The sequence below is a fragment of the Vicia villosa genome, unplaced genomic scaffold (assembly GCF_029867415.1).
Source record: "Vicia villosa cultivar HV-30 ecotype Madison, WI unplaced genomic scaffold, Vvil1.0 ctg.004743F_1_1, whole genome shotgun sequence".
NCBI lineage: Eukaryota > Viridiplantae > Streptophyta > Magnoliopsida > Fabales > Fabaceae > Vicia > Vicia villosa.
Window position 1 is genome coordinate 52,574 of NW_026706503.1, and position 72,089 is coordinate 124,662.

The window sequence follows — 72,089 nt, forward strand, 5'->3', positions numbered from 1 at the left end:
TCTTAGGAAAAAGTGAGCAAACTGTCTTCTAATGGAGGAGACTGCCATTTGCTGACTTTAAAATAAGAATTCTTAAACGAACTGTCTTCATGAAGAAGACTGCCATCCGTTATCTCAAAGGGAACAAACTGTCTTCTGCTGAAAGAGACTACCATTTGCCGACCCTGTCGAGAAATCCTTAAGCGGAACAAACTGTCTTCTGCTGAAAGAGACTGCCATTCGTTGAGCTTCTTCCATTTGGGAATCAAGAAGTTCATAAAGTATGAGAGATTATCACTTGATTTGAAGATAAGATTGATATGTGGAGACGCACAAACTTGCTCAAATAAAGAGGCTTCAATTTGTTGTCAACCAAAACATGATGGGGATAACACAAGTTGCTCAAAGTCAAAACCTTTCGCTGGAGGTGAGAAAAGGGGAACATCCTCTTTCACTGGGGATGAGAAAGTATGCATCCTGAATCAGAACTCCAATCTTCCGTCAACAGAAAACACACCATCGTACCACTGATGATATGAAGAGATGTACCGCCGTACCAATGACGATAAGATTTTGATTCGTGGACCATCCTCTTACTCAATAGTTGAAGGTAGAAGAAAATCGAATCACCGTCTCAATAGTTGACGATAAGCTACCAACTCAATGGTTGAAGGTAGAAGAAGATCGAATTACCGCCTCAATGGTTGACGATAAGCTACCAACTCAATAGTTGAAGGTAGAAGAAAATCGAATCACCGTCTCAATAGTTGACGATAAGCTACCAACTCAATAGTTGAAGGTAGAAGAAAATTGAATTATCGCCTCAATGGTTGACGATAAGCTGCTGAGAACAATAAGTTGCCGCTAAGAATAGGGATCAACTTCTTCAAGGACATGGCTTGAGAAAAGGAACTGGATGCAAGCTGTCACTTCTGATGAAGGGACTTACCATTTGCTGACTTTGCTGAGGAATCTTTAAGCAAAACGAGCTGTCTTCGTGAAGAAGGCTGCCATTCGCTATCTCAAAGGGAACAAACTGTCTTCTGCTGAAAGAGACTGCCATTTGCCGACCCTGTCGAGAAATCCTTAAGCAGAACGAACTGTCTTCTGCTGAAAGAGACTGTCATTCGTTGACCCATCTTAGGAAAAAGTGAGCAAACTGTCTTCAAACAGAGGAGACTGCCATTTGCTGACTTTAAAATAAGAATTCTTAAACGAACTGTCTTCATGAAGAAGACTGCCATCCGTTATCTCAAAGGGAACAAACTGTCTTCTGCTGAAAGAGACTGCCATTTGCCGACCCTGTCGAGAAATCCTTAAGCGGAACGAACTGTCTTCTGCAGAAAGAGACTGCCATTCGTTGAGCTTCTTCCATTTGGGAATCAAGAAGTTCATAAAGTATGAGAGATTATCACTTGATTTGAAGATAAGATTGATATGTGGAGACGCACAAACTTGCTCAAATAAAGAGGCTTCAATTTGTTGTCAACCAAAACATGATGGGGATAACACAAGTTGCTCAAAGTCAAAACCTGCCCCTTGCTTTCAAGCACAAATTCCAAGGGAGTGCAATAACATCACTGCTGGAAAATAAATCTTTCAATATCTGATAGGAACATCAATCACAAACAAGTTCTCCATTATAGAGGAAAGCATAATCCTCAAGAGGTGCAAAATAAATGCCTTCTCAATCTAGGTTTCCCAGCCTAGAGAGGTTCAAAATAGTATTGTAAGAGACCAAAGTTCAACTCCAAGAACAAGCTGGATAGAAAAGGTCAAACAAAGCTTTGCCCCTTGAGGAATAAACTCAACTGGGGATTAATTCCATCATGATAAATGAGCTGAGAAGGAACACTGAAGAAAAATTCTTCCACGAAGAACAAACTCAGTGGGGATTATCAATTTCTGCGAGGAATTTACAGATAATCTTCTTCTTATCAAAAAGGTTGGACAACACATCAAGCTCTATTAGGGGGAATCAGAGAAAATTTCTTTGGAGAAAATCTCCATTCTGAACTTGCAGAGGAAATAAGAAGTTAACATCAAAGCAAACAAGTTAACATGCGGGGGATTTTAGTTCAAAACTCAACACAAGGTGAGAAAGAAAACCCAACAGTCAACCGTTGTCTCAAAACTTCTTGGTAGAGAGTGACATACTCTGGATTGATCATGGCAACAACCTTTGTTCTTCAGGCTAATGAGGTGATCAAGGTAACTTCTGATTCAAAACTTGCCCCAGATTACATGGTCTATGAAAGGAAACTACCTCAAAAAGGTTCATAGAGATCCTTGGCGTCATGCAGACTTGGAATAATCTGCCCCAGATCAACAGATTTTTGGAGAGATTTGTCAAATCTCGACGTAGCTGCCCCAGATTGACTAAACTTGGCGCATTGTTTTACTTGACAGAGTCTTCGAGATTTGCCCCATGATGGTAATCAAACTTGCAAAAGCATTATACTGGGAAAACAACATGCCCCTGGCAATGTTTTAGTTTTCTACTGATGATCAGATGTAAACTTCCTGGATGTCAAACAAATGTTTACAAGCAGAAAAATGTTTATTCTGAGAATGATAATGAAAATGCAACAATTATGTAAGTCTTGAAGAAGTTTTTTTTTTAAAACGATGTCGCAAAACCTTGTGAATGAATCACTAGTTAAGAGATGACATTGATTTTTGTATGCATATGATACCAACACAAGTTTTCAGCATAACCGATAGGAGTCAGGAACGCTTTCTTGTTTAAGTATGCTTTCGAAATAAACCCTACTTCAATTAGGACTTTTGAGGATTGTAACGTGGCCTGGTTCACGGTTTTCAGAAAAAAAGATTTTTAGGCTCAAAGTTTATTTAGCCCACCCCAACTTCGTGATGTTCTCCAGTCCTATGTTCAGTTAACTTAACACAAGTATTCATCTCTCAAAAGGATTTTGTGCCATTAAGGACCTGATGAGGCTTTTTTGGAGTAGCAGTCACCCTTTTGTCTTCATTTTTGTATTCACACAGATTTGTTCATTTTTGAGGACTTTTGCTTTGTAGTGCTTTCTTTTCACTTTTCACTCTTTCTCTTCTTTTTTTTTTATTTCCCTAACTTTTGCCTGGACTGATTCTTTTGAATTGGTCGTCCAGCGGGATGCTCTAACTTTTGCCTAAGTCACTTATTTTCAAGTTTTTGACTTAGCGAGCTTTCTTCTTTCTTCTTCTTTTTTTTCACTTTTTCTTTCATTCTTTTGATTTGAACAAATCGTATGATATTGACTTTGTCTTGACTTGCTGAGAGGGTTGTGACTGCCTCATTTCTTGGCGGATGAAGGATAACCATTGTGGTTTCACATTTTCAGCCTTTTGATGCGCGGGGAATAACCATTGTGGTTTCCCATGATCCATCCTTTGATGTGGATATGACGTGCTTGACCTTTGGATGCATAATCCTTTTTGAAATATGAACACTTGGTCAAATCAACTGAACACTACCCCGCCCCAGGTTAAAAATTAGGGTTTTTTCGTTTAGAAAAGAAACTCCTACTTCAAGGCTCAAAGGGGTTAACAAGGGATTATCTTCCTTATATCTCCGGTGTTTGGGAATTTGAAACAATGCCTGTACATCATCAGCAGGGTCTTATTCAAAAGCATACAACCAGAAATTTTGCGTTTTCAGATCATCATCCTCCTTCCAATCTTTGCATAAGCAAGAGTTTGGCGAAAGTAATTGGTATCATAATGCATAAAAACAAATAAACATGAGTGAAACGAATGGATTACTTCAAGACAAACATTATCATTGTGTTAGCATTAACATTCAAAAATAAACAAGTTTCTACATGCAAGCAATGCATTGAAAAACAAGAAATATTACAAATGGAAATCAATAAGAATACTAAAAACTGAGAAAAACTCTCTCCATATGGGCATATGCTGAACGACACATCTTTTGAACTTCAGGCTTCCATCAATAGTGATTCAATCATGCTTTGGCAAAGAATTGGCTTGAACATCATAACCAACATCTTGGAAAGTCAAAATACCAGCATGGATTAATCTTTGAACTTCATTTTTTAGAGGCCAACAATTCTCTAAGTCATGTCCAGGAGCATTCTGATGAAAAGCACAAGTGACATTAGCATTGTACCACCAAGGAATCTTCTCTGGAATTGGAGGTGGTGACCTTGTCTGAACCAAATTCTTACAAATCAAAGCAGAGTATAATTCTGTGTAAGTCATGGGGAAGGGATCAAAATTCCCCTTTGAGATTGATTTTGCTCGTTCAGTGGAGGAGCTCGTTGACGAGTACTCTGCTGATAATCTGGAATTGCATAAACTGAATTGGATATAGGAATGACATAGGAAACATGCTGATGTTGATGATGATTGTTTCCTCCCCTGATTCTCTTCTTTGAAAAGTCATTACCAAACTTCTTCACACTACCAGCTGAGTTACCTTCTTCAAACAAACATTCCTTTCGGACATCCTTTTCTAGAAGCGCTTTCATATCCACCTCTCTGTGGAAGTCAGCAGGTGTACTGACTACTGTCCCCTTGGGAAAGAACAAGTTCAGAGTTTCAAGAAAGACCTTTGCCATCCTTTCTTCCATCATAGGAGGATTGACTTGGGCAGCAACTAGAGCCTCAACCAGAGTAGTTAGATGCTTCATACCAGCCTTCAGAGTAACCACCTCTTCACGGAGCTCGAGAATCTCTTGTTTGATACTTTCCATTTCTTCTTAGCAAGAGTGTTGTACTGATGATACCAGGAGAAAGGAAATAAGGCTCTGGAGAATTTCTTTAGAAAGCAAGACCAAATGCAGAATGATGCATGCAATGCAAATAATTTGTTTTTTTTGTTTTTTATTTTTGAGTTTCAAGGAACTTGAGATATTAACTTGAAAACACTCAACATTGGACTAAAGCTTCGATTAAGTTATCATCAAAATCAATCATCCATTTTGGTGGATTAGAGTTTTCACCCCATCAACACCCAAGATCCATTGAGTTTGATGAAACTTATGATGTTTACAAGGAAAGACCTCTAAGTTCCTTGAAAATCAAAAGAAAAAGAGTTTTCATGAATGCATGAATGCATGGTTTATGCATCAACCACAATCAAGAGCACGCAAGGTCACATAAGATCATAGTTCACAGGTTCAAAGGTTCGACGTCACGAGCATGGAGTCATGGGTCTAACCATCCCAAAAGGTATGATCTAGGGAATTTTGTACCTGCCAATCGGGTTCTACAAAGGTTCCCAGAGTTTTCAATCTTCTATCGGATATTACCGGCACGCACAATTGCTCATGGGCGCCAATAATACGCCTAAAAAGACCTCGTCTGAGCGTAGTATCGCATGACAACAAGCTCAAATTGGTACTTGATCTTGTTTCTGCACTACATCCTAAAAAGGCTTAGATGTGTTAAAAAGGTTCTAGGCCATTCAGCTTCTACGGACACTCACTAGTGAAAGTAATAGCGTTATCACGATGGTTCGTAACAACCTCTACTACCTTCCATGAGGCCTCCACTGATTGGGGTTCCACCATATGACGCTCATGGTAAGGATTGCTCCTGACATGCGACTATTGGTCTTACCACCTCCTATCTCAAGTTACTCACCAAAGTCCGGGTTAGAACTTTATCTCATCACAGAGGAACCATCGAGCACCAAAAAGAAAAAAGAAAATAAACATACAAAGCACACAACAATATATACAGATAAAAACACACAGATAAACAAAAATAGGCTTAACACACTTAAAACTGGATCCCCAGTGAAGTCGCCATTTTTCTGTAGCGGGGAAAATCTGATGTCGAAGCCATGAAATTGACTCGAATCAATATTCCGTTTGAAATCGCCACCGCGCTTTATTTTTTCAAAGGAAAAGGGAAAAGAACGTAAAACCCAAAGTTTTGTTTTTAAAACAAGAAAGAGATCTCAGGTACGGGTGTTGATTATATGAGGGGAAGGTTTTAAGCACCCCTCATATCTGTGGTATTCCACAGGAACCTTTTTGAAAATCTGTGTGTGTGTGTGTGCTAAAAAAGGGTTTGTTTTATTTTTAAAATAAGCTCGGCAAAGCGTTTAGCTTTGGGCCTACATACCTCCTCGGTGCAATGGAGAAGTCAGAGCTAATGTAGTTCCGCTTAAAAGGGAAAACATTTTTAAAAACGAATAAACACTTTATCATCGTCGGAGAGAAATACTCAGCCATTGATCTTGAGCATGAGAACAAACGAGTTCTTTGCATCGCTAATGAAAGAAGGGCTCCAACTCGGATAAAAACGACGAGTATGCCACTAGCTCTCTCACGCGGAAAAGATCTCATTATATCAATCAATTTCAAAATCGTGGGGTATAACCACTCGTTTCGACAATTACGGTGTCTAAACTTTTGAAGAAAAGCCACTAAGGGCAAAAGATATTTTTAAGAAAGAGGTTTTGAAAAGGTTGCAAACATAAGAAGGTTTTTGAAAAAGGGAGAAGATTTTGAAAATTTAAGAAAGGGAGGAGATGAAGAGGCTATCCTATTGCGTAAAATAAAAGCTAAGGAAAAGAACGGTCTAACCGAAATAAGAAGCCAACACTTGACATTGTGAGTCAAGGTAGATTTCCCTTCCTTTGGACTTATCAATACCAAACCAACACATTATCACTTGGGGATCCAGATGAACTTATTATCTTAGCACCACTTTGCATTAAGCACATTAAGATTCTGACGAAAATCGGGCAGAGTAACGGCTGTTTTCGGGTAAAATCCTTATCTCAATGCCTTGGAATTAACCATCAAGGACTTTCAAGGAAATACCTGCACATACAAACAGACAACAATCCAATGCCAGACAGACAGAATAACAGCAGAGTAACAATATCATAAGGGTCCAGAGGCACTAGGTCCATATGTCCGAATCTCCAAAATGTTAGGGATAGTAACCAATAGTCCAAAGAGAGCCTTAGGTGTTTTTTAGATTTTTGTTATTTATTAGTGTTTTAGCATAAAAGTAAAGTATGGTCCAAGTGGACAAAAGGAAAATAGCGGAAGCATAAACATATGTCCAAGTGGACAAAGAGAAAATAGCGGAATTGTAAACGTCCAAATGGACAAAGAGAAAATGGCGGAATGTAAATATGATGAAATGATAAAATAAAACGATAAAGCGAGAAATATAAAGAGCGGTATAATAAATGGCGGAAATTAAAGTTAGTGGTTAGATGTTAAAGATAACCATCTTGAAACTTGTCAAGTATGTTATCAAAGTTAGTAATGAAGATCGATGGTGAGTGAATGATGTACTCGGATTTAAATTCAATGGAGGTTTATCAGAAGCTTGATAAAAATCATAGCGACTACACGATAAATACCTCCACAAGTCTTAAATCACCGCATACAATTCTCTTCCATATTTGATCTTTTATCGAGTCGGGACAAATGTAGGAGAACTCTCCATGTATCAAGATCATCAATCAAAAGAAATAAGAAGGAGAAGAAGAAATGATCTAGCCTTTATCAAGAATCCATAGAATTCTCAAGATATCAAGACTTTCATCGATCAAGAGAAAATAAGATGAAAAAAGATAAGAATGAAAACAAATTGATCTAGTCTTTATCAAGAATCCATTGAATTCTCAAGATATTAAGACTTTCATCGATCAAAAGGAAATAAGATGAAAAGATAAGAATGAAAACAAATTGATCTAGTCTTCATCAAGAATCCATAGAATTCTCAAGATGTTAAGACTTTCATCGATCAAAAGAAAAATAAGATGAAAAGATAAGAATGAAAACAAATTGATCTAGTCTTTATCAAGAATCCATAGAATTCTCAAGATATTAAGACTTTCATCGATCAAAAGAAAAATAAGATGAAAATAAGAATGAAAACACAAAAGATAATCAACTCACACTATCATTAATATCATTCATCCATTTTGGTGGATTAGGCCATTTCAAACCTATCAACACCCTAGATCCAATGATATTAATGAAGTGTAGGAAGAAGGAAGCCAAAACAAGCACAAAAAAGGCAAAAAACCACATTCTGCCTGCTGGAAATCGATTTCATGCAAGGGGAAATCGATTTCCATAGTGCAGTTTTCAAAAAAAACAAGTTACGTTCAGCAGGAAATCAATTTCAGCCTTAAGGAAATCGATTTCCTCAGTGTAAATTTCAGCAAAAACATCATTTAAAGGCATGAAACTTGACTTGAACAAATATACAAACACCTTATGATCACACATCAATTAGAGCACGAATTTTCCATCAAATCACCAACAAATAGCACCAATATAGCATCAAAGATGCATTGAACACAAACAACAAAGAATCACATTGTGATATACAAAAAGGGTGAAGAAAATTACCAAATCTTGAACAAAACTTAGATCTACTTCAAGAATCACCAACACAAATCTTGATCTCTCAACAATTGAAGAAAAAAGAGTGAAATAGATGGTGGTTTAGCTCAAAGTTTGTGAGGTTTAAGGTGTGACTCACAAACTTTATGAAAGAACAAAGAGCTTTGGTGAATTTGATAGGGATGAGGAGAGAAATTGCAAGGGGTTTTTTGGCTCTCAAAGCTTGAGAAATGAGAGAGTAGTGGGCTCTATTTATAGGATGAGATCAAGAGTAATGGTAGTTTGGTCTTTTTGCATTTGATAATTAGCTTGTGTTTAATTGGTGATTAAAGTGGCAATTAAATGGTAAGAAATGGAAAAATGAGGTTTAAGTGGGTTTAATGAAGGGGTTAATTTTGATGAGGTGGAAAATTGGTACAATGATCAAATAAAAAGGTGCCAAAATGATGTCAAGCTTCCTTCCTTATATTTTTTTGAATTTCGCCTTAAGGAAATCGATTTCCCCATGAGTGAAATCGATTTCACTCTGTTCCAGAAGAGAATTTGGCGCAAAATACACTAGGGAAATCGATTTACCCAGGAGGGAAATCGATTTCATGCTGTCCAGAATGTGATTTTGTTGAAGATTGCTGCAGGGAAATCGATTTACCCAGTAGGGAAATCGATTTCATCAGTCAAAAATGTGAAAAATGCCTTGTTTATTGCATGTCTTGGCTTGATACCTACAAAACAAAAGCCTACAAAGAAACAAAGCAATGTTTTTGGTATTTGGGTTAGTATAATATGCATACAAGGTAAACAATCATTGGTGCTTGATGGTCCCTCTTATTGATGAGGTGAGTGCAACACCACAAACAAAACTTCCAAGTGAAGCTCTTGATTAATGATTGGGATATGAATGATACAGGATCTTAGGGTCAAAAATTGGGGTATGACAGATGCCCCTATTTAAGTTTCTTCGATTTTGGAGATACGATGATTGGAAATCTTCGTTTTGACAAGATCGAAGAGACTTAAATATATAAAACACAATTTTTGATCCTAAGATGCAATGCAATGTTAATGAATGCCTATGATGATGATGAAACATGACAACATTGGGGAGTAAAAGGAACTCCACTGGGGAAAACAAATGTCTTGCTATAACTCCGCTGGGGAAAACAAATGTCTTGCTGGCATAAATCCACTGGGGAAGGCAAGACTTTGTTGGAGAGATGAAACTTTGGTGGGAAAAGAAACTTTTCTGGGGAAAACATTTCGCACCAGAGAGGTTAAAGCATCACCTTTCGCTGGAGGTGAGAAAAGGGGAACATCCTCTTTCACTGGGGATGAGAAAGTATGCATCCTGAATCAGAACTCCAATCTTCCGTCAACAGAAAACACACCATCGTACCACTGATGATATGAAGAGATGTACCGCCGTACCACTGACGATAAGATTTTGATTCGTGGACCATCCTCTTACTCAATAGTTGAAGGTAGAAGAAAATCGAATCACCGTCTCAATAGTTGACGATAAGCTACCAACTCAATGGTTGAAGGTAGAAGAAGATCGAATTACCGCCTCAATGGTTGACGATAAGCTACCAACTCAATAGTTGAAGGTAGAAGAAAATCGAATCACCGTCTCAATAGTTGACGATAAGCTACCAACTCAATAGTTGAAGGTAGAAGAAAATTGAATTATCGCCTCAATGGTTGACGATAAGCTGCTGAGAACAATAAGTTGCCGCTAAGAATAGGGATCAACTTCTTCAAGGACATGGCTTGAGAAAAGGAACTGGATGCAAGCTGTCACTTCTGATGAAGGGACTTACCATTTGCTGACTTTGCTGAGGAATCTTTAAGCAAAACGAACTGTCTTCGTGAAGAAGGCTGCCATTCGCTATCTCAAAGGGAACAAACTGTCTTCTGCTGAAAGAGACTGCCATTTGCCGACCCTGTCGAGAAATCCTTAAGCGGAACGAACTGTCTTCTGCTGAAAGAGACTGCCATTCGTTGACCCATCTTAGGAAAAAGTGAGCAAACTGTCTTCTAATGGAGGAGACTGCCATTTGCTGACTTTAAAACAAGAATTCTTAAACGAACTGTCTTCATGAAGAAGACTGCCATCCGTTATCTCAAAGGGAACAAATTGTCTTCTGCTGAAAGAGACTGCCATTTGCCGACCCTGTCGAGAAATCCTTAAGCGGAACGAACTGTCTTCTGCTGAAAGAGACTGCCATTCGTTGACCCATCTTAGGAAAAAGTGAGCAAACTGTCTTCAAACAGAGGAGACTGCCATTTGCTGACTTTAAAATAAGAATTCTTAAACGAACTGTCTTCATGAAGAAGACTGCCATCCGTTATCTCAAAGGGAACAAACTGTCTTCTGCTGAAAGAGACTGCCATTTGCCGACCCTGTCGAGAAATCCTTAAGCGGAACGAACTGTCTTCTGCTGAAAGAGACTGCCATTCGTTGACCCATCTTAGGAAAAAGTGAGCAAACTGTCTTCAAACAGAGGAGACTGCCATTTGCTGACTTTAAAATAAGAATTCTTAAACGAACTGTCTTCATGAAGAAGACTGCCATCCGTTATCTCAAAGGGAACAAACTGTCTTCTGCTGAAAGAGACTGCCATTTGCCGACCCTGTCGAGAAATCCTTAAGCGGAACGAACTGTCTTCTGCTGAAAGAGACTGCCATTCGTTGACCCATCTTAGGAAAAAGTGAGCAAACTGTCTTCTAATGGAGGAGACTGCCATTTGCTGACTTTAAAACAAGAATTCTTAAACGAACTGTCTTCATGAAGAAGACTGCCGTCCGTTATCTCAAAGGGAACAAACTGTCTTCTGCTGAAAGAGACTGCCATTTGCCGACCCTGTCGAGAAATCCTTAAGCGGAACGGACTGTCTTCTGCTGAAAGAGACTGCCATTCGTTGACCCATCTTAGGAAAAAGTGAGCAAACTGTCTTCAAACAGAGGAGACTGCCATTTGCTGACTTTAAAATAAGAATTCTTAAACGAACTGTCTTCATGAAGAAGACTGCCATCCGTTATCTCAAAGGGAACAGACTGTCTTCTGCTGAAAGAGACTGCCATTTGCCGACCCTGTCGAGAAATCCTTAAGCGGAACGAACTGTCTTCTGCTGAAAGAGACTGCCATTCGTTGACCCATCTTAGGAAAAAGTGAGCAAACTGTCTTCTAATGGAGGAGACCGCCATTTGCTGACTTTAAAATAAGAATTCTTAAACGAACTGTCTTCGTGAAGAAGACTGCCATCCGTTATCTCAAAGGGAACAAACTGTCTTCTGCTGAAAGAGACTGCCATTTGCCGACCCTGTCGAGAAATCCTTAAGCGGAACGAACTGTCTTCTGCTGAAAGAGACTGCCATTCGTTGACCCATCTTAGGAAAAAGTGAGCAAACTGTCTTCAAACAGAGGAGACTGCCATTTGCTGACTTTAAAATAAGAATTCTTAAACGAACTGTCTTCATGAAGAAGACTGCCATCCGTTATCTCAAAGGGAACAAACTGTCTTCTGCTGAAAGAGACTGCCATTTGCCGACCCTGTCGAGAAATCCTTAAGCGGAACGAACTGTCTTCTGCTGAAAGAGACTGCCATTCGTTGAGCTTCTTCCATTTGGGAATCAAGAAGTTCATAAAGTATGAGAGATTATCACTTGATTTGAAGATAAGATTGATATGTGGAGACGCACAAACTTGCTCAAATAAAGAGGCTTCAATTTGTTGTCAACCAAAACATGATGGGGATAACACAAGTTGCTCAAAGTCAAAACCTGCCCCTTGCTTTCAAGCACAAATTCCAAGGGAGTGCAATAACATCACTGCTGGAAAATAAATCTTTCAATATCTGATAGGAACATCAATCACAAACAAGTTCTCCATTATAGAGGAAAGCATAATCCTCAAGAGGTGCAAAATAAATGCCTTCTCAATCTAGGTTTCCCAGCCTAGAGAGGTTCAAAATAGTATTGTAAGAGACCAAAGTTCAACTCCAAGAACAAGCTGGATAGAAAAGGTCAAACAAAGCTTTGCCCCTTGAGGAATAAACTCAACTGGGGATTAATTCCATCATGATAAATGAGCTGAGAAGGAACACTGAAGAAAAATTCTTCCACGAAGAACAAACTCAGTGGGGATTATCAATTTCTGCGAGGAATTTACAGATAATCTTCTTCTTATCAAAAAGGTTGGACAACACATCAAGCTCTATTAGGGGGAATCAGAGAAAATTTCTTTGGAGAAAATCTCCATTCTGAACTTGCAGAGGAAATAAGAAGTTAACATCAAAGCAAACAAGTTAACATGCGGGGGATTTTAGTTCAAAACTCAACACAAGGTGAGAAAGAAAACCCAACAGTCAACCGTTGTCTCAAAACTTCTTGGTAGAGAGTGACATACTCTGGATTGATCATGGCAACAACCTTTGTTCTTCAGGCTAATGAGGTGATCAAGGTAACTTCTGATTCAAAACTTGCCCCAGATTACATGGTCTATGAAAGGAAACTACCTCAAAAAGGTTCATAGAGATCCTTGGCGTCATGCAGACTTGGAATAATCTGCCCCAGATCAACAGATTTTTGGAGAGATTTGTCAAATCTCGACGTAGCTGCCCCAGATTGACTAAACTTGGCGCATTGTTTTACTTGACAGAGTCTTCGAGATTTGCCCCATGATGGTAATCAAACTTGCAAAAGCATTATACTGGGAAAACAACATGCCCCTGGCAATGTTTTAGTTTTCTACTGATGATCAGATGTAAACTTCCTGGATGTCAAACAAATGTTTACAAGCAGAAAAATGTTTATTCTGAGAATGATAATGAAAATGCAACAATTATGTAAGTCTTGAAGAAGTTTTTTTTTTTAAAACGATGTCGCAAAACCTTGTGAATGAATCACTAGTTAAGAGATGACATTGATTTTTGTATGCATATGATACCAACACAAGTTTTCAGCATAACCGATAGGAGTCAGGAACGCTTTCTTGTTTAAGTATGCTTTTGAAATAAACCCTACTTGAATTAGGACTTTTGAGGGTTGTAACGTGGCCTGGTTCACGGTTTTCAGAAAAAAAGATTTTTAGGCTCAAAGTTTATTTAGCCCACCCCAACTTCGTGATGTTCTCCAGTCCTATGTTCAGTTAACTTAACACAAGTATTCATCTCTCAAAAGGATTTTGTGCCATTAAGGACCTGATGAGGCTTTCTTGGAGTAGCAGTCACCCTTTTGTCTTCATTTTTGTATTCACACAGATTTGTTCATTTTTGAGGACTTTTGCTTTGTAGTGCTTTCTTTTCACTTTTCACTCTTTCTCTTTTTTTTTTTATTTCCCTAACTTTTGCCTGGACTGATTCTTTTGAATTGGTCGTCCAGCGGGATGCTCTAACTTTTGCCTAAGTCACTTGTTTTCAAGTTTTTGACTTAGCGAGCTTTCTTCTTTCTTCTTCTTTTTTTTCACTTTTTCTTTCATTCTTTTGATTTGAACAAATCGTATGATATTGACTTTGTCTTGACTTGCTGAGAGGGTTGTGACTGCCTCATTTCTTGGCGGATGAAGGATAACCATTGTGGTTTCACATTTTCAGCCTTTTGATGCGCGGGGAATAACCATTGTGGTTTCCCATGATCCATCCTTTGATGTGGATATGACGTGCTTGACCTTTGGATGCATAATCCTTTTTGAAATATGAACACTTGGTCAAATCAACTGAACACTACCCCGCCCTAGGTTAAAAATTAGGGTTTTTTCGTTTAGAAAAGAAACTCCTACTTCAAGGCTCAAAGGGGTTAACAAGGGATTATCTTCCTTATATCTCCGGTGTTTGGGAATTTGAAACAATGCCTGTACATCATCAGCAGGGTCTTATTCAAAAGCATACAACCAGAAATTTTGCGTTTTCAGATCATCATCCTCCTTCCAATCTTTGCATAAGCAAGAGTTTGGCGAAAGTAATTGGTATCATAATGCATAAAAACAAATAAACATGAGTGAAACGAATGGATTACTTCAAGACAAACATTATCATTGTGTTAGCATTAACATTCAAAAATAAACAAGTTTCTACATGCAAGCAATGCATTGAAAAACAAGAAATATTACAAATGGAAATCAATAAGAATACTAAAAACTGAGAAAAACTCTCTCCATATGGGCATATGCTGAACGACACATCTTTTGAACTTCAGGCTTCCATCAATAGTGATTCAATCATGCTTTGGCAAAGAATTGGCTTGAACATCATAACCAACATCTTGGAAAGTCAAAATACCAGCATGGATTAATCTTTGAACTTCATTTTTTAGAGGCCAACAATTCTCTAAGTCATGTCCAGGAGCATTCTGATGAAAAGCACAAGTGACATTAGCATTGTACCACCAAGGAATCTTCTCTGGAATTGGAGGTGGTGACCTTGTCTGAACCAAATTCTTACAAATCAAAGCAGAGTATAATTCTGTGTAAGTCATGGGGAAGGGATCAAAATTCCCCTTTGAGATTGATTTTGCTCGTTCAGTGGAGGAGCTCGTTGACGAGTACTCTGTTGATAATCTGGAATTGCATAAACTGAATTGGATATAAGAATGACATAGGAAACATGCTGATGTTGATGATGATTGTTTCCTCCCCTGATTCTCTTCTTTGAAAAGTCATTACCAAACTTCTTCACACTACCAGCTGAGTTACCTTCTTCAAACAAACATTCCTTTCGGACATCCTTTTCTAGAAGCGCTTTCATATCCACCTCTCTGTGGAAGTCAGCAGGTGTACTGACTACTGTCCCCTTGGGAAAGAACAAGTTCAGAGTTTCAAGAAAGACCTTTGCCATCCTTTCTTCCATCATAGGAGGATTGACTTGGGCAGCAACTAGAGCCTCAACCAGAGTAGTTAGATGCTTCATACCAGCCTTCAGAGTAACCACCTCTTCACGGAGCTCGAGAATCTCTTGTTTGATACTTTCCATTTCTTCTTAGCAAGAGTGTTGTACTGATGATACCAGGAGAAAGGAAATAAGGCTCTGGAGAATTTCTTTAGAAAGCAGGACCAAATGCAGAATGATGCATGCAATGCAAATAATTTGTTTTTTTTGTTTTTTATTTTTGAGTTTCAAGGAACTTGAGATATTAACTTGAAAACACTCAACATTGGACTAAAGCTTCGATTAAGTTATCATCAAAATCAATCATCCATTTTGGTGGATTAGAGTTTTCACCCCATCAACACCCAAGATCCATTGAGTTTGATGAAACTTATGATGTTTACAAGGAAAGACCTCTAAGTTCCTTGAAAATCAAAAGAAAAAGAGTTTTCATGAATGCATGAATGCATGGTTTATGCATCAACCACAATCAAGAGCACGCAAGGTCACATAAGATCATAGTTCACAGGTTCAAAGGTTCGACGTCACGAGCATGGAGTCATGGGTCTAACCATCCCAAAAGGTATGATCTAGGGAATTTTGTACCTGCCAATCGGGTTCTACAAAGGTTCCCAGAGTTTTCAATCTTCTATCGGATATTACCGGCACGCACAATTGCTCATGGGCGCCAATAATACGCCTAAAAAGACCTCGTCTGAGCGTAGTATCGCATGACAACAAGCTCAAATTGGTACTTGATCTTGTTTCTGCACTACATCCTAAAAAGGCTTAGATGTGTTAAAAAGGTTCTAGGCCATTCAGCTTCTACGGACACTCACTAGTGAAAGTAATAGCGTTATCACGATGGTTCGTAACAACCTCTACTACCTTCCATGAGGCCTCCACTGATTGGGGTTCCACCATATGACGCTCATGGTAAGGATTGCTCCTGACATGCGACTATTGGTCTTACCACCTCCTATCTCAAGTTACTCACCAAAGTCCGGGTTAGAACTTTATCTCATCACAGAGGAACCATCGAGCACCAAAAAGAAAAAAGAAAATAAACATACAAAGCACACAACAATATATACAGATAAAAACACACAGATAAACAAAAATAGGCTTAACACACTTAAAACTGGATCCCCAGTGAAGTCGCCATTTTTCTGTAGCGGGGAAAATCTGATGTCGAAGCCATGAAATTGACTCGAATCAATATTCTGTTTGAAATCGCCACCGCGCTTTATTTTTTCAAAGGAAAAGGGAAAAGAACGTAAAACCCAAAGTTTTGTTTTTAAAACAAGAAAGAGATCTCAGGTACGGGTGTTGATTATATGAGGGGAAGGTTTTAAGCACCCCTCATATCTGTGGTATTCCACAGGAACCTTTTTGAAAATCTGTGTGTGTGTGTGTGCTAAAAAAGGGTTTGTTTTATTTTTAAAATAAGCTCGGCAAAGCGTTTAGCTTTGGGCCTACATACCTCCTCGGTGCAATGGAGAAGTCAGAGCTAATGTAGTTCCGCTTAAAAGGGAAAACATTTTTAAAAACGAATAAACACTTTATCGTCGTCGGAGAGAAATACTCAGCCATTGATCTTGAGCATGAGAACAAACGAGTTCTTTGCATCGCTAATGAAAGAAGGGCTCCAACTCGGATAAAAACGACGAGTATGCCACTAGCTCTCTCACGCGGAAAAGATCTCATTATATCAATCAATTTCAAAATCGTGGGGTATAACCACTCGTTTCGACAATTACGGTGTCTAAACTTTTGAAGAAAAGCCACTAAGGGCAAAAGATATTTTTAAGAAAGAGGTTTTGAAAAGGTTGCAAACATAAGAAGGTTTTGGAAAAATGGAGAAGATTTTGAAAATTTAAGAAAGGGAGGAGATGAAGAGGCTATCCTATTGCGTAAAATAAAAGCTAAGGAAAAGAACGGTCTAACCGAAATAAGAAGCCAACACTTGACATTGTGAGTCAAGGTAGATTTCCCTTCCTTTGGACTTATCAATACCAAACCAACACATTATCACTTGGGGATCCAGATGAACTTATTATCTTAGCACCACTTTGCATTAAGCACATTAAGATTCTGACGAAAATCGGGCAGAGTAACGGCTGTTTTCGGGTAAAATCCTTATCTCAATGCCTTGGAATTAACCATCAAGGACTTTCAAGGAAATACCTGCACATACAAACAGACAACAATCCAATGCCAAACAGACAGAATAACAGCAGAGTAACAATATCATAAGGGTCCAGAGGCACTAGGTCCATATGTCCGAATCTCCAAAATGTTAGGGATAGTAACCAATAGTCCAAAGAGAGCCTTAGGTGTTTTTTAGATTTTTGTTATTTATTAGTGTTTTAGCATAAAAGTAAAGTATGGTCCAAGTGGACAAAAGGAAAATAGCGGAAGCATAAACATATGTCCAAGTGGACAAAGAGAAAATAGCGGAATTGTAAACGTCCAAATGGACAAAGAGAAAATGGCGGAATGTAAATATGATGAAATGATAAAATAAAACGATAAAGCGAGAAATATAAAGAGCGGTATAATAAATGGCGGAAATTAAAGTTAGTGGTTAGATGTTAAAGATAACCATCTTGAAACTTGTCAAGTATGTTATCAAAGTTAGTAATGAAGATCGATGGTGAGTGAATGATGTACTCGGATTTAAATTCAATGGAGGTTTATCAGAAGCTTGATAAAAATCATAGCGACTACACGATAAATACCTCCACAAGTCTTAAATCACCGCATACAATTCTCTTCCATATTTGATCTTTTATCGAGTCGGGACAAATGTAGGAGAACTCTCCATGTATCAAGATCATCAATCAAAAGAAATAAGAAGGAGAAGAAGAAATGATCTAGCCTTTATCAAGAATCCATAGAATTCTCAAGATATCAAGACTTTCATCGATCAAGAGAAAATAAGATGAAAAAAGATAAGAATGAAAACAAATTGATCTAGTCTTTATCAAGAATCCATTGAATTCTCAAGATATTAAGACTTTCATCGATCAAAAGGAAATAAGATGAAAAGATAAGAATGAAAACAAATTGATCTAGTCTTCATCAAGAATCCATAGAATTCTCAAGATGTTAAGACTTTCATCGATCAAAAGAAAAATAAGATGAAAAGATAAGAATGAAAACAAATTGATCTAGTCTTTATCAAGAATCCATAGAATTCTCAAGATATTAAGACTTTCATCGATCAAAAGAAAAATAAGATGAAAATAAGAATGAAAACACAAAAGATAATCAACTCACACTATCATTAATATCATTCATCCATTTTGGTGGATTAGGCCATTTCAAACCTATCAACACCCTAGATCCAATGATATTAATGAAGTGTAGGAAGAAGGAAGCCAAAACAAGCACAAAAAAGGCAAAAAACCACATTCTGCCTGCTGGAAATCGATTTCATGCAAGGGGAAATCGATTTCCATAGTGCAGTTTTCAAAAAAAACAAGTTACGTTCAGCAGGAAATCGGTGTAAATTTCATCAAAAACATCATTTAAAGGCATGAAACTTGACTTGAACAAATATACAAACACCTTATGATCACACATCAATTAGAGCACGAATTTTCCATCAAATCACCAACAAATAGCACCAATATAGCATCAAAGATGCATTGAACACAAACAACAAAGAATCACATTGTGATATACAAAAAGGGTGAAGAAAATTACCAAATCTTGAACAAAACTTAGATCTACTTCAAGAATCACCAACACAAATCTTGATCTCTCAACAATTGAAGAAAAAAGAGTGAAATAGATGGTGGTTTAGCTCAAAGTTTGTGAGGTTTAAGGTGTGACTCACAAACTTTATGAAAGAACAAAGAGCTTTGGTGAATTTGATAGGGATGAGGAGAGAAATTGCAAGGGGTTTTTTGGCTCTCAAAGCTTGAGAAATGAGAGAGTAGTGGGCTCTATTTATAGGATGAGATCAAGAGTAATGGTAGTTTGGTCTTTTTGCATTTGGTAATTAGCTTGTGTTTAATTGGTGATTAAAGTGGCAATTAAATGGTAAGAAATGGAAAAATGAGGTTTAAGTGGGTTTAATGAAGGGGTTAATTTTGATGAGGTGGAAAATTGGTACAATGATCAAATAAAAAGGTGCCAAAATGATGTCAAGCTTCCTTCCTTATATTTTTTTGAATTTCGCCTTAAGGAAATCGATTTCCCCATGAGTGAAATCGATTTCACTCTGTTCCAGAAGAGAATTTGGCGCAAAATACACTAGGGAAATCGATTTACCCAGGAGGGAAATCGATTTCATGCTGTCCAGAATGTGATTTTGTTGAAGATTGCTGCAGGGAAATCGATTTACCCAGTAGGGAAATCGATTTCATCAGTCAAAAATGTGAAAAATGCCTTGTTTATTGCATGTCTTGGCTTGATACCTACAAAACAAAAGCCTACAAAGAAACAAAGCGATGTTTTTGGTATTTGGGTTAGTATAATATGCATACAAGGTAAACAATCATTGGTGCTTGATGGTCCCTCTTATTGATGAGGTGAGTGCAACACCACAAACAAAACTTCCAAGTGAAGCTCTTGATTAATGATTGGGATATGAATGATACAGGATCTTAGGGTCAAAAATTGGGGTATGACAGATGCCCCTATTTAAGTTTCTTCGATTTTGGAGATACGATGATTGGAAATCTTCGTTTTGACAAGATCGAAGAGACTTAAATATATAAAACACAATTTTTGATCCTAAGATGCAATGCAATGTTAATGAATGCCTATGATGATGATGAAACATGACAACATTGGGGAGTAAAAGGAACTCCACTGGGGAAAACAAATGTCTTGCTATAACTCCGCTGGGGAAAACAAATGTCTTGCTGGCATAAATCCACTGGGGAAGGCAAGACTTTGTTGGAGAGATGAAACTTTGGTGGGAAAAGAAACTTTTCTGGGGAAAACATTTCGCACCAGAGAGGTTAAAGCATCACCTTTCGCTGGAGGTGAGAAAAGGGGAACATCCTCTTTCACTGGGGATGAGAAAGTATGCATCCTGAATCAGAACTCCAATCTTGCGTCAACAGAAAACACACCATCGTACCACTGATGATATGAAGAGATGTACCGCCGTACCACTGACGATAAGATTTTGATTCGTGGACCATCCTCTTACTCAATAGTTGAAGGTAGAAGAAAATCGAATCACCGTCTCAATAGTTGACGATAAGCTACCAACTCAATGGTTGAAGGTAGAAGAAGATCGAATTACCGCCTCAATGGTTGACGATAAGCTACCAACTCAATAGTTGAAGGTAGAAGAAAATCGAATCACCGTCTCAATAGTTGACGATAAGCTACCAACTCAATAGTTGAAGGTAGAAGAAAATTGAATTATCGCCTCAATGGTTGACGATAAGCTGCTGAGAACAATAAGTTGCCGCTAAGAATAGAGATCAACTTCTTCAAGGACATGGCTTGAGAAAAGGAACTGGATGCAAGCTGTCACTTCTGATGAAGGGACTTACCATTTGCTGACTTTGCTGAGGAATCTTTAAGCAAAACGAACTGTCTTCGTGAAGAAGGCTGCCATTCGCTATCTCAAAGGGAACAAACTGTCTTCTGCTGAAAGAGACTGCCATTTGCCGACCCTGTCGAGAAATCCTTAAGCGGAACGAACTGTCTTCTGCTGAAAGAGACTGCCATTCGTTGACCCATCTTAGGAAAAAGTGAGCAAACTGTCTTCTAATGGAGGAGACTGCCATTTGCTGACTTTAAAACAAGAATTCTTAAACGAACTGTCTTCATGAAGAAGACTGCCATCCGTTATCTCAAAGGGAACAAACTGTCTTCTGCTGAAAGAGACTGCCATTTGCCGACCCTGTCGAGAAATCCTTAAGCGGAACGAACTGTCTTCTGCTGAAAGAGACTGCCATTCGTTGACCCATCTTAGGAAAAAGTGAGCAAACTGTCTTCAAACAGAGGAGACTGCCATTTGCTGACTTTAAAATAAGAATTCTTAAACGATTTGCTGACTGTAAACGAACTGTCTTCATGAAGAAGACTGCCATCCGTTATCTCAAAGGGAACAAACTGTCTTCTGCTGAAAGAGACTGCCATTTGCCGACCCTGTCGAGAAATCCTTAAGCGGAACGAACTGTCTTCTGCTGAAAGAGACTGCCATTTGTTGAGCTTCTTCCATTTGGGAATCAAGAAGTTCATAAAGTATGAGAGATTATCACTTGATTTGAAGATAAGATTGATATGTGGAGACGCACAAACTTGCTCAAATAAAGAGGCTTCAATTTGTTGTCAACCAAAACATGATGGGGATAACACAAGTTGCTCAAAGTCAAAACCTGCCCCTTGCTTTCAAGCACAAATTCCAAGGGAGTGCAATAACATCACTGCTGGAAAATAAATCTTTCAATATCTGATAGGAACATCAATCACAAACAAGTTCTCCATTATAGAGGAAAGCATAATCCTCAAGAGGTGCAAAATAAATGCCTTCTCAATCTAGGTTTCCCAGCCTAGAGAGGTTCAAAATAGTATTGTAAGAGACCAAAGTTCAACTCCAAGAACAAGCTGGATAGAAAAGGTCAAACAAAGCTTTGCCCCTTGAGGAATAAACTCAACTGGGGATTAATTCCATCATGATAAATGAGCTGAGAAGGAACACTGAAGAAAAATTCTTCCACGAAGAACAAACTCAGTGGGGATTATCAATTTCTGCGAGGAATTTACAGATAATCTTCTTCTTATCAAAAAGGTTGGACAACACATCAAGCTCTATTAGGGGGAATCAGAGAAAATTTCTTTGGAGAAAATCTCCATTCTGAACTTGCAGAGGAAATAAGAAGTTAACATCAAAGCAAACAAATTAACATGCGGGGGATTTTAGTTCAAAACTCAGCACAAGGTGAGAAAGAAAACCCAACAGTCAACCGTTGTCTCAAAACTTCTTGGTAGAGAGTGACATACTCTGGATTGATCATGGCAACAACCTTTGTTCTTCAGGCTAATGAGGTGATCAAGGTAACTTCTGATTCAAAACTTGCCCCAGATTACATGGTCTATGAAAGGAAACTACCTCAAAAAGGTTCATAGAGATCCTTGGCGTCATGCAGACTTGGAATAATCTGCCCCAGATCAACAGATTTTTGGAGAGATTTGTCAAATCTCGACGTAGCTGCCCCAGATTGACTAAACTTGGCGCATTGTTTTACTTGACAGAGTCTTCGAGATTTGCCCCATGATGGTAATCAAACTTGCAAAAGCATTATACTGGGAAAACAACATGCCCCTGGCAATGTTTTAGTTTTCTACTGATGATCAGATGTAAACTTCCTGGATGTCAAACAAATGTTTACAAGCAGAAAAATGTTTATTCTGAGAATGATAATGAAAATGCAACAATTATGTAAGTCTTGAAGAAGTTTTTTTTTTTTTTAAAACGATGTCGCAAAACCTTGTGAATGAATCACTAGTTAAGAGATGACATTGATTTTTGTATGCATATGATACCAACACAAGTTTTCAGCATAACCGATAGGAGTCAGGAACGCTTTCTTGTTTAAGTATGCTTTCGAAATAAACCCTACTTCAATTAGGACTTTTGAGGGTTGTAACGTGGCCTGGTTCACGGTTTTCAGAAAAAAAGATTTTTAGGCTCAAAGTTTATTTAGCCCACCCCAACTTCGTGATGTTCTCCAGTCCTATGTTCAGTTAACTTAACACAAGTATTCATCTCTCAAAAGGATTTTGTGCCATTAAGGACCTGATGAGGCTTTCTTGGAGTAGCAGTCACCCTTTTGTCTTCATTTTTGTATTCACACAGATTTGTTCATTTTTGAGGACTTTTGCTTTGTAGTGCTTTCTTTTCACTTTTCACTCTTTCTCTTTTTTTTTTTTTATTTCCCTAACTTTTGCCTGGACTGATTCTTTTGAATTGGTCGTCCAGCGGGATGCTCTAACTTTTGCCTAAGTCACTTGTTTTCAAGTTTTTGACTTAGCGAGCTTTCTTCTTTCTTCTTCTTTTTTTTCACTTTTTCTTTCATTCTTTTGATTTGAACAAATCGTATGATATTGACTTTGTCTTGACTTGCTGAGAGGGTTGTGACTGCCTCATTTCTTGGCGGATGAAGGATAACCATTGTGGTTTCACATTTTCAGCCTTTTGATGCGCGGGGAATAACCATTGTGGTTTCCCATGATCCATCCTTTGATGTGGATATGACGTGCTTGACCTTTGGATGCATAATCCTTTTTGAAATATGAACACTTGGTCAAATCAACTGAACACTACCCCGCCCCAGGTTAAAAATTAGGGTTTTTTCGTTTAGAAAAGAAACTCCTACTTCAAGGCTCAAAGGGGTTAACAAGGGATTATCTTCCTTATATCTCCGGTGTTTGGGAATTTGAAACAATGCCTGTACATCATCAGCAGGGTCTTATTCAAAAGCATACAACCAGAAATTTTGCGTTTTCAGATCATCATCCTCCTTCCAATCTTTGCATAAGCAAGAGTTTGGCGAAAGTAATTGGTATCATAATGCATAAAAACAAATAAACATGAGTGAAACGAATGGATTACTTCAAGACAAACATTATCATTGTGTTAGCATTAACATTCAAAAATAAACAAGTTTCTACATGCAAGCAATGCATTGAAAAACAAGAAATATTACAAATGGAAATCAATAAGAATACTAAAAACTGAGAAAAACTCTCTCCATATGGGCATATGCTGAACGACACATCTTTTGAACTTCAGGCTTCCATCAATAGTGATTCAATCATGCTTTGGCAAAGAATTGGCTTGAACATCATAACCAACATCTTGGAAAGTCAAAATACCAGCATGGATTAATCTTTGAACTTCATTTTTTAGAGGCCAACAATTCTCTAAGTCATGTCCAGGAGCATTCTGATGAAAAGCACAAGTGACATTAGCATTGTACCACCAAGGAATCTTCTCTGGAATTGGAGGTGGTGACCTTGTCTGAACCAAATTCTTACAAATCAAAGCAGAGTATAATTCTGTGTAAGTCATGGGGAAGGGATCAAAATTCCCCTTTGAGATTGATTTTGCTCGTTCAGTGGAGGAGCTCGTTGACGAGTACTCTGCTGATAATCTGGAAATGCATAAACTGAATTGGATATAGGAATGACATAGGAAACATGCTGATGTTGATGATGATTGTTTCCTCCCCTGATTCTCTTCTTTGAAAAGTCATTACCAAACTTCTTCACACTACCAGCTGAGTTACCTTCTTCAAACAAACATTCCTTTCGGACATCCTTTTCTAGAAGCGCTTTCATATCCACCTCTCTGTGGAAGTCAGCAGGTGTACTGACTACTGTCCCCTTGGGAAAGAACAAGTTCAGAGTTTCAAGAAAGACCTTTGCCATCCTTTCTTCCATCATAGGAGGATTGACTTGGGCAGCAACTAGAGCCTCAACCAGAGTAGTTAGATGCTTCATACCAGCCTTCAGAGTAACCACCTCTTCACGGAGCTCGAGAATCTCTTGTTTGATACTTTCCATTTCTTCTTAGCAAGAGTGTTGTACTGATGATACCAGGAGAAAGGAAATAAGGCTCTGGAGAATTTCTTTAGAAAGCAGGACCAAATGCAGAATGATGCATGCAATGCAAATAATTTGTTTTTTTTTGTTTTTTATTTTTGAGTTTCAAGGAACTTGAGATATTAACTTGAAAACACTCAACATTGGACTAAAGCTTCGATTAAGTTATCATCAAAATCAATCATCCATTTTGGTGGATTAGAGTTTTCACCCCATCAACACCCAAGATCCATTGAGTTTGATGAAACTTATGATGTTTACAAGGAAAGACCTCTAAGTTCCTTGAAAATCAAAAGAAAAAGAGTTTTCATGAATGCATGAATGCATGGTTTATGCATCAACCACAATCAAGAGCACGCAAGGTCACATAAGATCAAAGTTCACAGGTTCAAAGGTTCGACGTCACGAGCATGGAGTCATGGGTCTAACCATCCCAAAAGGTATGATCTAGGGAATTTTGTACCTGCCAATCGGGTTCTACAAAGGTTCCCAGAGTTTTCAATCTTCTATCGGATATTACCGGCACGCACAATTGCTCATGGGCGTCAATAATACGCCTAAAAAGACCTCGTCTGAGCGTAGTATCGCATGACAACAAGCTCAAATTGGTACTTGATCTTGTTTCTGCACTACATCCTAAAAAGGCTTAGATGTGTTAAAAAGGTTCTAGGCCATTCAGCTTCTACGGACACTCACTATTGAAAGTAATAGCGTTATCACGATGGTTCGTAACAACCTCTACTACCTTCCATGAGGCCTCCACTGATTGGGGTTCCACCATATGACGCTCATGGTAAGGATTGCTCCTGACATGCGACTATTGGTCTTACCACCTCCTATCTCAAGTTACTCACCAAAGTCCGGGTTAGAACTTTATCTCATCACAGAGGAACCATCGAGCACCAAAAAGAAAAAAGAAAATAAACATACAAAGCACACAACAATATATACAGATAAAAACACACAGATAAACAAAAATAGGCTTAACACACTTAAAACTGGATCCCCAGTGAAGTCGCCATTTTTCTGTAGCGGGGAAAATCTGATGTCGAAGCCATGAAATTGACTCGAATCAATATTCCGTTTGAAATCGCCACCGCGCTTTATTTTTTCAAAGGAAAAGGGAAAAGAACGTAAAACCCAAAGTTTTGTTTTTAAAACAAGAAAGAGATCTCAGGTACGGGTGTTGATTATATGAGGGGGAAGGTTTTAAGCACCCCTCATATCTGTGGTATTCCACAGGAACCTTTTTGAAAATCTGTGTGTGTGTGTGTGCTAAAAAAGGGTTTGTTTTATTTTTAAAATAAGCTCGGCAAAGCGTTTAGCTTTGGGCCTACATACCTCCTCGGTGCAATGGAGAAGTCAGAGCTAATGTAGTTCCGCTTAAAAGGGAAAACATTTTAAAAACGAATAAACACTTTATCGTCGTCGGAGAGAAATACTCAGCCATTGATCTTGAGCATGAGAACAAACGAGTTCTTTGCATCGCTAATGAAAGAAGGGCTCCAACTCGGATAAAATCGACAAGTATGACACTAGCTCTCTCACGCGGAAAAGATCTCATTATATCAATCAATTTCAAAATCGTGGGGTATAACCACTCGTTTCGACAATTATGGTGTCTAAACTTTTGAAGAAAAGCCACTAAGGGCAAAAGATATTTTTAAGAAAGAGGTTTTGAAAAGGTTGCAAACATAAGAAGGTTTTTGAAAAAGGGAGAAGATTTTGAAAATTTAAGAAGGGGAGGAGATGAAGAGGCTATCCTATTGCGTAAAATAAAAGCTAAGGAAAAGAACGGTCTAACCGAAATAAGAAGCCAACACTTGACATTGTGAGTCAAGGTAGATTTCCCTTCCTTTGGACTTATCAATACCAAACCAACACATTATCACTTGGGGATCCAGATGAACTTATTATCTTAGCACCACTTTGCATTAAGCACATTAAGATTCTGACGAAAATCGGGCAGAGTAACGGCTGTTTTCGGGTAAAATCCTTATCTCAATGCCTTGGAATTAACCATCAAGGACTTTCAAGGAAATACCTGCACATACAAACAGACAACAATCCAATGCCAGACAGACAGAATAACAGCAGAGTAACAATATCATAAGGGTCCAGAGGCACTAGGTCCATAAGTCTGAATCTCCAAAATGCTAGGGATAGTAACCAATAGTCCAAAGAGAGCCTTAGGTGTTTTTTAGATTTTTGTTATTTATTAGTGTTTTAGCATAAAAGTAAAGTATGGTCCAAGTGGACAAAAGGAAAATAGCGGAAGCATAAACATATGTCCAAGTGGACAAAGAGAAAATAGCGGAATTGTAAACGTCCAAATGGACAAAGAGAAAATGGCGGAATGTAAATATGATGAAATGATAAAATAAAGCGATAAAGCGAGAAATATAAAGAGCGGTATAATAAATGGCGGAAATTAAAGTTAGTGGTTAGATGTTAAAGATAACCATCTTGAAACTTGTCAAGTATGTTATCAAAGTTAGTAATGAAGATCGATGGTGAGTGAATGATGTACTCGGATTTAAATTCAATGGAGGTTTATCAGAAGCTTGATAAAAATCATAGCGACTACACGATAAATACCTCCACAAGTCTTAAATCACCGCATACAATTCTCTTCCATATTTGATCTTTTATCGAGTCGGGACAAATGTAGGAGAACTCTCCATGTATCAAGATCATCAATCAAAAGAAATAAGAAGGAGAAGAAGAAATGATCTAGCCTTTATCAAGAATCCATAGAATTCTCAAGATATCAAGACTTTCATCGATCAAGAGAAAATAAGATGAAAAAAGATAAGAATGAAAACAAATTGATCTAGTCTTTATCAAGAATCCATTGAATTCTCAAGATATTAAGACTTTCATCGATCAAAAGGAAATAAGATGAAAAGATAAGAATGAAAACAAATTGATCTAGTCTTCATCAAGAATCCATAGAATTCTCAAGATGTTAAGACTTTCATCGATCAAAAGAAAAATAAGATGAAAAGATAAGAATGAAAACAAATTGATCTAGTCTTTATCAAGAATCCATAGAATTCTCAAGATATTAAGACTTTCATCGATCAAAAGAAAAATAAGATGAAAATAAGAATGAAAACACAAAAGATAATCAACTCACACTATCATTAATATCATTCATCCATTTTGGTGGATTAGGCCATTTCAAACCTATCAACACCCTAGATCCAATGATATTAATGAAGTGTAGGAAGAAGGAAGCCAAAACAAGCACAAAAAAGGCAAAAAACCACATTCTGCCTGCTGGAAATCGATTTCATGCAAGGGGAAATCGATTTCCATAGTGCAGTTTTCAAAAAAAACAAGTTACGTTCAGCAGGAAATCGATTTCAGCCTTAAGGAAATCGATTTCCTCAGTGTAAATTTCAGCAAAAACATCATTTAAAGGCATGAAACTTGACTTGAACAAATATACAAACACCTTATGATCACACATCAATTAGAGCACGAATTTTCCATCAAATCACCAACAAATAGCACCAATATAGCATCAAAGATGCATTGAACACAAACAACAAAGAATCACATTGTGATATACAAAAAGGATGAAGAAAATTACCAAATCTTGAACAAAACTTAGATCTACTTCAAGAATCACCAACACAAATCTTGATCTCTCAACAATTGAAGAAAAAAGAGTGAAATAGATGGTGGTTTAGCTCAAAGTTTGTGAGGTTCAAGGTGTGACTCACAAACTTTATAAAAGAACAAAGAGCTTTGGTGAATTTGGTAGGGATGAGGAGAGAAATTGCAAGGGGTTTTTTGGCTCTCAAAGCTTGAGAAATGAGAGAGTAGTGGGCTCTATTTATAGGATGAGATCAAGAGTAATGGTAGTTTAGTCTTTTTGCATTTGGTAATTAGCTTGTGTTTAATTGGTGATTAAAGTGGCAATTAAATGGTAAGAAATGGAAAAATGAGGTTTAAGTGGGTTTAATGAAGGGGTTAATTTTGATGAGGTGGAAAATTGGTACAATGATCAAATAAAAAGGTGCCAAAATGATGTCAAGCTTCCTTCCTTATATTTTTTTGAATTTCGCCTTAAGGAAATCGATTTCCCCATGAGTGAAATCGATTTCACTCTGTTCCAGAAGAGAATTTGGCGCAAAATACACTAGGGAAATCGATTTACCCAGGAGGGAAATCGATTTCATGCTGTCCAGAATGTGATTTTGTTGAAGATTGCTGCAGGGAAATCGATTTACCCAGTAGGGAAATCGATTTCATCAGTCAAAAATGTGAAAAATGCCTTGTTTATTGCATGTCTTGGCTTGATACCTACAAAACAAAAGCCTACAAAGAAACAAAGCAATGTTTTTGGTATTTGGGTTAGTATAATATGCATACAAGGTAAACAATCATTGGTGCTTGATGGTCCCTCTTATTGATGAGGTGAGTGCAACACCACAAACAAAACTTCCAAGTGAAGCTCTTGATTAATGATTGGGATATGAATGATACAGGATCTTAGGGTCAAAAATTGGGGTATGACACATGGGCACACTTAGAAAGGCTTTTCCATGAACAATTCTATATAGGCCAAACTAAGATAAGTCTGAAAGAATTGGCCAGTATTAAAAGAAAGTTCACAGAACCAATTGATGATTACTTGAATAGGTTCCGTCTGTTGAAATCAAGGTGTTTTACAACAATCCCAGAGCATGAACTAGTCGAAATGGCTGCGGGTGGTCTAGATTATTCAATTAGAAAGAAACTAGATACCCAATACCTTAGGGATATGGCCCTGTTGGCAGATAGGGTTCGACAGGTCGAACGCTTGAAGGCAGAAAAGGTTAGAGCAAATAAAAGTTATAAAAAGGAATGGGTAGCGTACGTCGAAGCCGAAGACGCTGATGATGAGTCTTTCAATGACTCGTATAACCCTGAAGAAGTCGAAATAGACTTAGCTGAGTTGAAAGAAGCGCCACCTTATGCCTGCAAATTGTTAAACCCTGCAAATGGAAAAAATCCAGTAGAAAACGATAAGAATGTTAGGTTCCCTAAGAAAACCTATACATTCGACGTTACCAAGTGTGATGAAATATTTGATTTACTGGTAAAAGATGGCCAAATGATACTGCCTCCAAATTCCAAAATTCCTCCGTTGGAACAACGGAAGAAAAGAGGTTTTTGTAAATATCATGGTTTTTTAGGCCATAAAACTTCACAATGTTTTCTTTTCAGGGATCTAATTCAAAATGCTATCAAAGATGGAAGGTTGAAGTTTGCTGACAAGACCAAGAGTCACATGAAGGTCGATACCAATCCTCTGAACATTGCTGACGCTAGCCTCTGTGAGCTAGAAGATATCAACATGGTGGAGGCATCTGAAGTCGAAGTTGCGGAAACCAAAACAATGTTCAATGGAAAGCAGGCTACTGAGAGCCTAAATAATGATATACTCTTCAATACTGATGTTGAAGAATCTTCCAAGACAGAGATACCTGAAGGGTCGAAGGAAGACAACAGTGAGGCCACTGAAGACCTCAGAATGAAACTCCAGAAAATCCAAATCTCTGAAGTTCCTCCAGCAGTTGTTAACATGGTCAGCGCCAGACGTCCAGTGTCTGAATTTGGCGAATTAGAGACATGGCTGATGAGGCAAAATGGGGGCATCGAAGCTCCTCCAAAAGGTGAAAGTCTCAAAGACTACCTTTGGAATTGCCATGAGAGGAATGGTGGAAAACAATGGATGTGTCCAAAGTGTTCGATCATGCTGAATCGAAGGGTCGAAGCTAACTTCGAAAGGGCTCGACGCGAAAGATGGGAACACCCAGGGAGAGAACCAAATCCCCTACTACAAGTGTACCCAAGGATGGAGGAAAGCTTAGTAGGATTTTTGGTCAGATGCCACAAAGGGAACACTAAAGTTGCACTATGCCCCCGATGTGGGGCAGTCTATGATGAAATGCTGGCAAGATCTTTCGAACGTGTGTGCTGCTACATGGGTCAAGAAACTCAGGGGTTGCGTCCTAACCTATACGGTTTCGACATATGGACTCCAACGAAGAGGCCTGATAGCCCACACCCCAGAGCTCGAAGGGTAACATTCAAAGTCCCTGCAGATGCACCCAGGGATAGATGGGTGCAAGCTAATGCAAGAAACAATAAATGGCGAAGTTGGGACCAAGGAGGAAGAACTGCAATGGCATACAGGAAGCAATTTCAAAAACCAAATCGAGAGGCGTATCGATTGGAGAATTACAAAGGAAAAAATCCTATGTCCCGTTCCCAGTGGAGAAGGCATCAGAGAATAAAAAAGGCTCAAAAGGAATACAGACCAAGAGAAGTTGGAGATTCTAGTAGCAACCAAGTCCCACACCAGGGGGCAAACTCAAACAAACCTCCGGTGGAACGTAGGCTCTTTGAAGCTGAAAACATTTTAGAAGAGGAAGAAAAGATGCACTCCAATTCCTGGAAAGAAGAGGATAGAATGACAAATGATTTCGATTCTGATGGAGTGTCGTCTATAAACCTCAATTGCAACGTTGTATTCGTACTCCCTCATGAGTTTAATCAGGAGACTGAAGTTGAAGACTGCGAAGAGGCTGATATCGAGGAAATGGCGAAGCACAAGCCTGTGTGTTATTATGTGCTGAATAATGGTGCAGTTGAAGAACAGAACGCTTTCTTCGAAAGGCCTGGTGAGGGTATGCGAAATCATTTGAAGCCACTCTATATCAGGGCTAAAATTGAGAATGTTGGCATTAATAAAGTCCTAGTCGATGGGGGAGCAGCGGTGAACCTAATGCCTCAATACATGCTAAAGAGAATTGGTATGTTCGATACTGATATAAGGCCACATAACATGGTCTTATCTAACTACGAAGGCAAGATAGGACAAACATTGGGAGTCGTTCAGGTCAATTTGACAGTGGGCTCAGTCACAAGGCCAACTATGTTCATGGTTATACCAGCAAAAGCAAATTACAACCTTTTGCTTGGTAGGGAATGGATTCATGGGGTGGCAGCTGTGCCCTCCACAATGCATCAAAGGGTGACAATTTGGAGGGAAGATGGTATAGTGGAGAATATCGAAGGAGATCAGAGTTACTATATGGCTGAAGTTAACCAGGTGAATAAAACCAACTTCGATAGGAACCTGGCAAACATAAGTCCTTGTCATGCTGCAGAAGAGATGTATGCCCCAAATAAGAATGCATGGTACTATTTAACTTTACACCCAAATGGATTCCAGTGGGATAGAGAGATCATGGATGGTCCAGCAGATACAGCATAATTGGAGAATTATCCAGCAGTACGGCAACCAGGCTGGGACGATGACATTAATAATGTCTGAGTCTTCCTTCTTCGAAAAGATTTCGGCTTACGTGGCCGAGAACAAAAGGAAGGCGGCTCTCGAAGCCGAACTATCAAATGCAAAGATGGACGCAGTTCTAACCAAAAAAGGAGTAACAGAGTTAGAGATAAATACGAGTTTCGAATCCTCTGGAGACCCGGTTCAAGTCGAAAAGATCATGAGAGAAGAATCGAGTCAAAGGTTAGATGCAATTTACGACGAAGAACCTTTGGGATTTGAAAAAGACCCAATGGCGTTGAACATAAAGATGTTGGCTCAAGATCCACTTGAAGAAGTAAATCTTGGAGACATGGATCAAAAAAGAATAACATACATCAGCGCGAAACTAGAACCAGAACTAAAAGCAACGGTCATCAAAATGTTGAAAGAAAACAGAGATTGTTTTGCTTGGGATTATGATGAGATGCCTGGTCTAGGAAGAGACTTGGTTGAATTGAAACAACCAATAAAAGAAGGGAAGAAGCCTGTAAAGCAAACTCCTAGGAGATTCGCGCCAGAGATTCATTCGAAGATTAAAGCAGAGGTCGAAAGGCTTCTACGTTGCAAGTTTATCCGAACTACAAGGTATGTTGAATGGATTGCTAATATAGTACCTGTAATTAAAAAGAATGGTTCATTAAGAGTATGCATAGACTTTCGTGATCTTAATGCAGCCACTCCTAAAGACGAATATCCCATGCCTGTAGCAGAAATGCTAGTAGACTCAGCCGCAGGCTTCGAGTATTTGAGCATGTTGGATGGATATTATGGATACAATCAGATCTTTATTGCAGAGGATGATGTATCCAAAACAGCATTTCGTTGCCCAGGGGCAATAGGCACTTACGAATGGGTTGTAATGCCTTTTGGTTTAAAAAATGCTGGGGCAACTTATCAAAGAGCAATGAATTCTATATTCCATGACTTTATAGAAACATTCATGCAAGTATATATAGATGACATTGTGGTAAAATCTACCTCGGGTATGAGTCATCTCGACCATTTGAGCCAATCATTCGAAAGAATGAGGAAACATGGCTTGAAGATGAACCCCCTCAAATGTGCTTTCTTTGTGCAGGCAGGTGATTTCTTGGGTTTCGTAGTCCACAAAAAAGGAATAGAAATTAACCAGAACAAGACGAAAGCCATAATGGAAACCAAGTCTCCATCCACAAAGAAAGAACTACAATCATTATTGGGAAAGACAAATTTCTTAAGGAGATTTATCTCTAATTTGAGTGGACGCACGCAAGCTTTCTCACCTCTACTACGGCTTAAGCAAGGAGAATTTGAATGGCGTGCTGAACATCAAGAATCTTTCGATCAGATCAAGCAATACTTGACTTGTCCACCAATCTTATCTCCCCCAAATGGGAAGAAGCACATGCGCCTATACATTTCAGCGTCGGATAAAACAATAGGCAGCATGCTGGCGCAAGAAGATGAGAATGGCATCGAAAGAGCCATTTACTACTTAAGTAGAGTACTCAATGATGCAGAGACTAGATATACTGCTATAGAAAAGCTCTGCCTTTGCTTGTATTTCTCTTGTATCAAACTTAAGTATTATATAAAGCCAGTTGATGTTTATGTTTCATCTCATTGTGATGTTATTAAACATATGTTATCCAAGCCAATACTACATAGTCGAATTGGTAAGTGGGCTTTAGCCCTTACTGAATATTCATTAATATTTCAGCCTCTCAAGGCAATGAAAGGTCAAATTGTGTCAGACTTCATTGTCGACCATGCAGTAGTTGAGAGTCATCAACAGTATGTGGGTTTAAAACCCTGGAAGTTATACTTCGATGGTTCAACGCATAGAGAAGGAACTGGAGTTGGAATGTTGATAATTTCTCCTGATGGAATTCCAACAAAGCTCAAGTATAAAATCGAAGGTCCATTATGCTCCAACAACGAAGCTGAATACGAAGCATTAATTGCTGGACTTGAAGCTTTGTTAGAATTGGGGGCAACCAGAGTCGAAATTAAAGGAGACTCCGAATTGGTCATTAAACAATTGACAAAGGAATACAAGTGCATCAAAGAAAATTTGATCATGTATTTTGTCATAGCAAATAGGCTACTCAAGAAATTCGAATATGTGGAATTAAAACACATATCAAGGATAAATAACCAAGAAGCAAATGACTTGGCACAATTAGCTTCAGGATACAAAGTATCAAAAGAGAAGTTAGAGGAATTGATTGAAGTAAGAGGGAGAGCAATGTCTACTAAACTTTCCCCAAGTGACCTAGAGAATTCACAATTGGGTTATGCCAACAAAGAAGAATTCGAAGTATTAAACATAGACTCATTGGCAGATACAAATTGGAGGAGTCCAATAATAAACTATCTAAAAAATCCTTCGACGGATACAGACAGGAAAATCAAGTATAAAGCCCTGTCATATTTCCTGATGGGAAATGAATTGTTCAAGAAAACTCCTGAAGGGGTATTATTGAAATGCTTGGGTGAAGCAGAAGCATATCTGGCCCTGTCGAACGTACACAGTGGAGCATGTGGTGCACATCAAGCAGGGCACAAAATGAAATGGATTTTGTTTCGTTATGGGATGTACTGGCCTTCGATGTTAAAAGATTGCATAGAGTTTGCGAAAGGGTGTCAAGAGTGCCAAGAACATGCAGGTATCCAACACGCTCCAGCAAACGAATTAAGTACAATAGTGAAACCTTGGCCTTTTAGGGGATGGGCATTAGATTTGATTGGAGAAATTCACCCTAAGTCGTCTAAAGGTCAAAGGTACATATTAGTAGGAATAGACTATTTCACGAAATGGGTCGAAGCAATACCACTGGCGAATGTGGATCAAGAAGCTGTGATTGAGTTTATTCAGAAACATATTATATATAGGTTTGGAATCCTAGAAAGTATAACAACTGATCAAGGATCAGTCTTTACTGGACGAAAAATGCAAGACTTTGCCAAAGAAATAGGTTTCAAGTTATTTACTTCTACACCTTACTATGCTCAAGCAAATGGACAAGTTGAAGCAGCAAACAAAATAATAATTGGCCTTGTTAAAAAACATGTGGGAAAGAAACCCAAGAATTGGCATAAGACTTTGGACCAAGCACTTTGGGCTTGTCGAACATCTCCAAAAGAAGCTACAAACACAACTCCTTTCCAGTTGACGTTTGGACATGATGCAGTACTGCCAATCGAAATATATTTGCAATCAGTAAGAATACAAAGACAAGCAGATATTCCTCCCAACGTATACTGGGAGTTAATGATGAATGAGTTGGTAGATTTGGACGAAGACAGACTTCGAGCGCTGGAAATGATAAAAAGACAAAAGGAAAGAGTGTCTAGAGCATACATCAAAAAGGTGAAAGGTAAAACATTTATTAATAATGACCTAGTTTGGAAAGTTATTTTACCTATAGATCGAAAGAATCAGACACTTGGTAAATGGTCCCCACACTGGGAAGGACCCTTTCGAATCTTAAAGGTATTTTCGAATAATGCTTACGAAATTGAAGAATTGGCAGAAGATCGTAGGATCTTGAGAGTAAACGGGAAATATTTGAAGAGATATAAACCAAGCATGTACGAAGTAAAGATTGCAAAAACGTAGACATTCAGGGTACTACGAAAGCCAAAATGGTCAGGCATATATCAAAACATATACGTTGCATTGATCAAAATGGCTTTATAATAAGAATGGGTTGATAAGGTAAAAGAAAAGAGTCAAAGAAAACACCAAAATATTTTTCATTCAAAACACAGAAATACATGCATTACAAAAAGGATCCAAAGAACATGATCTAGAAACTTCAGAGATTACAAAAAGAAAGCATAAAAGCCTAGGGCAAACACTTGCTAATTAATCCTTTGGTCTAAACCCTCCAAGGACAGCACAGGCAAGCTTTCGGCTTCGAACATGTCCATGGATCCAGAATTGCGCATCCTCCTCACTACACCTTTCTTAAGGAAAATGTAAGAGAGGAGTATCCCATAGGGAAGACAGGTTACAACCCCTTGACGTGTGACACCTATGGAAACAGCCTTAACAAGTCCTTTGAAAATCATCAAAGGAAAGTTAATCTTCTTCCCTCGAAGACCACAGAGAATAAACTCCAAATCTTCAACCATGATGCTGTTTTCATCAAGCCTCCGAGGATGGAAGTTACCCACAAGCAGTTGATGCCAGATCCTCATAACCTTGGCACTGAAGGGGTCGTTGTCCATGAGAGTCCTCAACATGAGATGAGTAGTCATGTTGAAGCTATTATCATCAAAAGTTTCCCCAGAATTGTTGCATCTCATTAGGTTGGCAATGGTGGTGGGAGTAATGCTGATATGAGCATGTCGAACCTCAGAGACAATGGTGGTCCTACCTTCAGGATCTATGCATAGAGACGCAAACATCCAGAAATCTGCCAACATGTTGGGGTAGACAGGACCCTCCAGGATGTCTCCAAAGTAGAAGTCCAGTTCTTGGTTGACAAAGAGGTGTTCAAGGCTGATGAAGTTGTTATCAAGTTCATCTTTAGAAAGCTTGAATTCTTTCTTGATAAGAGCTTTTATGTTGTTGAAAGAAAGAGGTGCAGCCATTTCAGAAAAAGGGTTAGAGAAAGAAGTTGGTTTTTCTTTTCTGTTGTTAGTATGTGAGAAAGCACAGGAATGGAGAAATGAAAGTAATATTAGACCCTTTATATAGGCCTGGGATACTAAAGGTTGGTTTAAATGTTGATGATTGATTAGACTGCATTTGGTTTTCCAAAAAGGGAGTTAAGGCTTCCGCCGTTTCCCGCCCTTGGAAGTTGAGAAGTAATCATGAAACTGATGCACGCACGTCTCAAATAGACGTTTTGAAGAGAGTGACGTCACTGTTTAATAATGATTATGGCTAGAGAAGTGGAAACGTCGAGTCTAAAGGCAAGGATGCTGCGAAGGATAGTCAGGGTCTATATGTTGCATTAAATAAAATCACTATGGAAAATCTGAAGATATATTCTGGCAGAACTTGAAAGATTTGCTAAAAGATAGTGCTTGCGAATATTAGAAACATAGACAGAATGAAAATAGAAGCCAAGCATACAAATAGATGTTTCTACAAAAGGTTCGATTACAAAACGAAAGTGCAACAAAATACAGGATTGGAAACAGCTAGTTAAAATCCTCAGGGAGGCTATTTTTGATCTTCAAATATTGAGTCTCCCACGAAGACATACGAAGCTCAAGTAACGCCCGGTGTTTCTTCAATCTTTCAATCTCTGGCACTAATTTCTGCGCAGTTTCGAAATGTTTAATTCCCGATTGCACCACTTCGAGCAAATCCTGTTGGTTGGCTTTTTGTATGGCTGCCTGACAATGTTCAGCTTCCTTTATCTTTTCTTCAAGGGCCTTTATCTCTTGCTTCCAGGAGTTGATGTTCTTCTCGTAATCATCGAAAGCCTTCTGATTTTCTGAATGTTTAAGCTTGAGGGCCTCACCTTGTTTTGTTGCATCCACAGCAGAATTCCATGAAGAGTCATGAGAGGCCATTTTCTCAGATAGTTCCTTTTCGACATTTTGCTTTCGAAGAATGTTGGCCTCGAGCTGTTCAACTAGAGAACCTAGCAAAACAATTATCTCTGAAACTTCTGTTGAGACTTGAAACAAATCCACTTTCTTTAAGAGTTGATTTAAGTTGTGACTCTTAATAGGTTCCCGGCTAAGAACATCCACGAGATTGACCCCAAAGAACTTTTCTTTTATCTGTCGAAGGAGATTGGGAGTGTCTTCCTTGTCACCAGATTCTATAACGACAGCTGGAGAGACATCAAGTTCTGAAGGCGAAGAAGTATTCACAGTCATAATAGCCTTTAAAAAACTAAGAGGATCAGTTTGCTTAAGCTGTTCCAGTTCCAAAGGAGTAGGCTTCGCAGGGGCAGGCTTCGAAGTTGTCCCAGGAGTGGTTTCCGTGTCTAGGGCTGAAGTTTCTTGAGGATTGTGTTTTTCTGGTTTAGAAGTTTCCTCCATAGCATCTTGTTCCGATGCAGTGTCTTCGCTGTCATGTGGTTGTGGATTCACATTGTTGCTGCCTGAGAATGGATGATCTTCTTCCAAATTTTTGTCTTGATGAGTAGGTGGGGATTCGTCAGTAGATTGGCTTTCTTCGACTGGTTCATTAGGCAATATGGTGGTGAGTGGCCTAGCATCTTCGAAGACTGGTGAGAGAACATGAGTTTTGTTTTGAGAGATATCTGTGTTAAACAAACCAGAATCAGTCGTAAAGATAAGGCTTTGAGGAGTTTTATCGACGGAAGTGAAAGAGTTACGATTACCGTGAAGTTTATCAACATTAATAGTGAGGTCATAAGCTTTAAGACCTGAAGTGGCAGTGCCAGCATCATCCTGCAATAAACAAGGTAAGATGTCGGTTTAATCATTTAGTTAAAATTACAAGACAGTATGTGGGTTGAAACCCAAATACCTTGGTTGGGATATTGTCTGGACTTGAATTATGGCTTTCGACAACGAAAGCATTACTGGCGGTTTTTAGAGGAGATTCTTCAGAAGATGCCTTGTCGCCAGGAGAAGCAACTTTGGAAGAACTTACCCCTTTCTCTTTTCCTGAAGGGGTAACAGCCTTTTGTCTCTTTCTATGTCCTTGTCTGGTACGAGGAGGAGATTTATCGTCATCATCTGAGACAACTGTTGAAGAAACTTTCCGTTTCGAACCTGTTGGGGGTTTCGAGCTCTGGAAAAAATATATATTAAGCAAAATGAGTACTGCTCACAGATTATACAAGATTAAGAATATAAAGTGGGTATGTACCGTGGGCTTCTTGTCAGTTACAGTGGAGTCACTCTCACTTGGTTTGTTGCTTTTAGATGCCCCAGAATCCTTTTGGGTAGGAGCTTCTTTAATCTTCCTCCTTCGAGCAACAGCTGTAGTTGAAACTGAAATCAGTATATCAGCAAAGAAAAGAAAAGTCAGTCGAAAAATTGTCTGAATCCAAACCTTCAGGTATTGGAGTCAAGACACGAACATGTTCAAGATCTATATGAAGATGTCCTTTGAAAGTATCCAAGGTATGCTTAGTCGGAACCACTCGTTCAGCACGTTTTTTAGTACTTTCTTGAAGATCTCTTAAAACGTTGCCACACACAAACCAATTTGGAAAAGGGGGGCTCAGAGCCACACCAAAATCCGCACTTGGTAGTGGAGGGAATTTTGGAGGATTAAGTCTGAAAGCCACTTCATAACGTAGTTCTGGTCGAACATACGAGGGCAATTTCAACTTATCCAGTTTGGCGGAAAACTTTTCGCGCAAAATGACTGCAGCCTCACGAACGGTCCGACTAAGATCATCAGGCCTGTAGATAGTTTCAAAGAATTTTTGAAAAGCTTGGATTTCTTTAATGTGAGTCGAGGTACCTTTTTGAAAATTCTCCTGCACATCAGCAAAAGCTCCAGTTAGTTCTTGAGTAAGACTATCGGCATCAAAGATTTGAGAAGTATAGTAATCCGTCCACCACTGATGAAAGTCTGGTGTAGTATAAAAAGCAGGTTCGAAAGGAATAGGAGAAAGATTGGCGACGCCAACGTATTTGTTGATTTTGGATTCACATTCTTCTTCAGTCAGGTACAAGGTATGGAAACACATATGGTTCCTTTTCTCATATAAACACTTGGGTTTTACTTGAACCAGCCCAAACTGTCTCGAAACCAGATTTGGTTGGTAGCATACAAGGACACATTGACCTTTTGATGGTCGAAGGCGATGAGAAAACAACCTTGGGGTCAGAAAGGCCTCCCAAATTTCCATAGACTCAGTTTGTTGATCCTGAGATGTCGATGGGAACCTTCGAGTAAACCATTCAGGACCAATTGTTCTGTGTACGAACGGAGCCATAGAAGGATCGAACTGATTGCGCTGGGCGAACATCATTGAATATGCTAGAAAATGTTCACGAAGCTTCCCAGTTTCTTCTTTTGGAGTTAGGTAAGCCAACCTGGTTCCTTCTATAGTTCGATTCTTAATTTTGTTATTTTCTTCGTTGACATTGCCTCGAAAAGGAAGACGAGTTTCGAACGTAGCATTAAGCCACAGTTGCAGTAGCCAGAAAGGACCAGCAAAAAGCAGAGTGCCAGTTTTGTAGTTTTTGGTAAGGTTCGAGGCTTCGCTAAGATTTTCATAAAGAGATCCTAAAAGTAAATGGCTTAGGTTGAGCTTTTTTCCAGCATGTAGCTGATTAGCCATGCAAAGGTATCTCTTTGTGACCTGTATGGATCTTGAGCAGAAGGCACATCGTGAGAGCCATAATGCCAAGAAAGCAATATGCTCTTCATCAGAAACTTCTTCTTGCGTTTTGTTATGGTGCTTCTGAATGAATGCAGTGTAAGTAATTGTCGATTCATTAAAACCAATAGTATCAGTATCCATCTCATTGGGATCGAAGGTCTCCCCAGTTGGTCGAAGTCCCGTAATAGCAGCTATATCAAAAAGAGTGGGGGTAACCATCCCACATGGGAGATGGAAAGTGTTGTGAGAAGCATCCCAAAAGTGAACCGTTGCTACTAACATGGGTTGGTTATATTCTAAGCCTGTTTTTGACAGTTGAATTAAATCATATATGCCTAACGATTTCCAGAAAGATCCTTTCGTTCTCTCTACTTTTTCTAACCAGGCATAGTACAAATCAGGATCTTTGGCTAAAGGGATTGACCTAAACACTTTTACAAAGTTGGTCATATAGTTTAACCTAATTTTCGCCAAAGCCAAAGGGGTCACAGTTGAAGTTTCTTCAGTATTAGCAGATTCTCCTAAGGGGGGACGACCATCTTCATCTATCTTAATCTTACTAACTAAGGGTCTAGTTTTGTAATAAGCGGGGAAGAATCTGTTCATGGATGAATTGTTTTCACCTGGTAATGGACCCATAAAAGCAAGAGGTTTTCTAGAAAGTTCAAAGGGAATGATTACCTAGGAAGCGTAAATAGCGCGCACTTCTGCGGTATTAGGGTTTGGAATGTGCTCTTGTTCCCCAGACCGCGTTGTTGTTTGGAGCTTCAGAACAGGTTGAAGAACATTTGAAGATGAAGCCATTGAGAGGTTTTGATTGGAAAAGTAAGCTTTTTGAAAGGGTTGAGAGTGTTTTTTCCTTTTGAAGAGGATGAAGAAGTAGGAATGAAAAGTTGTATAAAAGTGCAAGACCAAGTATTTAAAGGTTTAACGGAAACCCTTTTTAAATCTTTTTGGGTAAAAACCAAGGGACACGTGGCGGCTAGTGATTTAATCCAACGGCGGTCGAATAAATTAGCTTTACTCCTAGTATGTAGGAGTAATGATCAAGAAGTAAGGTCAAAAAACGTGGGAATGTAAGTTGTGAGAAGACATCTTTGAAAATGACAAGACGTTTTGGAAACAGGGTCAGCAATGATTGTGACGTTAGCCAGCAATCTTGGAACTTTCAAAGATCAATAAGAGACGAAATCTTATGATGGCAAAAAACGCCTATCTCTCTTGATTTTCGAAACAGGCATTTATTGGGGGCAATTTGTTAGCTGAGGATTTCGTTTTATAAATTGGTTCTTCGAAGAAGTAAAAATTCGAAGGAAAGATGGTTACTGATGACCATCCCTTAAAAATAAAGAATGGCTCCTGATGGCCATGCTTCGAGAATGAAGACTTCTAAGTTCGTTATGAAGATAATGAATACTGAAGCTAGTAAAAGTATATGTCTTTGAGGACTTAGACAAAATTTATGAAATATGTTCAAGTATTACTACTTAGCGTGTTTTCGTAGTGTTTTAAATACACTGCCACGCGTCGAAGAAGGACTCAGGCGGGAAGATTTGAAATTCGAAGATGGTTTCGTAACTGTCTAAATAACAGATGGCGTCCCTGGAGTTCTTATGAGAAACGTGGCATTAGATTAGCGTAGGGCCGTTAAGGTCGAGATTAGTATAAATAGGAGTCTTAATGTTAGGATTCTGTGTGTTCATTTTGTACAAATCACTCACATATTACTCAAGTATCAAGTGTTAAGAGAAAGAGTTCGCTGAGAAAATGTACGTATGACACCACCATTTTAATACATGTGTATTCTCTTTCGTTTTCAAATATCTTTCAGTATTATTGCATTTCATTTACTTCTTGCCATTTACATTTCTGTATTTTTACTTTCATGTCATTTACTTTTGAAGTATTTAACATTCCTGCATTTTAAGATTCTTTATGCTTTAACAATACTTTCGTTTCATATGTTATTTTACTTATCCTTTCACTGAAATTATACTTACGTATAACCAAGTGATTGTCAAGACTACTTATTTTATTCGAAACAATTCTTATTAACGAAGACGAATCATGACTATGGTTCGAATGACCATTGATAACAATCTTTTTGACTATGTGTCCTAGGATCAATCTAGTCGATCCTGCGAGTAACCAAATCATATTTATTATAGTTTGGAAGACTAGCGGTTGTTTACCGGAAATCACCGTAAACAGCGATAAAGTCAACAGTTGACTTTTTCAAGATTTTGTAAAATTTAGGGTTGATATGCATAGCCCTAATATTTGATGATATTTGATCAATATCCGTCATGATTAACCAATAAAATCAAGAGAAGGGTGGAAATTAGAATGTTGACCGAGGTTTGACTTTTCTTAAAACCATGTTCATGTGCTCATCTTACATAAGCCATAACTATCTTAACTTTGATTCAACTTAGGCAAATAAGGCGTGCAATCTAAAGAGGTCATTTTATGCTACTATTGTATAGTGGGATTCATTTCCATTTTGGGATTTAAATCAAAAGTTGAAAAGAGAAAAATATCATTGATTTAACTTTAAGAATTTCCAATGCTAAACCTTTTTCAAAAGAGCTTCAAACACATTCAAGTGCATGTCCTTGAGAGAATGTTACAAATAGTTCCAAGTTCTAAACCAAGACAAGAATATCACCAAATTTGTTTATCTTCCCATCAGCTTTACGATGATGCCGAGTTCCCTTCTATTGGTTAAATGTGTAAGAGACTTTAGGGTGACAAAGTCGTCATTTCCATTGGGGCAGGAGGCCAAGAAATACTCATATTGGTCTAAGAGTTCAACTTAGGTGCGAAGAGTTAACTTCAAGGTTTTATGGAAGAGTTGGAGCGTGTTGCTTCATGGAAGCTGCACATTACTCCAAAACACCATGCAAAACTCTGCACGTGAGAAAGCAAATAGAAGCTTGCTCATTGAGTTGTTAAGAAAATTACCAGTTATGCACAACCTCACCCTAAGCCGTATGAAACCCCGTATAAAAAAATCAACTTCACAATCTGGGCAGGGCTTCATTCACTTCTTTTTTTCTCAATTTCACATTCTTCCTCAACATTCTCTTGTTTCTATCTCATTTCTCACTTTCCACCACCATAATAACCTTCAAATAACCCTAACAACCACCGTAACCAATTCTTAAACCTCCATAGCAACCTTCATCCACCACCTTCAACGAAGAACATATTGAACACTTGAAGAACGATACATTTGCGATCCCTCTAACCTGCTCCATCGTTTCTGGTTACTCTTGATTGTAACTTCGTCTTCAAGGGTTCAACCGTGATTGAGTTTATTTCTCATCACTCAAAGCTTCACTGATTTTGTATCATCTTCGTCAAGTGCATAGGATTTTGGAGAGTTTTCTTGAGATTCGATTAAAGATTCGCTTCAAGTAAGTTCCAAATCCTTCTCAACATACGTAGTTGCCATAATTAGGTCTTTCTTGCATGTGTGAGATCCCGCCATCGGGAGGCTGGGTTAGTACCGAATGTTTGCAGTGGATGTGTATGCATAATCTTTCTGTTGTTGCTTTTTCGTAGCATTCACCATGTTCTTGAAGGTTTGAGACGTATGTTCGCGTTTTAAGGATTCATGTGAATAAAATAACGTGGTTTTCTTGATGTTTTAAAAATTAGGGCATGAGGAATATCCTTCGTTTTTTATGATGGAGCCATGGCGCGAGGAAACAGAGCCTAGATTTAGGATTAGCTTGAAAAACCAAGTAGAGTGGTATAGGTTTTGTTGGTTTCTGGACGATCTTGGGGAGTTTCGGCGAGGGAACCGCCAGAGAAGATGGCCGGAGGGCATCTCTGGCGGCTGGGCACGTCACATTCTTTTGACTCCAATGGGCGTACGTGGCACTGTGTGATTAGTTTGCTTACAACGCGTTTTACACCTTTGTCCTTATTCAAATAGTTGGAATAATGTGTTGTTGCATTGTGCTTGGCTAAGGCGTTTGTTTTGTCTTCTAGTCACTAATTCCTAACATGACCAATTGATCCAAGGTGTATGATGTGAGTGTGTCACGTTTTTAATACGAGACCATAGGTTATCAATAAATGCTCATTGTTAAAGGTTAAGATATAGAGAGATGATGGTAGCATAGTGAGGTTGGGCCACAAATTGCTTGGGATGGCACCATTTTGCTGAAGCATACCCCTCCATTACTAAAGATAACGCCTGTTTTGACCATGGACCTAGCGCCATTTTAATTTCTGCATACCTAGTTTGGGCCCATGCGCCTTTTAACTTTTCTTTAGTTCAACAAAAATGTTGATTCACCCCCTGGTAGACTTACTTCTTAGAAATTGTTTTAATTGTTTTCTTTCTAGCTTTTGGTTGGTAACTCATTTTCCATTCAAACTAAAAATACCAAAAACTATATTTTAAATACAATGACACCTTAGGATATTTGTAGATATTTTTTGTGGATTTTTACAAATTGATATTCTATTTTTCATAAAGTTTTTTCTTGCATGTGTACATATTTTGCCATGTTTTGACACCTTTTGCAAATGAATTTGATTGAGGGCCTTAGGGAATGAATTTTGATCCCATTTTTTATGATAATTCAGTAGACACATATGTGACATTGTGTATAAAATTACAAAGTCAAATGCTGGTTTTTGGTTGGTCATTAATGTGAATATTTGAGACTTAATTTCACTTGTGTTCGTAAATGCTTTGCTTGCTTGTTACTTATAATTGAAGATATACTTGTGAAATCATTTTGTATTCCTTCTATATGCATAATAGAGAAATTTAGAGGTTCTAGGACCTATAATTTGGTATTTTTAAATCACTCCTTTATGCCTTTGGTTGGTTGTAACACAAACTTGTTGCAATGACTTGTAAAGTTGTGAATCCATTTTAACATGATACCTTAGATGTTTGAGCACCTCTTAGAGGTCCTTTACTTTCTGACTTTATTGCATTTCATCAATGATAAACATGCTCCTAATTGCATCCACACCTTGTTACTTGTCTAATCTAATTTGACTTGGTGCTTGTAATGAATTGCTTTGCTTTAAATGTGTTGATTAACATGAGTTTCCACGAGATATAAGACCCTTAATTTGTGTATTGTGGCTGCCTATAGTTGGTTTTATCTTGGGTTCCATTTCTTAAAACCTCTTTCTCTTTTCAAATGAGCCTAGTTAGGATTTTATTAAGAAGTATGTTTATTGTTTAGGCATAGAACTTGACGTTGCTTCCTCTAATTTTTCTCACCTTCTTTGTGAATTTAAAGGGTATGTAAATAGATGTTTTTATACTGCCCCGTGAGGTATCTCCTTGATTTTGTGTGCTATATGCCATTCCTTAATGCCATATGCTTCTTATGTGAACAAATGTTGATTCGTGTAATACCTTAATGCAACTTGTGAATATCTTTGTATGATGCCATGATACTTTGCTACTTGGTTTAAGATACATAATCACATGATTTGCTACTACCCTAGGGCCATTTTCATCCATCAAATGCTTTGACGTATCTCTTGTGCATTGATTATTTGTTAACATGTTTAGTGATGAATGTTTGTTCTTCTCCCACCTTCTGTGGATCATCTTCTTTGGATTTCATGTATGTGGTCTATCTTCATTTAGAGTAGGCATTCTTAAACACTTGTTAAGTGATTGAGAGGAGTTTTATCTTTTTGCTTGTTCCTTAACACTTGTTAAGTGATTGAGAGGAGTTTTATCTCTTTGCTTGTTCCTCAACACTTGTTAAGTGGTTGAGAGGAGTTTTACCTCTATGTTTGTTCCTCAACACTTGTTAAGTGATCGAGAGGAGTTTTATCTCGTTGCTTATTCCTCAACACTTGTTAAGTGAATGAGAGGAGTTTTATCTCTTTGCTTGTTCCTCAACACTTATTAAATGATTGAGAAGAATTTTACTTCTATGTTTGGTCCTCAATAATTGTTAAGCGATTGAGAGGAGTTTTATCTCTTTGCTTGTTCCTCAACACTTGTTAAGTGATTGAGAGGAGTTTTACCTCTATGTTTGTTCCTCAACACTTGTTAAATGATTGAGAGGAGTTTTACCTCTATGTTTGTTCCTCAACACTTGTTAAGTGATTGAGAGGAGTATTACCGCTTTGTTTGTTTCTCAACACTTGTTAAGTGATTGAGAGGAGTTTTATCTCTTTTCTTGTTCCTTAACACTTGTTAAGGGACTAAGAGAAGTGTTATCTCTATGTTCGCTCTATGCTTTATCTTTTGTCTTTGAGACTTGTTAACTACTCAAGAGGGGGTCTTTACCTCTATATCGATTTCACTTGTGCCTGAGTGTTTAATTACAAACTTGTATTTTTTCTTTGCTATCTTTTGCTTTATGTTTGCCATGTTCCCTTAGGATGGTGACTCTATCTTAGGAGAAGTCACGTAGACCTTAGGTTGAAATCCACGCATGTTAACATTAAGTAGATATCCCTCCTTCATCCTTGACCTTAGGGCCACCATTGCATGACAACACTAGGAAAGAAATTCCCCTTAGTTTGTATGTTCCCCAACGTGCATCAAAAACTAAAATCTCTAATCCTTACTAAAACAATTAATAAAGGTTGAAACGCATTAAAAGGGAAGAGAAGCTAAAGTCTCGCTTGTTTAAAGGAGTCACTTGAGTGTATTTTCCTAATCAAAACACAAACCACGCTCTTTCTTTTCTTTTCTTTTGCCTTATGACGCTTAAGAACATGTTATTTCCTTCCTATCTCCCCTGCATAAGTCTCCAAAGGTCAAGCTACTTATAGGATGCGAATATAACTGTTCAACTAAAAAACACACAACAAACAATAAAAAACATAGTGAAATTCTGGTGTAACAGAACTCAGATGTCCCATAGGATGTCGAGACATCTGGTATGTTATCAATAACATATGCAAGATAAAGACAGTTAAAGTAGTTGCTGAGAAGTAAAGTGCACACAAGAATTGTTAACCCAGTTCGGTGAAATCACACCTACTGTAAGGGAATACCAAGTCAGGAATGAAGTCCACTATCAGCAGTATTAATTCAGAGCTAAACTAGTCCCGAGTTTACAATCCCTCACTTAATCCCTAATGAATGACCCTTCTACCTAGGTCCTCCCTAGATATGGAATATCCCCATCCCACTTCCAATCATCGCAATGATGTTGTACAGTTCTCCAGTCCCAGGAGCTGTAGCAACGACCTAATATCCAAAATCTTGTATCCACAAAATACAAGACACACTTCCATGATAAGGAGACACACTCCTATGTCGGACAAGAAGCCGCACTTCTCTCCATACTCAGCCTTGACTCTAGACTAAGAACACATACTTGGAGTTGCTTAAAAGCTTCCTCTAAGAACAATACTCAACTCATTACCTAAAGACTTCGGAGTGAGAACACGATGACCATCCCACAAACCCGGTGGTTCATCGAAAAATGCAACCCTTATAATTTTACATGTTGGTTGGCTTTGCTTTCTAGGTTACAATGCTTCTATTTATAACCTATTATCCAACTAGAATTGGGCTTCTAATTATAGCAGATATGCTATAAAAAATCTCCAAAAGATTCTCCAATAAAATAGGTCTTCAATCAAATCTTCCTAATAAATCTCCAAAATTAGAAAGTCTTCAATCAAACATATTCTGATTTGATTCTTCCAGATTCTTCTTGCGCCACATATGATTGCACAATATTGGTTAGTAATATTCTGCAGCTGTCAATTACTTGAGTCTGAAGTAACTGAAAGATACGCCTTGGCGCGATGTCGAATATGTTTCGACATCTTCTTTGACATGTTACTCTCAGATGTCGAAATACTTCAACACAACATGTTCTTCTGTCAAGTAGATCCTCAACCTGTTTTCTCTTACAAGTATAATTCCTACTCAACTAATTACTTCTACATTAGTTTTACCAAACATAATGCCAATTCAGATTATAGAGAAACAACACATAGAAAGTAGTTAACAAAACTACGACGCTCTGACTTCTCCACTGCACTATGGAGGTACATAGGCATGGAGTTAACACTCTAGCGAGCAAAATAATTATGAAAACACTCTAAGTTAATCATGCATTGCATTCCCCCTATTAGCAAGTAAGTAGAATAATTGATACACCGTTTGATTAGAAAATAAACAAAAGTGGTCCCCATCGAGTACGACGGACATGAGAGGTGCTAATCCCTTCCTCTCGTGTAACTGACTTCCGTACCTTTTTCTCTGGTCGTAAGACCTTGTTCTTGTTCTTGTTAGGTTTTCTGATATTCCTTTCTCCTTGTGAGATAAATTTATAAGTGGCGACTCTGTTATTTTTTCGCGGTAGCGACACATGGACAACTTTATGTTGCAATGTCAAGAGTCAAAAGTAAAGGTGGTTTGAAAATCTTAATCCATGATAAAGACAATACACCATTATCTCAAACAACAAAGGTGGTTTTCAAAGAAGTTTTTCACAATGTTGTTTAGGTATTGTCTTTCTTATTCTTCTAAATATACTTTGTCTTTATTTTTTTCATTACAACACAACTTTGCATATTACTACCCTTACTATATTTTTTTTAATAACACTTGCATATTAAACTAATATGCTTGGTTATAATACTTCCAAAGTATCTCCATGGAAGCATTAAGGTATTCCTTATCACTTTCAATACAAATTTCTTTGACGAACACAATACATATCTAAAAAGTTGTTAACATTTATGACTACATCCAATGAATTTTTTTATTCTAACTACTACCATTTTTCCTTTTCAGTTCACTTTCCGTCTGCAGTGTCATATACCATTGAAGACAACTTTTAACTTTGTATTTGACATTGTCACTTTATATTCATACCATCGTATTATATATACATTAAGCTTTACTAAATGGTTTGTCGTTCATATGTAAACACTATTCATTATTGAATTGGTGGTTCATATGCAAACATTCATCACAAAGTGGATTGAAACCACTTGATGGCAAAACTGACTCTTGAACCGGACTATACAGATGGTGAAAATTTATGTAGAAGTTTTAAAATTCCGATTAAGATGTAAAAATAAATAGAAACTTATTTGTAAATATTCATTTAATCAAAAAAATCTAAAATTTTATAATATATTTTTTGAAAAATTTGTAAAAAAAATTATAAAATTAATAATATTTTTCCGAGAAATTAATAATATTTTTTCCTATAAATTTTATAATATCTTTTTGAAAAATATGTAAAAAAATATTATAAAATTAATAATATTATTATTTTATAAATTTATGAAGAAGTTTTAAAATCCCGATAAAGATCTAAAAATAAATAGAAACTTATTTGTAAATATTATAAAAATACTATTATAAAAGTTTATCCGAGAAAACTTTATTAATTTTATAAAAATATAAATACTTTTATAATATTTTTTTGAAAAATCCATAAAAATTATTATAAAAAATATTAAAAAATCCGTAAAAAATATTATAAAAGATATTAAAAAATCCGTAAAATTAATTATTAATTAAAAAATTAATAAATATTGTAGGGATTTGAGGTGGAATAGGTAAAGTTTTCTCGCATATCGTACGTCTAATAGTCTCAACTAAATCTTCGCCGTCAGATCCATCAAAACACAAAATCAGGCTCAAATAGGTGAGAGCGCGATTCTATTTGTAAAAGGGAGGCGAGATAAAAAGAAAGCCTAGTCTCGCTCTCCCTACTCCCAAACCCAAACCCAAACGCCGTCTTCTCTTCTTCTTTCTCAGTTTCCGCAACAAACCATAACGCTCTCTCGTTAATCTTCTCTCTCTGCTAGGGTTTGCTTCGAGTCAATTTTCAACAAAGGGCTTCGATTCTCGTTCAACCCATTGCTAACTGGTAATTTTCTACTAGATTTTTTTTAACAACTATCTCTCTTTATATTATAGCTAATAGTAGTAGTTTTTTTTTAGGTTCAGGTTCAGGGGATTAGGTTTGTGTGGGAAAAAGTGAATAGGTGAATTTTTAGTTTATTACTGGCCGTGTAGGAATTGAAGCTTTTGTTTGATTGCGGAGTGCGGTGATAATGGCCAAGAGTAGGCTTTCTGGGGGATATTGTGGTAATGCAGTTGAAACAGGCTGTGTATCGGATGGATCGGGTACATCGGGAAGAATGGATACTGATAATACTGTTTCTGAGGAGGATAATCGGGTTTCACGAAGGAAATGTATTGGTTTTGATTCAGGTCTCCGTGGGGACTTTGGAGTTCCTATTCAAGTTGTTCCGTTGTCTAAATTGACAGCACTTCAAAGGAAAGAACTCGCGAATCGGTTTAGGTCTGATCTTGAACAGGTTCGGCTTTTTCAAAACAAGTTTGAAATGCAAAAGAGAAATAGTGTTAGTGATAATTTTATTAACCGCGACAATGCCCAAAATGGACCTCAAAAAGAGAACTCGAGAAAACCATTAATATCTGGTTCAGTACCGGGGAATGCTTTGAAACCGTTAATAGATAACTCGAGAAAACCGTCAATATCTACTTCAGCTCCAGGGAATGCATTGAAACCATTAATTGAGACCTCGAGGAAAATATCAAAGTCAGGTTCAGTATCAGTGAATAAATTGAAACCGTTGGATGAGAGTCAGAAGCCTCGTGGATGGAGTCGCGGCTCTTCTGGAAAGTTTGAGACTCCGGGACGGACTTCCTTGCCCGGAAGTGCAAATGCTTTGTTGATGAAAGACTGCGAGGTACTGTTGAAACGGTTGATGAATCACCAACATGGTTGGGTTTTTAACGCCCCTGTGGATGTGGTTAAGTTGAACCTTCCTGATTATTTCGATGTCATTAAGCATCCTATGGATTTGGGAACAGTACAAAGCAAGATTGCTACAGGATCATACACAGGCCCATTGGAATTTGCTGCAGATGTGAGACTTACATTTTCAAATGCAATGAAGTATAATCCACGCGGGAATGATGTTCATATCATGGCCGACGCCCTTAATAAATATTTTGAACAGAGATGGAAATCAATCCAGAAGAAAATTCCTAGAGTAGAGTCTCTACCATTGCCCACGAAGAGAGAAACTTGTGAAGATTTAAAAAATACCAGACCAGCGCATCCTTCTAAAAAGAGGAAAATTGCTTCATTGCCTGCTCAACCTGAAACTGTCCCACTCCCACCTGCTCAACCTGAAGTTATCTCACCTGTTCAACCGGAAGTTATCCCACATGCTAAACAAGTTATGTCGGATAAAGAGAAACAAGATATTGGTAGAGAATTGGAGTCTCTTCAAGGTGAAATACCTGCCCATATCGTTGATTTCTTGAAAGAACACAATTCAAATGGTAAAGAAGGTGAAGACGATGAGATTGAGATCGATATTGATGCTCTCAATAATGATACACTGTTCAAATTACGAAAGCTTTTGGATGACTCTTTACTGGAGAAGCAAAAAAACAAAGTAAAAGTTGAAGTGTGTGAAATAGAGGTGCCTCTCTGCTAACTAATACTTCTATGAATTAAGCTAGCATCACATTTTGTCTAAAATGTACTCATCCTCTTCGTAATGAAATGTTAAGTCTCACAATATGTATGACACAATATCTGGTTGTTTATGTTTGCGGTTGCAGCTTTTTAATGATTCTGGACCAAGCAATTCATCATTGCAAGCATTTAAAGGTTATATTTGTGTTTTTTATATCAGTGTGTGAATATGTGTGTATGCTTTGTTTTTTGTTTAAACTTGTTTTGCTTGTTGTAGGTGATGATCTGGCTGATGAAGAGGTGGACATTTGTGGAATTGATTCCCCCGTCTCGAGCCACCCTCCTGTAGTGATTGAAAAGGATACAACCTACCAAACGAGCAAATGTTCAAGTTCAGGGAGTAGCGGTAAGTGAGGTTTGACTTTCTTTTTGATGCTTTTGACAACTACTTTAGTTATTTTGTCATAACTTTTGTAGGATGTGAAAATCTGATCACATGATTTGTGAAAAATATCTTATTTAAATTTGTATTATATTTGCATGCTTTATTTATTTTTACATTTTTATTGCTCTCCTACATAAGAGAAACTATTAAGAAAGATCTCGAGGTTAAGGAATTAGATAGAATCATAGTATTAGATAAAACATTATGGTCGATTTTGATCCATGTAGCCGATCTATTTAGTGGGATAAGGCTTGGTGGTTGTTGTATTACTCTCCTACATCTTACTTTAGCTACAGGTTCCCCCCTCTTTGTGCTATGCATATCTCACTCATTGATTTTCGTAGAAGTAAAATGTGTTTTTCATAAGAGTTCGTGCTTTTTATCATATATCTATATTTTGAATTTTATTAAAACTTTTTCTTAAACAAAATTTACAAGTGCAAAGGAATCATTATGGATTACTGACATCTCAACTATGTTGGCACCTTAGCAACCCAACAATCATCTATATACATGTATTAAAAAAGAGGAAAATAAAGAACAGCAGGGGGGATATAAACCAAACATCAGAACAAAGTTTGTGGAACCTATAGTTTTCTAAAATTTTACATTCAGGATTGAGCGGGACAGTTACTTTTATAATTCAAAAGTCAAATTAATCTTAATCATTACAAAATTATGGTGCTTCGTTCTTGGTGACTGCTATAGCCTGCATCAATGTGTCAGTTTTTCCAAGTTATTTTGGTCACTTTTGCCAAATAGCGGCTATTGTGTTGCAGATTTCGAGGAATAACACTTGTTATTCTAGTTTTAAACGGAGCAACTGTAACAATAATAGCAATAAAAAAAGGCAGTTTTAATTTTTTTAAATAATATAACTGAAGCGGTAGCATGTGAGTTGGACATGGCCAATTTTTAAAATAGAAAAGGGAAGAATCAATGCATTATTATTTATTACTCATGTAACCTTATTATTTAGTTTACTTCCTTTTCCTTCTCTTCCCATATCAGATTTCTTTCTTCTCCTGTTCTATTTATTTGGCTCCTCTCATCTCTCTCTTCTGTTTTCTTTCTCCAGTTTATCTCTTTTCCCTTTTCTTTCCTTATTCAATTTCTTTCTTCTCCATCTGTTGTGTTTTTAGGTTCCTTTCATCTCTCTTTCACTGTTTTATTTCAGTTTATTTCCTTCCCTTTCTCTTCCCCAATTCGATTTATTTCTTCTCTTTTTGTTTCTGTATTTTTTCATTTTCTTTATCTCTCATTCTCTATTTTTTCTCAATTTCCCCCATCCTTCTCTTCCTCCATTTTGTTTTCTGTAATGACTAATCTTGGAAAAAATTTATATGAATAAACAAATCTTGGAATAAAAGTATAATTTGACAAAATTTTTAGAAGGTAGCATGAGATATTGTATATATATTAGAAGACTACAATGTCAATAGCACACAAACCCAAGATTACAATTTTTTTAAATGAAAATCATAGCGGCACAACACAATTATTACAGAAAACTTAAAAATTAATAAAAATTTAAATGACTATACAAATCATGAAAAAAATATAAGTCAACAATTTTTTTTTAAAGTTAGCGAGAGATATATTAAAAGACTACCACTTATCTAATCATTATGCTATTCTTATCTATATATTAATAAGAATAGTTATTTTTTTAATGCAATGCTAGAGATATTAGAGTGTCTGCCATAAACACGACTACTATTTTTTTTTTTAAGTGGCCCAACTTTTTTGGCTAGCATTTGTTCATTAGGGACTGTTTGGGAGTTGGTTTTTGAAGGGTTTTGGAGGGTTGCTTCTATATTTAGAAATATGTTTGATATTTTTAAAAAGTTTAAGAAACAATATACTACATTAGCATATACCATCATATTGTTTTTAAATTATTTTAAAAATATCAAGCATATTTTTAAATATAGACGCAACGCTCCAAAGCCTTCCCCTCAAAAAAATAAACTCCCAAACAGCCCCTAAAGAAACAATTAGTTCAACAAGGAGGCATGTATATTTTTTATTGTTGTAATAAGAAGCGTTAATAACAGCAAGGTTTTTATATAGCTTGCCCGCATCCTAGAAAAGTTGTGGGTTCTGTTAGATAGTTGATAACCAATTTACAACTTTGTTAAACCTTTATGACATGTACCATTGTTGTTATAGTGTTACTACTAGGTTGTTGTTCATAAGCAGCACAGTTTATGGCTCAAGCAGTTGATAGAAACTGTTATTAGTTTATTTAGGGCAATATATTAGAGAACTGGTATTGTACCAATTATAGATAGATATTGGGAATATGTTGAACATGTGATAAAGGATAAGAATAGAAACTCTAGAACAGAGGAACAAAGCCTGTGGATGTAACTTCCGGTAAGGCAGTTATAGAACCGACAAATAATACAAACTGTTTACAACCAACAATTGACAAATAAACCAACCTTTAGGAATAAGACAGCCTAGTCTCTCCCAAATGAACCAACGTACAAAATACCTGATCCCCTTCCTTTTCCCTTTCACCCTATATTTATAATTCTGACTACCTAGAGCACTTACATAGCGGTTTACTGCACACACAACATTTAATAATAATAAAATAAACTGCCTTTAACTAACAAATGTCAAGTGACCAAGGGCTGCTGTTTTGACTGGTTTGTTGTTAAAAATAATTTATTAGGATGTTATGATGTTTTTGATCCATGTAGCCAATCTTACTTATTACAGTGTCAACTGTCAAGTGAGCAAGAGCTGTGTTGACTGGTTTGTCGTTACATGATTCAGTACGACACTAAAGTTGACTTGTTTGTTTATGTAGCCAATCTCACCGAGTGGGAAAAAGTGGTGTTGAGTTATCATGTGTATAACGTTCCTTTGACAGGCAGTATCAACTGTATTTATATACACAATTTGTTGAAGTTTGAAAGAGCTGCTACTTTTTTAAAAATTGATAGAAGATTTGTCTTTTTGTTTATATACACGTCTGTTGTTGAAGTTTAAAAGAGCCGCTACTTTTAAAAAAAAATTGATAGAAGATTTGTCTTTTTATTAAAAAAAAAAAAAAAAAACAAGAACCAATAAAAAATACTAATGCTATATTTAATGTCAAATTGTACCTTGACCTTGTATGTTAACCTTTGATACTTGTTATGATTGAATTACATGTCAATTTGTATGTTAATTTTTTTGCTTATATTTAATGTATGCATTTCAGATACAGACTCTAGTGGTTCTTCTGATAGTGAATCGGACGATGTTAGTGCAAGACCAAATGATTTATTAAAGGTCTGGTTTAGTTATTTAGTGAAAGATTATTTAGTTGTTTGTTATTTTTGAATGTCTAGTGCTGGAATTAAAAATATCTGAAAATTATCTTACAACATCATTATTCAATCATAGAATATGACAATATTATCCTGTAGAATTGGTTTCATATTTCCTTATTTAGTTAGGATTCACAGTCTAGTATAAATATATAAATATAACAGGAACTGCTCTTTTTTATTTTTGTCATGAGTCACTAACATTAATATATGAAGAAAATTATATTATCCATATCATTTCTTTCTCTCTCTAAGCACAAAAGACTAGACTTATTACTTATCTTGAAGTTATGAGTTTTAGATAAAAGGAGGAGGAAATAATAAAAACTTTGAATATTAATGATAATAAGTTGATGCTCTCTTAATACAAAAGGCTAAACTTTAATCCCTATTTATGATATGCTACATTGACATAATCCTAGAGATAATCTAAGATACTGTAAGATTATAAATTAATTCTAGATATAAACTAAGATGCTCTAATGTAATTTTATATTCTAAGAACTTCAATGTTAAGGCATTTACATGATTGCTTATGCTCTTCTGGATACTTCCTGTGGTTTCATTGCTACATACTACAATTATTCATATATATTTTACTTCAGGTACCAGAAAACACAGGCACTGGTTCTCAGATGGATTTAGAGACCACATTTGCTCATACTTCTGTTATAAATAGTGAGTAATTGTTCCTTGTCTTTTCATGCTCCTTGAAAATGAAAATCAAGTATGCTCTCCTGTTTGAGAAATAATGCAATTTATAGAACTGAAATTTGATATATTCGACCCGATGCCTCCTGTTTGTTTTGTATGATTTGCTTCTTCTGCATGGCTTCTCGGTTTTTTATTTTGAATTCTGAGTTGGATACTGTTTGGTGAATATATTTAGATTGAACATAAGTAAGATTGAACTGAAAATAAATTGTATTATCGGTAATTGAGAAAACAAAATGGAGGATACCTTGCCAAGGGTTTCCCTTACATAGGAGGATCTCTCCTCTCACAACAGATATTGAATGTACCGGATCCCCTCGATCCTCGTTTTCCCTTTCTATAATTTCTTCCAACTAACTAACTAACCTAGCTAATTTAACTGCTCTACATTGTCCAAACTGAATGCCATAATTAATCTGCTCAGCTGCTATAGATTCATGTTGACAATTGTCTGGTGGATTTATGAGGATTGAACTTAATGTAAATGTTGTGGGGTAGTAGTATACATTAGTATTTAGGACAAGAGACTTTGTGATCAACCGTGTCTTACTAATTAACAACTGTTAGCCCCTGCACCAACTCTGGTGATTTTTTCTGCAACACGACAAGCTACTGGATAATGATAATGTTGGCATTTGTAGTGTAATTGCTATAATTATAGTTTGAATAACTTATGGAAAATCCGGTTTATAACTTCTGCAACACGACAAGCTACCGTGTCAAGGGATTAGTGTCTGCAGTTGCACGTAGAGGGTATTCCGGTTTATACCAAAAAAAGAATAACTTCTTTAAAAAATAGCTGATGCATTAAAAGAAACGGTATGTCCTTTTCTATTATGATAGAAGGTTATTTGTAGCTCATAGAGAAGCTATTGAGTGATATTTGTTCGGCAACAATATCCCTGGTTGATTTTAATAATCTATCCTTTATCCTTCATATTCTTAAACCCCTTACTCACTACAAGTATGTCCTCTGTATCTACAATACTATTCCCAGTTTCCTTTTGTCAGGTGTTTCTCTAAAGATTTTGAAGCTTTACTGTCATAGATATCTACATTAAACATTATTGATATGTTATAAGAACTGGGATATTGGGGAACCTTCACCCTAGAAGCTAGCTATCAAGGGGGAAAGAGCCAAGCCTCTTAAATACTCCGCCAAGCATCCCATACTACTTAATGTGGGACTTGGGTACCCCATAATACTCAAGTCCCTATGATAGAATGCCCCTAAGAACAGATGTCTTGGCGGTTGCACTCTACGAAGGTTTTTTCATCCTCCTCCACAAATAGCTCTTTTCAAGTCAACAACAACCAGACTTACACCATTTGAAAAGTATCTAAGAACTCGTGGAACCACTCTTTAAAAGTTATCTATCAAGGGGGAAGAATCAAACAGCTGAAATACGATCCCATACTACTCGATGTAGGACTTGTGCACCCCAAAATCCCTGAGTCCCTATCAATTATTAATTTTAGATAACTAATTCATATTGCCCATAAGTGGCCAAAAATAAAAAAAATACTAAAAATTAAAGACAAATTAATCATGTAGCAATTTAAAGTCATAATTTAGACACAAACTCACTATAAAAGGAATGTGTAGCTACGGAAGCTCAACCAGCATGCAAGAAACCTCACCTCTTCCAGCCTATATGATTCATCATCTGTGAAATTCAGTTTGAGTGGTTTTGATGGTGGCGGTATTGGATGAGCTGTCTGAAAATTCGAGCTACAGGCTGTTATGTCTCTCTGACTTGAGAAATGGAGCCTTTCATTTGGGGAGGATCTTAATCCCCTTGGACCTTTCGAACTTGACTTAGCAACTTTTCACTAATGTTACATACTTGTGATAAACTAAAGTATTTCTACTTGCTAGCATTGACTTCTTTTAGCCATTTCTTTGATATTGTTCACAGTTAAATATCATAAGACATTGCTGTATAGTATCTTATATTCCTTTCCTTCATTTCAAGAGTCAGTTAATGGCTGGGATAAACACGAGGATAAATCTCAGCAAAAGCCAAATTCTTGCGACTCTGATTGCTTTCAAGATGGTAAGAGTGCATGAATTATGGTCAATATGTTTCTAACTTCCTATTGTTATATTCAATCTCAAAACCAGTTATCTTATTAATGTTTTAGGAGAATGTGGTCCAACTGAGAGACATGTCTCCCCTGATAAACTATATCGAGCTGCATTATTGAAGAGTCGATTTGCTGATACCATCTTGAAAGCTCGAGAAAAGACACTGACCCAGGTAGGCTATGCCGCATAATTGAGCTACTTTCTCCGCGGGCAATTGTTCTTTTGATTATTTTTGAATTTCTGTGATTTATTCAATTTAATTTGGTCGTGGTTAGGGTGTGAAGGGAGATCCTGAAAAATTACGCCGGGATAAGGAAAAATTAGAGATGGAGCGACGAAAAGGTGAGTTGGGTGTTTCACTTGTGTGAGGACTTTACAGTACTTGCTATTGAATGCTAACTAACCTATCTGTTGATCTGACTCATTCTTGAACAGAAAAGGCAAGGCTACAGGCAGAAGCAAAGGCAGCTGAAGAAGCTAGAAAGCAGGAAGAAGAAGCTGCTGCTGCAGACGCAAAACGAAAGAGGGAGCTTGAGAGAGAAGCTGCACGACAAGCACTGCTAAAGGTAAATAAGTGTCTAGGTTGCCTGAAATATATGCCCATCTACATTCTTGCTTTAGATTTTATGGTATCATACATTGGAATCTATGCAGATGGAAAAAACTGTGGAAATCAATGAGAATTCACAATTTCTGGAAGATTTGGAAATGCTCAGAGCTGTACCTGGTAAGCAATTACCTAGCTGTATAGATGCGACAAGACTTGATCGCTCTGAAGATGGCATGGGTAGTTTCAAGTTTGGTGGTAGTAATCCCTTGGAACAACTAGGATTGTATATTAAAGTTGATGATGAAGAGGAGGAAGGAGATCCACTGTGTGTGCCAAATACTGTAAATGATGTAGAAGAGGGGGAGATTGATTAAGTTTTGATCATTCTGTATCTTGAATTCAGGAGCAAATTATAATTATTTTGATTTCTATATAGTCTAGTCCTTGCAATGCAGCAGTTCATCTCAAATGAGAAAAATTAAGATATTTTCTTCTGGCAATCATTCAAATTTAGTTTTGGGTTTGAATATAATCAAAACATCATTTTTGGTTGTGGAAATATACATTAGCCTTTTTGTTTCTCCAATACTAGCATTTTCCAAGAGCATCGCCATCCTTCGTCTAAAGTTAAGCTGTGGAAATTGAGTTCATAATCTTAAAAACTGAACATTGAAGCTGTACTGTCTCCAAATGCATGGAAATGTGAAATATTTTTTTTTCTTCCCTTGTACAATTTAAGGATCTATTTTTTCTGTCGACAAAAATGTTAGATGGAGATAGTACAATATTATTAAATCATATATTTGTTTTGAATTGTTCAATGGGAGATAATACTTGTGTTATATATGCCCGATAATTGCTCAATATGAGATACACTGTTCAACAGAAGATAATTCTTCAATTCCAAACGAGTCAATATCCTCTCCATTTTCTTCCTATACATGGTCTATAGCTAGTAGTACATTTGGTCAGAGTAGGCTTTAGCATCAATGCATTCCTTTCTGTTATCACTCCTTCATAATTAGTTTCCACCTCAATTCAACTCTATTAAACATATTCATATATCACAACACAAATATGATGACAACAGCATTCTTAAGAAAATAAAATCATATTCGAAATTCATTTTGTAGGTGTAAATACAACTAACATCACACAATAGAACTGTAATTGCACATGAATATCATTTGAATGCTTTGACAAACTAAATGTATACATGCATAGTTTTTGTCTTTTATTGTGAAGTTAATAGTCAACGATGAACATTAGTAAATGTGGACATGTGGTCCTTCTGTATTTGATAACCAAAGTATCTATGGTTCTTCGGTAATATTTTTGTAAGATTGATAAGCATATTTCTGTACTATTTTTTATAGATAAAATCAGAGTGTTTCAGATAAAAATAATGTATTGGGTGTGTGTATGATAAATTAAGAAATGCATTATTTAGATTAAATTTTGAGAAAAATATAAGGTTGAATCTCACTTATAGTGTTTAGGTGTGAAAAGGGTGTGTTCAGAAATACATTTTTGGATTGTGAGAGTATTTTCAAAATTTTTTATAGTATTTTTCCACCATTTAAATTAAAATGAATGAAATAAACCATAAGCAATTCAAATTAGCAACATGTCCAAACGTCATGTGAATCTCAACTTATTTATTCAACTGTTTTTTTAAGAAGCAGTTTAAGAAATGAATTAGAGATAGCTAAGAAAAAGAAAAAAACTTAAAAAAATGAAAGCATATAAATTTCTTTGCACTTATCTTTACTTGAAATGTATTTCACCATTTCTTTTCAATTCTGCTTTCCCTTTTCCATAACCAATGGTGTATGTTATAAGAATAAAAGAATGAAATGTATTCTGCATTAAATGAAATGAAAGTTGAGAATAGGGATGACAATGGGTAAGGTTTGGGCAGGGTACTATAATATCCGTCCCCATATCCGCAGTTTAAAAAAATCCCCGTACCCGAGCCCAAACCCAAGTGGGTATCAATATTCATGCCCGTACCCGTACCCTGTGGGTACCTCAATGCCCATACCCGTACCCGTTTACCCGCATTTATAGTAAAATTAAATCGTTTAATTACAAAATATCATATAATTTAAGTCTTTTTAACAATATTAAAAAAATTATGTATGTTATTGTTGAGTTAAGAAAGAAATAAACATTTTGTCAAAAAAAAAAGAAAGAAAGAAATAAACACTTTTATTAAAATGTGTAATGATTTAATAGCGATATATTTAAAAAAAAATTTAGAATCATGCATTTTCATATAATAATATAAATGACATTATAGAAATATGTAGTGTGGGTATGAGGCGGGTTGGGTAGTAAGGTACCCGTGCCCGCACCCATACCCGCATATTTTAATGGGTAATTACCCGTGCCCATACCCATTTTTATGGGTATTTACCCTACCCGATATGGGGTTTTTTTGTGGGTACCCACTGGGGATGAGCCAAATTGCCATCCCTAGTTGAGAAACTTATTTTGTTTTGGAACAAAGATGATTAGTGCCAATGTTAATAAACGTGGCAATTTATATTTTTAAAACTTTTTTATCGGTTATCAATCTCGCTATAAATGCTTTCAATCTCGCTATGTTAAGTAAGCAAGTTTGGAGGCTTATGACCAATACAGATTCTCTGGTATCCCGCCTTTACAAAGCTAGGTATTTTCCAAATAGAGATTATCTAAGTTCTAATATTGGTCTATGTGTGGCGTAGCATCTGGAGCTCTAAATTTGTGATTAAGGGAGGGTTAAGATGGAGTATAGGGCCAGGAGATAATATATCGGTTTGGGATCAGTATTGGCTGGTTGATGGTACTTCTCTGACTAATCCTTGGCCTAATAACTTGGTGGTGGGTAATCTTAAAGTAGCGGACATAATAGTAAAGAATGGAACCAAAATTTGATTTATGCGCTTGTAGGAGAAGAGACAACTCAAAAGATTCAAAACACTCCTCTTTTTACCGTGGTCCATGATGATAAATTGTTTTGGAACCATGAATCTAATGGTAAGTTCTCGGTTCGAAGCGCTTATAGGTATTGTATCAATGATGCTATTGATACCTCTCATCTTAGAATTAATGAGAGTTGGAATCTGTTATGGAACATCTGAGTGTAGGGATGACGAAGAGAACAATTATCACCTATTTTTCTAGTGTCCTAAAAGCATCGAGTGTTGGAAAAAAGTGGGACTGTGGCCTATGTTGCAGCAGATTAGTGGTAATGGAGAGTTGTTTGCGTCTGTGATTTTCTCCTTTTTGCAGGTATCCAATCAAGACCAAAAAGCGATTTTCTCAGTTACCTTATGGAGCATTTGGAAAGGGAGAAATAATCATGTTTGGAATCAGGTGGAAGACTCTCCGATGCTTACATGTCAGAGGGCACATCAGTTGTTGTCAGATTGGAGAGAGGCCCAGCAGTATCGTCTCGACAATGAGATTATTAATCCCCCGTCAGATATTATCCGATGGAAAAAATCTCAGAGGGGCAAGTTTAAGTGCAATATTGATGCAACTTTTTTTCAAAATAAAGTTGGTTTTGGTACTTGCATTAGAGATGATACGGGTAAATTCATTGTAGCCCGGACAAAATGGTTTTCGCCTTGTACCGATGTTGTTATTGGAGAAGCTATAGGTCTTCTGAAAGCTTTAAATTGGGTCCATGATCTGGGGTACGACAATATGGATTTTGAGTTAGATGCTAAGCAAGTTGTGGATAGTGTGACCATTCCGAGACCAAATGACTCGGATCTTGGAGCTATTACTGGAGAATGCAACCGGTTGATGGCTCTTTTCTTTAGGAACTCTCATGTTAAGTTCGTTAGAATTCAAATTAATGAGATTACTCATGCTCTTGCACGGGTGGCTCCATCTCTTGTTAGTTTTCATAATTTCGTTGATATTCCAACATGTATTCAGAATATTGTTATTAATGAAATGAATTAATCTTTTCCCGTAAAACAAAAACTCTTTAAAACAATTTTTTGTCTGCATTAATGGTTTTCATTTGCTTGAAAGTTGAGGGTAGAAAAAAATATGAAAATAGGTCAGCCTAAAAATTAGATTTTATGACAGTTTTTTAAGGATAATATTGAAAAAAAAATAAGCTCGTTTGAAAATCAATTTTGGTCATATAACAATCAATTTTTTGAGATAAGCTCGTTTGAAACAATTTTGGTATGCAAAAATCATCACGAGAAATAAGCTCGTTTGAAACAATTTTGGTATGCAAAAATCATCACGAGAAATAAGCTCGTTTGAAACCAAGCATTAAACTTTTTTGAGTTCACACAGAAACTTCCAACCGATTGATTAAATTAAAGAAAGTTTTTCAAAGATCATTGATTTTGATCATAAATATTAAAAATATTGTTAACAAAATCAACTATAGTATTGTTTATTTCTATTACATTATGTTATAAAATTATGCGGCACATTCTTTGTTCATTATACATTTGTTAAAGAGTTAAAAGGTAGTGCAGTGACAGTGTAAAATAGTTTTACACTGTCATCCAATAGGGAGTCATGAATGTGCCATGTCATTAAATTTTTTTTAAATAAAAGAATATTTTAATTAGATGCATGGTGGTGATTGGTTGACAGTGTAAAAATATTTTAATTAGTGCATGACCCATTTTCTCTTTGTTAAATTGATTTTTACACAAAATTTTTATGTATCAAACTTTTTCCGGGCCTTTCCTCTAACTAACCTCTATTAAACTATTTATATTTTTCTTCAAATATTTTTATGTACCAAAATCATGTCATTTATATGATTAATTAACTCCAAAAATTTATACATACAATAATCTTTTTGTTATTAATAATCGCATTTCTTCTATGTAAAAAAAGAAACCACCGAAAATAATTATTTTCGCTAACATCCACGTCTGCCGTCTAATATATATATTGACACACCACACCAAATATTCTTGGAGGGGAAATCTATTCGATAATTTAAGGAAATTTCTTTACACACCTCCTAATCTTCTTGGTCATTTCTGATGAATTTATCAAAATACCCTTTGTTTCAAAAGTTTATTTTCGAAAACGTACTTTTATTGGAAAAAAATGTGTTTTCGAAAATGTATCTCCGAAAAGGTATTTTTTCTAATGAAAAATATTGATTTCGGAGATGCATCTCCGAAATAAAGTTGTTTTTTAGAAAATTGGTGTATTCGGAAGTTCATCTCTGAATTCACTCCCTTGGAGGAATTCGGAAATGTACTTCCGAAATAAGGTCTGGACAGAAGAAAAATAACAAACAAGAACGATTCGCTTTATTTAATCGGATGAAGATTACATGATCACATTACATAAGATTAAAGTTACATATTGTTAAACACGGGTAGGTGAGGATGAGTCAACATTTTGATAACGTCGGCCCCTGATCTTTGAAGTTTCGCGTCCAACTCGATCGGACCCTTCGAAGAAAATCGGTCGAACGTTGTCCACAAAACCGCTAAATCTTCGTCGTTCTTGATCTCAAAAGGTGTGAACTCAATGTCTCCCTCGTCGTTAAGCGACGGCGAGCGGAACTCGAGCTTGACAACCTTTCGATTTTCGGGATATTGCAATAGCGTGTTGAGCGACGTTATCAACCCCGCAAACGGCGTGTCGCGCGAGAAGCAAAATTGGAACGACATCGGGTAGCCGGTGGTGAAGTAGACGAATGCTAGGTGGGGGTAGGTTTGTGTCATTTGTGTTTTCTGGTGTGAAGAGGATGAATAAGAGTGTGTTGTATTTATAGACTTATTGAAGCAATGATGGCCCAACAAACCTTATCCTGCTTAGTGGTCTTTTCGGAAATGAACTTCCGAAAATTGGAGGCAGACAAGTATATTTCGGAAGTTCATTTCCGAATGGCTTAATTGCAACTTTATGCAGAAACAGATGTAAATTTTGCATTTTGTTGATTGCTTAGTGTTTTGTGTAAAAAATACAAAAGGAATTCAAAATAGACATAAATTAGACAATGATGACATAAAACATACTTATATTATATATGTATTGAATCGTCACAAATGACTATGAACTCCACAAATGACGCTTAAACGCCACAAATTCAAGGCATGATTATGAACTCCACAAATGACGCTTAAACGCCACAAATCATCAACCCTCCGAGTAGCACGCAACTTAAACGGACACACGCACTTTCTCGATCCCGTGTCTTCGTGTTTTAGCACCCGGCTTGATTGTGCATAACTCCCACCCCGTTCGCAATTCAAAACAACGAAAGCTTTCCGCCTACTATTTCCATTGTCGGACCTTAAAATAACAATTCCAAATCCAAGTTTACTAGCTTCGTTCCGAACCCAATCAAGCAATTGTTCACGACTACCGAAGCTCCGATCATTTGTAAATTCTTGCCGTACATCAACCGCATTGATCATAGATTTAACGTCGATAACCGGATTGTTATTAACGTTGACAACTTCCGGAACTACTACGTTATCGTCTTGCACAATGTTGTTCGGATGCACCATACCTAACATATGCAAAAATTAGCAAAATTGGCCAAAACTGTTTTTTTAACTGCCAGGGCATATTTCGGAAGTTCAGTTCCGAAATTTGTTAGGTAATACATTTCGGAAATGAACTTCCGAACCATCGCAGGTTTCAGCATAAATTTGTTGAATCAATGTAGTGAAATAAGGGATGAAATGAGAGATGTTTACCTCAAATTGTAGCTTTCTATGCTCCCTTTAATGTGATCAACAGTTTGAAACTTGATTTTGAGACGAAAAATGGATGGAGATTGATTGAGTTTTGGAGAGGGTTTGGAGAAGTTTTGGAGAAAAAAATGATGAAATAGTGAAGGAGGGAAAATTGTATATGCAGAAATGTTTTCGGAAATGAACTTCCGAAATATTCATGGTTTTGAATTTTTTTTGATTTCGGAAATGCATCTCCGAAAACACCACTTTTTTGGTATTTTCGGAGATGCATTTCCGAAGTCAAAAAAAATTCAAAAAAAAAAATAACTTCGGAGATGCATCTCCGAAGCAGAGACAATTGGGAGATTTCGCTGGGAGTCACCCCATAGAGAGGTGGGTAAAGAAATTTTCTAATTTGAAGGTTTCTTCTTTGTTTACACCTATTTACATTTATTTCATCCGTATATTTTAAAATATTAGTTCTAATTAAAGAGTTTACACCTATTTACATTTATTTCATCCGTATATTTTAAAATATTAGTTCTAATTAAAGAGTTTAATTAAAGAGTTTAAAGACACTGTGCAGTCAGTGCATCACAATTTTTACAAAAAATATTGATTAAAAAAAAAGTCAAACGTTTATTAAAATTAACGGTTATGATTTTACTGATAATATAAAACTGTTTTATACTGTTGGTGTATTTCTATTAAATCCTTATTATTTTAATATATATATTTTGCTTATTTTGGTTGTAATAAAAGATTCGCCTCTTCCAACTATTTGAATATTCAAAATTATAGAAGTACAATACATAATTATATTAGTGTTTATCTTATTTTATATATCTATATTTTACAATATGAATATTTATTATTATTTTGATATATATAATGTATAAATATTTTAATAAAGATGCATATATAAATAAGGACAACAATCTTATTTTATACGCACATAATTTACAATAAGAATACTAATTATTATTTTGAGTGAAATTATCCAAATTCTTACCCTACCCAATTAAAAAAAATTAAACTCTATTTTTTGTTTTTTAAGTTCAATAATTATTATAATTCATATTTTATTAAAAAATTTAAAACTCAAACAAAACTCTTGATATCATGTTAAAAAAAATGTGATTGGACTTAATCAATCCTATAAAACCGGCTTATAGCATAAAAATTACATTCACTTATAAGCACATGTTTAAACCATATATTATTCGATGCGAGATTCTTAACATTAACATTATTCTAGCAATTAAAATTCTAACTCTATACTTGGTATTATAATAAAAACTTTAAAATTTCATTATTATCTTTTTTTTTTTTTTCAAATCCTCCCTACTTTTACTCTTAAAATTCAACATACTCATGATAATCACTTAGGAAGCTGCTTACATGTTTCGCAACAAAGTTTTAACTGGCATAAATGCATAATAATAATGACGTTTACTTATAATATAGGACGTGACAAAAATCGCCGGCTTGAAGGGTCTAATACGTCAACACTTGGACGGACTTTTCTTGAGAGTCATTTTCAGAAGCACTTATATGCATCTACTATCTACTATATCATATCATCTTTCAACACTTGCTCTCTTTCTCACAAACAACTTAAACTATACACTATGGAAAATGAAAAACCAATTGCTTCCTCACAGCCTGAAAAGGTTTCTTTCTCTGAAGCAGAGGTAAACTTCGTACATATTTTCTCGAACCAAGTAAATATTTTTTTTTTAAATTTATTGATTAATGAATGTATCTGGTCTAAATAAAAAAAAATATTTATTTATAAATAAGGTCGAAAGTTGTACATGTTATTCTGAAAAAAAAAAAGTGCATGTTTGAGTCCGTGCTTCATAGTTGAATTTCTTATATGCTTTTTCTTCTTTTTCTAACAGATAGATAAAAGAACAGCTGAGCAAAAAGCTATTGATGATTGGCTTCCCATAACTTCTTCAAGGAATGCAAAATGGTGGTACGCAGCTTTTCACAATGTCACTGCAATGGTTGGAGCTGGTGTATTGAGCCTTCCATCTGCCATGGCAAATCTTGGATGGTATATATATGCTGACTCCTCTATCATATCAAATTCAAATCACCTAACAATATGACTCATTAACCTCCAATTTATAAGTTCTTATGACGCAACAAAATGATATCCGAAAGGTGCTTATACCTTTTACTTTTATGGTTATTCATCGTTTTTGTGATAAAGAACCTTCTTTTACAAATATTATTTCATTTATTAGAAAAAAAGGATGACCATCAATATTTTTTAATTATAATAATAGTCTAGTCTTCCATTTTATCTTAATTACTCAATCAGTCTATATTTTTATTAAAATGTTAAATATGTTCTTGGTCCTTATAAAATTATAAAATTTTGTTTTTGGTCCCTATTAAAAAAATGACATATTTTGATCCCACAAAATTATTATGCACGTAGTTTTAGTCTTGTTAAACTAATAAGTATTTTTGATTGATTATTTTAGAGACATGTTTGGAACATTATGAAAAGTTCCTCGAAAAAAAACTCAAAATTTAATGTATAAGTCGAGGTTTACATTACTTAAAAAATTCATACTTAATTCTTCTTATGTAAAAAAATTATATAATTTGGTAAAGAAATATATTATAGTATTTTAAACACTTATGAATAAAATTATTCAAAAATTTGAAAGTTTAAAGGTAATTAAATAGTTTTCAAAATTTTAAAAAATAACAGGAGTAAAACTGCATGCATAAAAATTTATAGGGACTGGAATTTGTCATTTTTTTAATAAGGACTAAAAATGAAATTTGAAATATTTATAGGGATAAAAAACATACGTAATCCTATTTTAAACTATAACAATTTTGGTTTCTCTTATATATATATATATATATATATATATATATATATATATATATATATATATATATATATATATATATATATATATATATATATATATATATATATATATATATATATATATATATATATATATATATATACACACACACACACACACACACACAGAAATTGTGACTTGTACTTTTTAATAGTCATTTCTTGAACATTATAAGTAGGTAGGAGTGTTCATAAAACTCCTAATCGAAACAAACCAAACAAAAAATTGTTAAAATGCAATTGATTTGAATGTGTTTAGACCATTATTTAACAAAATTGCGTAGTTTGGTTTAGTTTGCAGTTTGCGTTTTGCAAACCAAATTAAATTGAATCTCATATGTTACTATCTCAACTTCTTTTAACCCACATCCAATCTAAAACTAAACCTCTATTATGTCATAGTCTTATTATTACAAACGGTTTTCTCTTCTTCGAACTAAGAAATGAAATGTTTCTTTGTTGTATCGTGCGATGGGTAGCCTAGTTTTAGTCTAAATAATGATTTTGTAATTGGGTGATACCTGATGGATATTGGGAATGATTGTTTGCTTATGTTTTACAATGTTAAACTGCAGGGGTCCAGGTGTGGTGATTCTGATCTTATCATGGATAATAACTCTATACACTCTATGGCAAATGGTTGAGATGCATGAAATGGTCCCTGGAAAAAGATTTGACAGATACCATGAATTAGGACAAGAAGCATTTGGAGAAAAGCTTGGACTTTGGATTGTGGTGCCACAACAATTGATATGTGAAGTTGGTGTGGACATTGTTTACATGGTCACAGGAGGAAAATCACTAGAAAAAATTCATGATCTGGTGTGTAAAAAAAATTGCAGATCAATGAAAACTACTTACTTCATCATGATATTCGCATCTGTTCATTTTGTTCTTGCCCATCTACCGAATTTCAACTCCATTGCTGGTATCTCCTTGGCTGCGGCGATCATGTCTTTAAGTTACTCAACAATTGCATGGGTGGCTTCATTGAAAAAGGGAGTTCAACAAGATGTGGCATATGGCTACAAAGCCACTACTTCGCCCGGAACAGTTTTCAACTTCTTTAGTGCTTTAGGCGACGTTGCATTTGCGTATGCCGGACACAACGTGGTATTGGAGATTCAAGCAACACTCCCTTCCACACCGGAGAAACCATCTAAGGGTCCAATGTGGCGAGGAGTTTTATTAGCTTATATTGTTGTAGCTTTGTGCTATTTCCCCGTTGCTCTTATCGGGTATTGGATGTTTGGCAATGCTGTTGCTGATAATATTCTTATTTCTCTTAATAAACCAACTTGGCTTATTGTCGCTGCTAATATGTTTGTTGTCATTCATGTTATAGGAAGCTATCAGGTAAGTACCATTCAAATTTTCATATGATTCGTTGCTCACTGCAATGCCTGAATTTTATCTTTCTTTTTTATAGTTGTATGCAATGCCTGTTTTTGACATGATTGAGACCCTAATGGTAAAAAAACTGCGCTTCAAGCCAACCCGACTTCTAAGATTTCTTGTTCGTAATGTTTATGTTGGTGAGCACATTATTGAAAATCATTTTTCTATATTAGTAATATGGTTGGATGAATTGTCTTTCCCAATTTTTATATTATTTGTTGTGCTCTCGTTATAATAATTATTGTGATTCAGCATTCACAATGTTTGTTGGCATTACCTTCCCCTTCTTTGGTGCTCTTCTTGGATTTTTTGGAGGATTTGCATTTGCTCCGACAACATACTTTGTAAGTCTGAAAAATTATTATTATTATTTTTTGGTTTCTAATAAATTTGGTGTATGATTGCATATAATAATAATAATACTTGACATAATGTTATTGTATAGCTTCCCTGTATTATGTGGCTTGCTATTTACAAACCAAAGAAGTTTAGCTTGTCTTGGTTCACCAACTGGGTAAGTTCAATTTTATTTGAATAGATTTTGAAGTTGAAATTTGAAAAATTTATTATAGCTTATATAATTGGGCTACATTAATTGTTTTCAGATCTGCATTATACTTGGCCTCCTTTTGATGATTCTGTCACCAATAGGTGCATTAAGACAAATCATACTTAATGCCAAGTCCTATGGTTTCTACACTTGAATTCTTGTTGTCTAATACTTATTCTATAGTACTTTCATATATGGAACATAATAAATTTCAATTTTAGACTCACCTTTGTCATATCCTACATTTTACTTTTACATTTTTGTGGCTATTTTTCTGCACTAATAAGCATGTTGTGAATGATTCAAAACAAAATATCACTAATTCTCATTAGATAATAACCAAATTATTTCATGCAATTTAATTCCTTTCACATCTTTGCAATCATTATTTCTTTAAAGAATGAATGAGTTTAAGAATATAACTCACATAAGTTATGTATGATTTTCATCAATCCTCCAACTTGTGATAAAGTCATGAAACATAAATCAAACGCAATGCAAACCATAGTCAATCAATGAAGGGTTAAACAAAAACAGTTAATAGAAGAGTATTTAAAATGATAACCAAAATCAAACATACATGATGGCAACACCAAGACAAGTTGAATCTCCATGGTTTGTAGATTACTAGCCATGATGCATGGTAGCTGAAAATTAGATTGAAAATTGAATAAGTAATTGAATTGGTTTTATCATAACAATTTTTACTATATCAAAATTCACTAAGACTTTTAAAAGTATGTTGTTTAATTGTAAATCCTCAAAATAAAAATTTCAAAATAGAAAAAAAAGGTAAGGGTTATAAATATGTTTAATTGTAATTTTTGTCACTCTATTTTTATTTTTATTTTTGGTTTTGGTCATTCTATTATAAAATTTAAATTTTTAGTCTTTTTTAGATTTTAATCCCTTTCTAATTTGATATCAAATTCTAATGACATTGGAGCGTAATGAGGTGTAATTGCCACATATACAAAATTTAAATTCATAGTCCTTAAATTGATAAATTCTTATATACTTCCCTTAAAATGTTCTACTGTATACCTTAAAATGTTTATTATATCATTATCATCGGTAATAATTTAGTAATAACTAGATATATGACCTGTGCGTTGTATGAGATTGGCTTGAATCTTTATCGTAAATATTATTTTAAATATTAAGTATATTTTAGTAAATATAATTACATATAATTTATAATAATAATAATAATAATAATAATAATAATAATAATAATAATAAAAAATCTTATGAATTTATACTATAATTTTTTTTTTTTTGAAATTTTATAAATCAAAAGTTACAACATAAAAATCAGTAACATTCAAAATTCATAGATACATATATAGACTTGAGGATTTTGTCATATATATCATGAAAATTAAAAAAAATTTATTTGGCATTTTTTTATAAATATTTTGTAGTTACATATTGAATTGTATAAAATATTATATATATATATATATATATATATATATATATATATATATATATATATATATATATATATATATATATATATATATATATATATATATATATATATATATATATATATATATTCGGCTATTGCATAATTGGTGGCTGGATATCATATTATTATTATTATTATTATTATTATTATATATTTATTAATA

At 36.2% G+C, this 72,089-nt stretch overlaps 2 protein-coding genes across 5 annotated transcripts; both read left to right on the forward strand.

Moving 5' to 3' along the window:
- Window positions 1–49,991: 49,991 nt before the first annotated feature.
- On the forward strand, window positions 49,992–59,362 carry LOC131642271 (transcription factor GTE9-like). Of its 4 annotated transcripts, none has more exons than XM_058912552.1 (11): window positions 49,992–50,217; window positions 50,292–51,811; window positions 51,954–52,002; window positions 52,085–52,213; window positions 55,470–55,540; window positions 56,184–56,256; window positions 58,275–58,349; window positions 58,438–58,553; window positions 58,657–58,723; window positions 58,817–58,947; window positions 59,036–59,362. In XM_058912552.1, exons 2-11 carry the CDS (start codon window positions 50,405–50,407, stop codon window positions 59,303–59,305), a joined length of 2,388 nt encoding a protein of 795 aa, XP_058768535.1. In that variant the 5' UTR covers window positions 49,992–50,217; window positions 50,292–50,404; the 3' UTR covers window positions 59,306–59,362. The 4 variants fall into 4 exon arrangements, with proteins under 4 accessions (XP_058768535.1, XP_058768531.1, XP_058768533.1 ...); XM_058912548.1 differs by having other exon boundaries at window positions 49,993–50,217; window positions 58,269–58,349; XM_058912550.1 differs by having other exon boundaries at window positions 49,993–50,217; window positions 50,298–51,811; window positions 58,269–58,349.
- Window positions 59,363–67,192: 7,830 nt separating this feature from the next.
- On the forward strand, window positions 67,193–70,748 carry LOC131642270 (lysine histidine transporter 1-like). Its single transcript, XM_058912547.1, has 7 exons — window positions 67,193–67,299; window positions 67,510–67,667; window positions 69,080–69,860; window positions 69,934–70,039; window positions 70,155–70,246; window positions 70,348–70,416; window positions 70,508–70,748. The coding sequence occupies exons 1-7, from the start codon at window positions 67,237–67,239 to the stop codon at window positions 70,604–70,606; spliced, it is 1,368 nt and encodes a 455-aa protein (XP_058768530.1). The 5' UTR covers window positions 67,193–67,236; the 3' UTR covers window positions 70,607–70,748.
- The last annotated feature ends 1,341 nt before the right edge of the window (window positions 70,749–72,089 follow it).

Bases quoted from the DNA above. Each gene is read 5' to 3' on its own strand.
- LOC131642270 (XM_058912547.1), top strand. From the start codon at position 67,237: ATGGAAAATGAAAAACCAATTGCTTCCTCACAGCCTGAAAAGGTTTCT. The intron at 69,861-69,933 runs GTAAGTACCATT...TCTTTTTTATAG, and splicing joins ATGTTATAGGAAGCTATCAG to TTGTATGCAATGCCTGTTTT. The intron at 70,247-70,347 runs GTAAGTCTGAAA...GTTATTGTATAG, and splicing joins TTGCTCCGACAACATACTTT to CTTCCCTGTATTATGTGGCT.
- LOC131642271 (XM_058912548.1), top strand. From the start codon at position 50,405: ATGGCCAAGAGTAGGCTTTCTGGGGGATATTGTGGTAATGCAGTTGAA. The intron at 51,812-51,953 runs GTGCCTCTCTGC...TTGCGGTTGCAG, and splicing joins TTGAAGTGTGTGAAATAGAG to CTTTTTAATGATTCTGGACC. The intron at 52,003-52,084 runs GTTATATTTGTG...TGCTTGTTGTAG, and splicing joins ATCATTGCAAGCATTTAAAG to GTGATGATCTGGCTGATGAA.